This window comes from Solanum dulcamara, chromosome 8 (genome assembly GCF_947179165.1).
Source record: "Solanum dulcamara chromosome 8, daSolDulc1.2, whole genome shotgun sequence".
NCBI classification, from domain to species: Eukaryota; Viridiplantae; Streptophyta; class Magnoliopsida; order Solanales; family Solanaceae; genus Solanum; species Solanum dulcamara.
Genome location: NC_077244.1, coordinates 2,361,378 through 2,420,024, shown reverse-complemented (window position 1 = coordinate 2,420,024; position 58,647 = coordinate 2,361,378). Strand labels below are relative to the sequence as shown.

Below are 58,647 nucleotides of genomic sequence, written 5' to 3'. Positions count from 1 at the left end.
TTTTATTTCAAGATACGTGGTGTTTTTATCGTATGCACACTTGTTAAAAAGATTACTTATTATTAAAAAGTGAAATGAATTTTTACTAATTTACTCTTAATAAATATCTTTAAAAAGATATAGGTCTTACTACTTCCTTCGTTTCAAACTAAGTGGTGTGTTTAGCTTGGACACATCCATTAATAAACTACTCATTCCTAAGAAGAAAAAAAGATGATGTATGGTATGGGTCACTTTACCGCTTTAAAGACTGATATTCAAACATTATCTCGAGGTATTTTCGTTACCCCTTCTTACCCTGTAAAAGAAGGGATACCTTGAAAAAAAATGTAGTTCTTTAGTAGTTTTGTTTAAATAAGATTATATTTTTTGAAAAAACAACATTAATTTCATCTTGAAATCCTAAAATACTACTTAGTTTGAAATGAAGGAAGTAGTTTCTAGATTTATGTAAATCCATTAATGTAATTAAAGATAAAATTGGAAGAACATCATTAAATTCTTTTTATTTTGAAATAAAATGAAAAGGTATAATATATAAATATGTCTTTAACTTGGCTGTGACTGTCCTTTATGCATTTCAATTTGTATAAATATATAAGTATTTTAAAAGGATCAAATACACGCCTATACTATAGAAAATAATTTAAATATACCCCTCGTTATACTTTCGGCTAAATATACCCATCATGTTATACTTTCGGTTCAAATATACCCCTCTCATTATACTTTGGTATAAATTCGCCCTAAATTTTAACGGAAGAACACTTGAAACACTCAAAATTAAATAACTCATTTCCAATTTTAAATATAATCCTAAATCTTCATTTGTTTGTTCTCCTCAAAAGTTATTTATATTTTAAAAATAAAAAAAGGTGAGATGTGTCACTTCAGTAAAAAAAAAAATAAGTTCAATGAGAGTTTATATTTTCGATTATCATGATCGTTTGATTACTAGGATGATTATATTAGAATTTACGTACGCTATTTAATCAATATTTTGAATAACATTTGATAAATTTTGAGACGCTAGTAGTATATTCCTTGGCTAAAAAAATTCTGCATCTATATTTTATATCTTATTAATATAGCTACATTAATAAGACATGTGAGTAATTTTTTTAAAATTTTGCAGCAATTTCTATCTTATCATTTTGTAAGAAAAAAAGACTCAAATTAGTACTTAGAAGTTTCATGTATTAATATTTAAAATTATGCAATGCTTCTGTATTGTCATTTATAAGAGAAAAAACTCAAATTAGTACTTCAAAATTTTATTTATTTCTAAAAAATTAGATATTTAAAATTGGGAATAAGTTTTTTAATTTTGAATTTTTCAAGCGTTCTTCGGTTAAAATTAAATGTGAATTTGTACCAAAAAACAATGAAAGGGGATATATTTGAACTAAAAGTATAACATGAAAGATATATTTAGTTCGAAAGTATAAAGAAGGATATATTTAAATTATTTCAAATAGCACATGAATATATTTGACTCTTTTCCGTAAAATTAAATAAGTAGATTCACATCTTATGTCATATATAATGCATGCTGTGTTTGTTCAATTATATATAAGTTTAAGTTTGTAGCTATACAACGAAATGAAAAGTTTGTTTTGAATTGGAGAATTACCTAATTAGTAAAGTGTTTTTGCAAAATTAGGGCACTCTGAGATGCAGCCATTGAAGAAGATGAGGAGAATTCCTCTGCGCAATCGCAATGGTATTATCTCTTCCATTTCTGGTTCGGCATTTACAATCAGAGCTTATTCTTCCTGCCCTACCAAAAAATCCATTTCAGTAAAGGGTAAAGTTAGCGTAAATAGTTGCAATTTTGAGTGTTTAGATGATGCTGTTACTCTCTTCAATCAAATGGTTAGAATGAAGCCTCTTCCTAAACTTGTCGATTTCTCTAAATTGTTTAACAATATGATAAGTATGAAGTATTACACTGCTGTCCTTTCTCTTTTTCGAGAAATGCAGAAATTGGGTATCCCAATTAATGTTTTCATCTTGAATATCGTGATTAATAGTTATTGTCTGATGGGTCGTTCTGATTGTGCATTTTCGGTGTTACCCGTTTACTTGAAGAATGGCATTCCATTTAGTGTTGTCACATTTACCATTCTAATAAGGGGAATCTTTGCTGAAAATAAGATTAAAGATGCAGTTGAATTGTTCAAAAAATTGGTGAGAGAGAAGATTTGTGAGCCCAACGAAGTCATGTATGCAACCGTCATGAATGGGCTCAGCAAAAGGGGGCATACTAAAAAAACTGTAAGTTTGCTCCAGTTAATGGAACAAGGGAACACTAAGCCTGACATATATATCTACAGCATTGTTATAGATTCCCTTTGCAAAGATAGAAACTTAGATGCTGCTATCACTCTATTGAACGAGATGAAGCAGAGAGGCATTCCTCCAGATGTAGTCACATATAGTTCATTAATTGATGGTTTGTGTAGGATTGGTCAGTGGGAAAAGGTTAAGATTTTGTTCTCTGAGATGGTGAACCTTAATATTTATCCAAATGTGCGCACCTTCAACATACTAACAGATGGACTGTGCAAAGAAGGCAAAGTCAAAGATGCGGAGGAAGTAATGAAACTCATGGTCGAAAAGGGTGTAGAGCCTAATATATTCACCTACAATGCGATAATGGATGGGTATTGTTTGTGTGGTCAAGTGGATAGTGCGAGGAGAATTTTTGATACCATGATAGATAAGGGCATTGAGCCTGACATTTTTACCTATAGCATACTAATAAACGGATACTGTAAGAAAAAGAAAGTGGATGAGGCCATGCAATTGTTTTGTGAAATTTCTCAAAAGGGATCAAAACCCAATAATGTTACCTACAATACTATCTTGCAAGGTCTATTTGAAGTTGGAAGAACTGGTGAAGCAAAACAAATTTACGCTGAGATGCTATCTGCGGGGACCAAGCCTAATATATACACTCATGTCACTTTGCTCAATGGTTATTTTAAGTGCGGACTTGTTGAAGAAGCTATGTCACTCTTTAATAAGTTAGAAAGAAGCAGAGAATATACTAATAATGCATTTTATAGTGTTGTCATTAACGGATTGTGCAAAAATGGTAAACTTAATGAAGCGCATGTTGTTTTCGAGAAGCTTTCTTTCCTTGGATTGCTTCCCGATGTGAGAACATACACTGTAATGATAAATGGATTTTGTCTTGAAGGGTTATTTGATGAAGCTAAAAATATTCTAAGAAAAATGGAAGACAGCGGTTGTGCTCCAGACAATGTCACTTATAATGTTATTTTGCAAGGATTTCTCAGGTGCAACAAAATTAGTGAAATGACATCTTTTATGAAGGAAATGGCTGGAAGGGGCTTCTCATTTGATGCAACTACCGCTGGTTTTTTGGTAGACATTGTAAGGGAGAATTCTTCTGTCCTTGACATGATACCAGAGCTTCACTCGAATAATAAGAAGTGAATATTTCTTTTGTTTGGTTTATTCGGCTATGTTATGACTTTGATACAATTTCGGTTTATCACCTCACATGAGAAGGAATCCAATGCAATTGTGGAAGATGAAAAATGAAAATCAAAACGTTGCTTGGGTTTTCATGCTGGCTTATCGAGGAGGTACATCACTTCTGATAATTTGATTGTTTTTCCACTATTCTTTATCTTGAAAATCTGGTATTACTGGTCTCTTGATATGATAAATAGTGTGAGTTACCTTTATGTGTACACATTATAAGTTTAGGAATAGCATTTCCAATGCTATTTGTTATCTTCTGTATTGTCATTTTCTATCTATTTGAGTAGTAGTATATCTCAGATAGGTATTCCATTAAATGATGTCAATTTAATTAATGCGTGGTTTGCAGAACAGGTTCATCACGGTCACGCCTGAAACTGAAGTTCTGAAAGTGAAGCAACTGATGATAGGTACTACTTTCTGCTTCATTTCTTTTTTGAATGCCCTTTTTTAGTGTATTTGCTTTATACACAATAAGATTTGCAATAATGTACTATATGATGGACTTGAGGAGTAATATATGATGTACAAACAATTTAAGCCACACCAAAAAGAAAAGAGAGTATACAAGAACAACAATTTTGAAAGAACAAATTTTGGAATACTTAGCAAGACTACTGGTTTTTAACTATAAAGCACATAAAATGAAGAAAAAAAGGGGGAAGCTTGACAAGAGTACTTATTCACCACAACAGAGTTGTCTGAGGAATTATCTTTGCCCTCTAAGGCTGATGTACTGGCAAAGAAAATTGTATCTCGTATTCCTTACACAGTGTTGTGAAAAAGCGCTAAAGCGCTCGCTTTAAGCGTGAAGCGAAGCGAGGCGAGGCACTAGCGCTTCAATACCGTGAAGCGAAGCGAAAACAGAAAAGCGTGCGCTTCATGGAAGAAGCGAGAAGCGCGCTTCATGTTGAAGCGAGAAAAAAGCGCGCTTATTTGTTAAAAGCGGCACTAGGGTTTATTTTAAAAGAACAAATCTGTAAACTTACAATTAATTATTCGCTGCTGTGACTTCTTCGAGACTTCGTCAGTTCAAACTTCAACCAGGTTAGATTTTCTTCTCTTCTTCTTCTCTTCTTCTCTTCTTCTCTTTCTCTTTCTATTTTTATTTCTATTCAGCTTCTGCTGCTGTGATGTTCTTCTCTTTTTCTCTTCATCACTTCTTCTCATCTTCTTTTTCTGTTTCTATCCAGCCAGCAGTGCAGTTCTGCGCAGCTGCTGGTATGTTTTGGCCCTTTTTTTTTTGATTTGGGTTCTCAGTGACCTCTGTTTTGTTAAGCTATGCTCTGTTTTTTTCTATCTGTATCATGATTTTCTTTCTCATAAATCATTTTATCATATAATATTAATTAATTTGTTGAGCTGAAAAATTTGGTTGAATTTTTTATAGTGATTTTATTACACAAAACAAGGGCTGCTTTATTACACAAAACAAGGGCTGCTTTATTACCCACTGCAGCTGCTTTATTTTTTTTTAATACTGCTGCAGCTGTTTTATAAGGCTAGTGGGCTGGTGATATGAAGTGGAGAATGGTTATTGGATGTTTAATTAACTGCATAAAGGGAATTTATCAAAAAGTGGAGCCCATAGACCACTTTCATGGCCAATTTTTGACTTAAAACACTGCTGCAGCAGGCCAGTCACTTATGGTGAAGTTGCTACGGCTAGTGGTGTGGAGGAGAATATTTATGGTTTTAGGGGGAGTACTTTAAGGGGCAAGGAAAAAAGAGTAGCTACAGGTTCAAGTTCATGTTCAAAATCAAATAGAAGTAGAACTCTTGTTGATGAGTCCTCCGATGAGGAAGAAGATGAGGACCAAGTAGAAGTAGAACCCTTGTTGATGGCACTTCAAAAGTTTGAGGATCTTGTTGAAGAATAGGATTTTGCTCTCTTTGTGATTTGGTTATGCATTTGCTTTATATGTTGTTACTTATGAGGATTATTGACTATCTAGTTACTTTTTAATCTAAGTCTTTTGAGTTCTTGATTATTTATCTATGCATATTTTATATTTTATATTTTATATTTTTATACTAAATAGCGCTTTTTCTGAAAAAAGCATGCGCTTCGCTTCACGCTTCTCGCTTCTGTGAAGCGAGCCCCCGTCGCTTTTTTCCGCTTCTCGCTTCTCAAAACACTGTCCTTACACGCCCTCAGCAAAGAAAATTACACTGGTTGAAGAAATTGGAATAAAAGAAGAAGAGAACTTACTCCATTTTATGTGGCACTCTTTTTCTTTTTAGCATGTTTTTAATAGTACAACGCCTTTCTATAATTGAAAATAATTTAATTATAAATTTCTCATTTTACTTTTAATGACATGCTTTTATAGCCACAAATTTGACATGACATGTTTAAGACTAGAAGTTCCTTCCTTTTTCAAACTCGGTGTCTAGTCAAACTCTACCACATAAAATTAAATGGAATATGTAATAAGTTCCATCTATACTTACATATTTCCCAAGGTAAGAGCGCTCACTACTTTTCACGCATGGTGCTTAAATAACGAGATATTATTCAGGCCAAGGACCTGAAGCTCTTCCCCTCCCCTAATATCTTCAGCATATTCCTTAATGTTCTTAGCGGAATATTCAAGTTTAGGGCTCTCTACAAGTCTTTCAATTTTAATGAATAAATATCGCCGAAACTAGGCAGAATCTCCTCAAGCTTACGACATCCCCAGTGTACTAATTTCTGACACACGGGAAAGGATTCCTCCCCAACCTCCCACTTGGCAAGAGTCAGTTGGCTCATATTAAACAAATTTGAGATTCATAAAGGTGTCTTCCTCCCCCATGTTCCATTTTTCTCCCTGGATAATTTAGTCAACAAGGGTCAGCTCTTCAAGGTTGGGCAGTCTCCCTATTGTTGATAGTGAATTGGATGTCTGAGGAAAGTCAGACGACCACAAATTTTTTAAACTCAATGGAAAGTGAAAATCCCATGGCTGATTTGTCTCTACATTGTCATTTGTGTTTGTACTTATAAAACCTACTGTAAGCGATTCTAGTTCATTACAGACATCCAATTTTGGGAACCAATATCGCTCTGTTGAATAATTCCATGCTTTCTTGAGACTCAATTGAAGATTGGAAAACCTTTTGAAAATATCTTTTGTATCTTTTGAATAGGAAACCACAAGTTTATCTAAACATCTCAAGTTCTCTAACTTTGTATCCTCTGCTAACAGTATTGGTTCATCTGTATCCATATCAAAAAAAGAACAAGCACTCAAGCATACGTGAAAGTCATGCACAAATAACTTTTCATTTCTTGCTTTTCTCAAACAGAAGTCCTGAAGTTGGAAAGTCGGGTATATACCTATCTCGTTGAAAAGAACTACCAAGCTACTGTAAATTAAATTATCCAAATAAACGTCCATCACTTCTTCCGCACTCATCATCTCGGTCTGTTCCTCAGCACACCGTACCATTTTCAAAACATTGACTGAATTTTCTGTCCTTCTGGAAAGTTGCAAGGTAAAGAAAGCATGGCTTTTGGTGATATTGTAAATGGTCATAACTTAATTCTATAATCTTCATCACTTCCACTTCACTGTTGAAAATAAAGGAACTCAAATTATTTTTAACTTCAAGCCAAACAAGTCTTTTTCTTTTCCAGATCAGCCACCAAAGGAAGACGATGAAATTTTGGTGGATTGTGCACCATGCGTGAATGTCGAAATGACTAGAAACTGATTTATCATTGTATACTTTGTACGCCAAAGTAGTTTTACCCTAACCCGACATACCAGCGATCGTAATAATATCTAGATCTGCCGGTCCACTCGTGAGCTTCCTCATTATCCAATTTGTCTCCTCCTCAAAACCTACAATTATGTAACTCACAATTTGCTGCAGGAATCTGAGTGAACTGGACTTGGGAGAAAGTGAATTGGAAGACCTCAGTGGCCATTGGCTTAAGTCATTTTCCTGAGAGCTCCATGCACACCGCTTTTGTCACTTAACATTCCTTGTTCGGCTTCTGGGGTCAGCTTCTCAGCTTTGGAGCGTCTAGTTTCTCGCTCTCCTCATGTAAGCACTCTTCGGCTCAATCGTGCTGTGTCCATCGAGAAACTTCCATAGCTACTTCGCTATGCCTCCCAGTTGGTTGAATATGGTACCGGATCCTCACTGCTGACATACAGGTTGATGTTTCTGAAGTTTCTTCAACGTATCTCAAGCTTTTTCAGGCTGCAATCAACTCAAAAGCTTGAGTGAGGTTTGGGAGGCCGTGCCAGCCTACTATTTATCCAGTCTACTCGAAACTCACCTCTTTGAACTTAAGCTATGCTGCCATTCAAATACCTGGTCTTGGCAAGCTCATCAGTGAGTGTCACAATTTGCAGCAGTTGTGGGTAGGTTCTAGTTTGTGTTTTACTTTTGTATAGATTTGTGTGTTTTAACATTTGAGACTCGATACATTAACTGCATTTGTGATAAAATAGAAATGTTGTTCATGGTTATCATCCTAATACCTTCTGAGCATGTTGTCTAGTTGTCAAAGCAGAAGTCTCTCAGAGAAGAACAATAATCCTAACTTATTCATTGTTATGCTGATTCTGAAAACTGCCAGGGATAAATAAACAGCATAGATAAGCTTCGGTGTATAGTGAATAACGTAGCTGAACGATTAGTGTCGAGTAATTTCTCTGAATTATTTGCTGGTCAGCCATATGGAGAATAACTTACTGTTGCATAGTTGTTGTTATCTGGATTAAAGACTTTTCAGTTATTTGATTTTTGATCCTACACTTTGACAATGAGGCTCTGTTGTCCAATACTTCAAAGTTGGAGACAATGCGATCCCTTTGGGTGTCTAATTGTGCGGTAAGTTTTGAAGTATGTAAGCTGCTAGCTCAGAAGTTACCAAGGCTTAATGTTGAAGTTATAGAGGGGAGGGGTCATCTGGATACGAGGCCAGAAAGTTGCCCTGTGTATCCTATTTTGTATCATTATGTATCAGTTTTAACTCTCTAGTGACTTGTTCATCTGGTGGAATGGTGTTGTCATGTACTTCTGGGCATGTATGGTTAATCTTTGGCGGAACTCATCGGTGGCCCCCTAAAGTTGGCACCAACTTTCACTTAGACACCTCAACTAAGCTTTGTTCATTTTAGACACCTCAAGTAAGGTCCCAATGTGTCATTTTGACACTCTGTGTTGACTTGGCACATTGCATGTTATTCATCCATTTTGAGCGTGTGAAGATCCTTTTTTAAAAAAAAATACATTTTTAATTTTTTTTTTCTTGTTCTTCTTCTCCTCCATTTTCTAACTACCATTTTTTATCCATGGTGAAATAGATTTGATGATACTAAATATAAAATGAATTGTGTTAAATAGAATTTCGTTCTATCCCTCATCATCGTCCCCAACCTCATTGCTACTACGAGCTCACTTTTTTTTATAATAATAAATTATATATGTATTAAAGCATTGATTTTTGACTTGCATAGTCTCAAAAATCGAACAAAAAAGAAAATCCAGAAAAATGTCAAGCAAATGCACTGCCAAATTTACCAAATCAAACATTCAAACAACTTCGTGATATCGTATCAATGCGTTGCTTGCAAAATCTAGTAAGTTATGTACATCTAAATGCCTCTCGACCCTATTAAATGTATTTCACTCATCTCCTCCTGGTCTCAGAGTGTATTGCCAACTAACCCTTGCTTTGGATCTCAGAAAACTATCTCCTTCCGGACTCAAGTTCTTAGACGAAGGTTATGCTTCAAATCTCTGTTGTAGTTATCTTTTTCTAATCACTACCCCTCTCCTAAGCAAGTCATGAATACAGATGGGTTTTAATGCGTGCACTCGTTAAAAGGAAAACAAGACGAAGAAAACTACAATACAATGCCAAACACTTACCGAAAATCATCTATACGTATGCTCTCACAATGTTCACAATATGTCAAAAGTAAGAATAAAACGCGTAACCCTCAAAATAGAACAAATTCGGGTATTTATAGAAGTACAAAACCTACTCCTAAAACAACTAGAAAAACTTGAGTCGGCGGAGTTCACGCTTCTGCATCATGGTCCGTACTAGACTTCACGCCCCGTGGTCCTGCTCCGTGGTGTTTGACTTAGCTCCACCACTGTGTGGGCCTTTGCTTCTTCACGGGCGAGTACTACGCCTCGTGGTCCTGACTACGCCCCGTACTGGTGTCCATAGTACTTCCCTTAGCCAATTCCAGTCTTCAATCAACAACCCTCCACAAGTCATGATCACGTCCCATAGTGGACTCCACAGCCCGTGAAGGGTCTTGTGGAGTTCCACTTAGCCAAAATTTCAGCACTTGAATCTTTGCTCGTATCAGTATCACGCCAGCCATCACGGCCCGTACAAGGCACCATGGTTCGTGGTGGCATTCGTAGTCCCAAGTTCTCAGCAAAACTGCATCAACTCTTTAAAAATCATCCACACTCATGCACGACTTAGTTTTCCTGCAAAATGAACAAAACACACATCATATCTACAAAAACATGCTTGCAACGCACACTAATCCACCATTTTGAGCGTCGAAAATGTCGTAAATACACGACACATCAGTATGCTATTGTTATTGGATAACTGTGGTGTTCGGGCTTACTGTTTACTGAATGTCGTAAATACACGACACATCTTGACTTTAATGTTTACTGAATCAATATTATGCGTCATCACACTGCCGTCTCAGAGGGAAGATTGATTCCAATGGCTGTGTTGCTGCTTTCTTGGAAGAGCGCTTGAAAATGGGTCTTAATTTCATTCTTTCAGCCGAGGTAAGTGGCATATGGATCTTTTTATCTTGTTGTAGCTCCTTTACAGCACGCATGTTCTAAGTTTCACCTATTCTTGGTTTTTTTCCCTTCGGATAACCGAGAAATCTCTTAGGGCAGCTAGTGCATGGAATGAAACTCTTTGATTTAAGGGCACACCCCTCTTAACTATTTTTTCCCTTCATGCTCATACTTGTTGGAATCCGATCTCACACAGTTAGTCCTAACTGCATTCCTTATCGCTTATTCAGGTCGATCACCAAAAGAAAGGCTACAAGTTTGGTTTTGGACTCAGTTGGAGAATAGAGGAGGCAGCTTAAACAGGGATTAGGTATTAACATATGAGCACAAGATTAAAATTGAAAGCATCTTAACAAGTGATGCAGTTTCTCAGCCATAAAAGAATTGAAACATCAGTTTTGTATTTTTATCGAGCAGACATTATTTCTGGAGCATACATATCATCAACTGGTGCAACTAGTCACTAATAGTTGATTTTGCAATTTGGGACAATTCTGTAAACAGTTTAGAATTGTAGAGTTGACTTTATTCAGATATAGAGATTTATCATTATGATTTTTAGTGCACCTGGCTACTATGTGGTTAATAATTTTATGGTTAAATTTACTGCCCTAGCAAAAAATCCATTTCAGTAAAGGGTAAAATTGGTGTAAATAGTAGCAATTTAGATGATGCTGTTACTCTCTTCAATCAAATGGTTAGAATGAAGCCTCTTCCTTTACTTATCGATTTCTCTAAATTGTTTAAGAATATGATAAGTATGAAGCATTATACTGCTCTCCTTTCTCTTTTTCGAGAAATGCAGAAATTGGTTATCCCAATTAATGTTTTCATCTTGAATATCGTGATTAATAGTTATTGTCTGATGCATCGTTCTAATTGTGCATTTTCGATGTTACCCATTTACTTGAAGAATGGCATTCCATTTAGTGTTGTCACCTTTAACACCCTATTAAGAGGAATCTTTGCTGAAAATAAGGTTGAAGATGCAATTGAATTGTTCAAAAAATTGGTGAGAGAGAAGATTTGTGAGCCCAATAAAGTCATGAATGGACTTAGCAAAAGGGGTCATACTGACAAGACTTTAAGTTTGCTCCGGTTAATGGAATAAGGAAATACTAAGCCCGACATATATGTCTACACCATTGTTATAGGTTCCCTTTGTAAGATAGAAACTTAGATGTTGCTATCACTCTTTTGAACGAGATAAAGCAGAGAGGCATTCCTCCAAACATAGTCACATATAATTCAATAATTGATGGTTTGTGTAGGATTGGTCAGTGGGAAAAGGTTAAGATTTTGTTATCTGGGATGGTGAACCACAATATTTATCCAAATGTGCGCAGCTTCAGTATACTAACAGATGGACTATGCAAAGAAGGGAAAGTTGAAGATGCCGAGGAAATAATGAAACACGGTTGGAAAAGACTTGTTTTTGTTCCCCTAAACAATATACATGCTTTGATAACATGATTTTTCATGCCCGAAAGCTTTCTTTCAATTTTTCTAACAGAACATGTCACTTACCAGGTAACCAACCACATTCTTGTTGATCTAACCAGTATGATACAGATGGTGGGTGTCTACCGGAGATGTCGTCCATGCTGTTGCAAGTGAGCGTAGGGATAAGCTGAACCGTTTCAATGCTTACATACAAGGAGGTTACTAGATGATGATGATGACAAGCATGGAACCTGAAAAGCGTGAATGTATAAGCTCAATCACTTGTGCCGACCTTAGGTGAACATCACCTTGGGGTGTTGAGGTGGCATGCCACGCGGCATCCACAAATTATGACATAAGCTCAATCACTTGGGCTGACCGTAGGCGGACACACCTTGGGATGTTGAGGTGGGATGCCACTTGGCTTTCACCTGTGAACTAGAGCCAAATGAATATGAATGAAAATTCAAACTATAGTTGCTATTCTTCCAATGAAACTGTTTGATTAGTTTCCATCAATATAGCCTCCCACACCCAATGGGAGTTCCCTATAAATAAGATTGTCAATATCATTGTGCATTGTACTAAAAAGCTGTTACATTGTATAAAAGAAAAAAAGCCAGAACTTAACAAAAAGTACGTAATTGCCACTTATGTAACATTATATTGCCATAACATAAGCAAATATTTATTCTAGATTTGCACTTTCCTTCAGTGTGACTCGACTTGCATTGAAAGCTCGGAAAAACGTTGAACACCCATTAAATGCTTTGCGATTTTCTGTTTCTACTATCTGTCCCAGTAACATCCAGGAAACTGCACTAAAATGTCTCAGAGGAAAGATCTCATCTCAAAGGATATCGAAATGGAAGTAATATGCTGTTTTGCTTCTCCATCATGATTCTTTCTTCAGATTGTGGACACTTCTGTATAGCTCCTCTTCCCGAGCACGCTTTGCAGCAAGAGCCTCCTCGTCAAGCACTTGGATAGGCGACCACTCGGGAAGTTTTAGCCAATCATCTTTCTTATTGACCAGAGAGTCGTAGTAGCTTCTCAAGGCTGGTTTTACTTTTATAGTAGCATAATCAACTGTTGTTCCCACAACTGCAAACATGACAGAATAACGCGCAGCGCCAAGTTGACCACCTATTAATCATCCAACCGGATGGGTCAATTATTTATCTGGTTTATAGTGATCAAGCACAATGAATAATACGTCTGAGAAAAACATATTGAAAATCATTGATTTGAAAGGCATAGATGAAATGCTTCCATCAAAAACTTCAGCTCAAACTGCATCCAAACTGACTGGATTCAACTAGTAGCATCAGTAATAGTAAAAAGGGTTGCAAAAACAATATATAGATATTCATATCGACATAGAAAGTACTTGCAATAAAGTTCACAAAGCTTCTGATGGGCATTGCGACTTTGTGGGCTTCAAATCCAATGAATGTAAAATCGAAACATAAACAAGGGTAAAGATGGCTAGCGTAGAGCAGTTTCCAGATTACACAGTATAAGCTTCAATCTTAACTGGTCTCTTTGCGCATGTATTTATCCAGTACGGAAACCTAAGTATGGGCAAACTACTAACATAGCTATGAGAATGAAGATTAGTTGGACAAAGCTTCTGCTACATGAAAATACAAACCTAGCATTGAACTGATAAAAGGTATAAGAAATACATGACTTTTCGAAAAGTATCAAAGCCATAGTAAACTTTACAAGTAGAAATGCTGAGAACAACTATTTTGAATTGATATCACAAAAATGTCAGTGTCAACCCCAACTAATTTGGGATTGGGGGAAGTTGTTATGTTGTATGACGAGAATGTTGAAGTACAAATGCATAGAGTAACTGTTGTTCACCAAACTATGGTAAATCGAAATACTGCCCTTAATCATTGGATCACAAACTAAAGCGAGTGGAGAAACATAAGCATAACTAGCTCATTTTTTAAGCTAGATCTAACAAAACATCTTCAGCATACTTACTGATGCTTGGATTCATCCATTGAGCAAGAGACCCATTGCATCTGCCACCTAAGGATGTATCCTAGTGGTGAATAAGGTGGGAGAAGAACAATGAGGTCTCACATTCAAATCCCAGTAGGTGAACTCTGTTGGGTTTAACTGAGGTGTGAATGGGAAATAAGAATTTGAAAATGTGGGGGAACCAAGTGAAGGGAAAACGAAAAGTTCTCATTGGTAGAAGGAAGGAAAAGTTTTTTCCTTATATTAGGAAACACTTCCTTTAACTCTTAAAGGGTTAAGTAGAGGGTGCCCCTTGCGCCGTCGCCATCGTCGTTTGCTCGATTTCGGTTTTGGCTTCAAATGTGATTGATTGATAATTTTTTAGACAAAATTTAATTATCAATCTCGTTAATTAATTTCCTTTTTCTTTAATATTAATTATTAATCCGCTGAATTATTTATTAATTAATTAATTCATAGAATTAATTTGAATTAATTAGATCTAGAATTAACGAAATTAATTAATTAATTCGCGCAACGGAATTAATATGAAATTCGCGGATTCAGAAAGGACTTGTTCCTTCCTAACAGATATTTCCTTTCCCAAAAGACACCATGCCTGTTCTGAACAAATAAATCTGTTCTGAACAGGTGAGTTCGCACCCTTTATTCGCTATAAATAGAGAGGCTTCCTCTCAGTTGTGATCATTGAAATTTCTTCCTCTTCTGCATATATTTTCTTACAAACAACGTTGTGTCTTTATGTGATTCTGTTTCTGGCTTTTGAGTTAGCTGGAATTATCGAAGTGTGAGGTACCGCTACTTCTTTAATGGTTTGTCCGTTTTATCCTACGGGGAAATAATTCACAACCTCAGATACAGTAAGGGGATTAAATTCCTTAAGGATACAAAAATGAATTCTATGGACTCGAAGATTGTTTTTTCTTTTTCATCTTTATTGTTTCTAGTTTGCTAACATTAATACAGGAGATAACAATCTTTTCCCTTCTACCTAAAGCTGACCTTAGTGGGCAGAGTTACCCAATACTTGTGTTGGTGGGAGGTAATAGGTACCCAATGGAATAATCGCATGAGATATATTAATTCATAGACTTTCTTCCGAAGTATTGAAAAAATCTAGCTGTCCTGATTTGTAAGCAAGCATGACCATGAAAAATTAGCAAAGAGGCTAGCTCAGTGGAACTATTTGTTGATTATTTATAAACATAACTGCTTCTTTTTTTAATAACTAAACACATGATGTCATTAAAAAGAAAGACCACGTGTCTAGTCAATGTCTAAATTAGCCTATACCCGCTAGAACCTTTGATACGCTGGAGCACACACACAAACAAATTGAGGAGGAGAGAGAGTTGCAAATTTAACCTTGCAGACGTCCAAGTATAGCACCACTACCAAAACCTCCAATTGCTGAGTTCAGCAGATCATCAGGCTTTCCTGTTCTACTTACTCTTACAAACTCACGAGCACCTGCCAGGCAAATACAGAAGCGCATATATTAACTTCAGTCGTATGTGCCAATGGACACAAACAGCACCAAAATAGTGATATGGCTATCATGACTCGTTTGACTAAAATCCACCCATGGGTTTCTAATTAATAGATATATCTTAAGTGGAATCAATGTCCCAAGTCCAGAATTTCAATAGAGTTGCAGGATGAGAGTCCATCTTGCAACGAAGACAGCATAAATTTCGTGGATCAACTTGTTGTGGGATAAATCTGTTATAAACATTTTGAATATGTCACTGAGTATGAAGAATGGTCTGTAAGAAGAAGAGTTTATTCATGACATGCACAGCTAAATAGATGACTGCTAAATTTGTGATAAAGCCATTACTAACATCACCAAAAAAGTAGAGTGTTCAAGAATTAACTATGTGAGAAATGTAGATGAAATGAACAAAAGATTGTAAAAATCACATGTGGAATTTGATAGCTGCAAACACACGAAGCAGAAATCTGAATAGAATACCAGCTTATTGGCCTTCAAATTATAAAAGGCATAGAGGAGCAATTTATAATAAAAATAATCAAGTAACATCACTCCCATGTTAGCTGGAGTTGGCTTGAATACTTTGTATTCTGCTCCATTCAAGTTTGTTCATTCTAACACTAAATAGTTTACCTTTTAATAGTAATTAGGGGTTCCTTATTCTCTAAACCGGTAAATCTCAAATCTAACCAAAATAAAAGGACTCCTAATGAGCACGGGATCTAATATATGTGCAATATAGCAACATAAATCGGTATACCAACTAGTTCTAATAGTTGTGAAAGAACAACAAGCTGGACTAGGAGCGCTGGGAAGAATGGATCGGGGAGAAGCCTTTGAAGATCACTTACCCAGCTCTGGAAGGACATGAGTGGAGAACTGTCACCGAATTTGATCCAAAAAACACAGAGCGGAGTTATCAACCAAAAAAAATAGATAATCGTACAATATAGAAGCCCAGTAGGTGGAATCTGCTATGGTTAGATCGAGGGGTAATTTTGGCAACAGAAATAGCGGTGGGGATAATTTGAACCAAAACGTGGACAGAGGATAATTTCAAATCATAGGGACATATTTGACCGTTTCCCGTTTCCATTTTGGTGTTGCTGGGTGAAAATGTTGCAAAAAGGGAAGGGCTGCGAGAAGTAAACAAATCTGTAATGCTAAAACAACACAGTACATGGCCTAACATTTTGAACATCTTGGAAACAACATGTCTCCCCCAAACCGTGTTTCCAACTTCATCCACTATTTCCAAAATCAAATTCGACTCAACGTATAACAAATAAAATAGTGAGATTACCGCAATAAAAAGTAGTAACAATAGCAAAATTAGTTGCATAAGTTGCACAAATGTTTGCTAAGCCATGAACTTTTCGATGCTTTGACACCAAACCAGTTCCTCCACCAGCCAACCCTAAATTCCAAACAAAAAAAAAGTGTTACAATTTTAAAAATTAACTCATCAAAAAAATTAAAATAACAAAAATTATATGAACAAACATGTTAAATTGATCAATCAATTACACCTCCATCTCAAATAACTTTGAAGTCGAGTATTTAAATCAAGTAACCGCACGAATCCGATAGATTTTGCTCAAACAATGTATTTATATCAATGAATTCATTAAATATATACAAATATTAACTTCAGAACCCAGTTATTATCACTTAAAATTATAGAGTTGAAATTCTAGCTTCGTCTCTAAATATATATTCATTCATTTCCGCTGTATTCGGATAATTTAATCACGTACAAGCTCAAAATATCAATTTAAAAACGTAAATGGAGTTAAAAAATTAGGGCTTATGTGGGAGGTAAAAAGTACCAGCTAAGAAAGTCGGAAGAAGAAACCGTTCCTTCCAATCTGATGATGGTGAAGTTGAGGAAGACGAAGATGAAACTTGTTCTTGTGAATCCATTGATTCTCGATTTCGATCTTCTAGAGAAGTTGATCGGAATCGGAGAGATTTGAGTGACCCGAAACGAGGAGGACTGAACTTTGGACTAAAAGAATCAGCCCAAATAAAGCCCATTTTTGTTAAAGATGAGGACATTTCATGAATTGTCCATAAAAAGGGCTTAGTCTAGATAAGAATTTTCAAAGCCCACTTCCCTTGTAGGACTAGTGAAGAAGTATAAAGGAAAAATTACTAGGAAAAACGTTTTTTAATAAATAATTACTGATTTTAGTAATACTTTTTATTTATTATCATTTATAATAATATATAGCAATATTATGATATATCTTCCATGTATTAAAATTGAATTATGCATGCAATATAAATGTATTATAAGTGTTTTAAAATATATTATATTTGTTTGGTAAGAAATTGACATAATGTATTATAAGTGTATTAAAGTATGTGATAAAACTTGTATTATATGAGTTTTATAAATTATTATCGCTAATATGTATTAAAATTGTATTATAATTGTATTATAAGTGTTCAGTGAAAAAAAATATTATTGCTATAAATAGTAAATATTTTCTTAATGTAGTATGTTTATGTAAATTTTCCAAGTATAAACTACTTTGGTTGGTTGTATTGTAATATGTAAGAAGAAGGATGACTAGGAAACTATGCTTTTATTGGCACCCAAAATTAAAAACTACAAAAATGAACTCGAGATAGCTGTCTGATGAGAGGAAAGAATGTCGGGTACAATATTTCGTTGTTTCAGTCTCTGATTACACCAAAGCACACCAATCAACATTGTAGTATATCGCTTACATTTGTGAGTTGGCTGGTCGCGAATTAGCTCGTTTTGCGCTACTGGCGGCCTCAACTTAAAGGCGTAAGTTCCTCTTGATCTCCGGCAAAATCAACATTGAATCCCTTATTGGTGACTGGCCTCTTCCTTTCTATTTAGAAAGTGGAACAACACTAGCAGCAAATAGGCGTTCTGTTATCTTAAAAACAACTCGTTTTGAAATCATTATTCAATTATTGTTAATTTTTAACTTTTAAGTTTTTGTATAGATGATATTAGAATAGGCACATTAAACCTTCAACTAATTGAATTGTATATTTTTAATCACTTTGCTTGTAAATATTCAAAATTTTACCATAAGTATTAATCGTTTCATCTTTTATTTGTTCATGTGTTATGTTAAAACTGTATTATAATTACTTCATATTTGAGACAAATATAATTCTTGTAAAATATTTATACATGAAGGTAATAAAAATAGATATTTTAATTAATTGAAGGTTAAATCTGTAGTGTCATATATCACAAGGACCAATTAAGCAGAATATACCACTCATTTAGGGATCAAAAGTGTTATCATCCCAGCTTTTAGTGCTTTCTTTTTTAGTTTTTTTTAGGTGGGGTCATTAGAAAATAATACTCACTTCTTTCCAATTATGTGTCACATTTATTTAGTTGTCCCAAAATAAAATGTTAGCTTTTTGTTATGAGAAATAACTTAATTTTAAAAATTTTCTTTTATTCTTAGTGATTCGATTTATAGTTAGAGAAATATTTAGAATTTATTTTCGATCATAAATTTGAAAAGTTATTTCTTATTTTAAATTTTGTGCCTAATTAAATGGTTTCACGTAAATTGTTGAGAGAGAATAATGAATAGTGATGAGAAAGAGTAATCTATCTAGAAGATTAAAAGGGCAAATTTTCAGTTTGATTGGGTTGTCCAATAATGCAGAAATAAAAAAAAATCTAACTTTAATGATATTGATGTGAACATTTTAACTAGTCGTAGCACTAAGCTAGCTAGTAATTATGCACTTTATATTCTTTATTATCATTTTTGGATAGATAATTAGGAAAGGAGATAGAAATTATTATATACATGTTAAATGTAATTGACTAATTACATAAAGTTTTGATCATCATATAGCCTATAGGGGACAAAGATTGAAAAATTAGTGAAGGAAGGTAACTTTTTTCTGCATGGGTTCGTTGGATGCTTTTATTGGAAAATAAGAGTGAAGCTGGAATTTTAAATTTACATATTTTAAATTTTAAAATATAAAAAATTAAATATTAATTATTGAATTTTAAATTCAATGCATATATTTAATTAAAAACTAAAACTATATATATAATTATAATTAAAATTATTGAGTTCAATTAAATTTCTTGCTCCGTGAAATAGGTAGTATAACATGGGGTAAATATCACCTTTGAATAAAGGACCTTTTTGATCTCTTTTTCTTTTTTCTTGTACTCAAAATTTAGAAATTCCAACAAAAAAAAGAAGAAAAAAGAAGTTGACCAAAAAGTATTTTGCTGCATTACTTTAGTTGTAGAAGTGAAAAATGAACTGATTGAATTAGCCATGAAAGAATTGAAAAATAGGTTGAGTAAAAATAAATAGGATATTCAATTCGTCTATATTTAACATGAATAAAATATAGAATAACCAACAAAGAATATGAATATTTATATTATTTATGATTTCATAAATACTAAGGTGAGAACACAAGCGAAAAATCAAAATATTTAGACACAAAAAATAAGAACTCGTGAAAAATAATAAGTTGACAGATATATATTGATATAATATGCATCAATTTTTGTCTTCTACAATTTTGAATTATTCTTCAATATTTTGTTGTGTTTGATTAGTAAATAAAAAATATTACTCCGAAGATATTTATATACAATTCGAGCAAACACTATAAAGGGTGAGGGTGAACTGATAGTAAGGATGTGGGTGGGGGGGGGGACGGGGGTGCAGAGGTGCAGATAGGGACGATCACAAGAGAAGACATGTTGAAGCGAAAGCCTCTAAAATTATTGAATGTAAATTAGTCTATAGGAGGCTGGAGATGGAAATGATAAAATAAATGTGGAATGTCACTTATGGAATTTATTTATTCTATTGCCATTAAGAAAGTCATTTTTTTTAAGAAACTTGTTTTAATTTCTAGAAAAAATATTTATCAAAATTTTTAACGAATCAAACTTTTTAAAAAAATTGAAAATCATACCAAACACACCCTTAGAAGTTGGATATCAATTAACATAACTATAAAACAAGCATAATAAAGGGTGTGTTTGATAGAAAGGTAATACCCATGTTTGGATGGTTGTTATGTATTGTTTAATAATATATCAGGTTGTATTATATCGTATCGTACTATATTATTTTAATGAATATAATATTTGGATAAATAGTATTGTTTTGCATCGTTACATAATGTATCAACAATTTAAACGATTAATCTACAAGAGAAGTAGGGTACGTACGAGGTAGAGCTACTATAGAAATGTAGGGTTAATGATAAAATAAGATTATTAGTAGTCGTTTGGTTTGAATACAAGTTATGATGTGATTAGTCATGATGGAATAAGTTATGCTAAATTAGTTATGATGTGATAAGTTATGTTGAGATTATTTTTGATTGATTGTTTGGTTTGTTGTATTTAAAATAATATGCATGGTATAAATTTTAAGAACAAATTGTTTGTTTACAAAAATACCCTTCACTTTATTTAGTCTTTTATATTTTCTTTACAAACTTTAGTTATTCTTTCTTAAAAATAAACTTTCATATTATTTATCTTAAATATTTTTTGTGTGTGCATTCCCATGATGGTACCATATGTATTAAAAATAAAATCTTCATCTTATTTAGCTTTAAAATAGAATTTTTATCTTAAATTTGTTAAAGTAAAAGAGGATTTATTATTTATATCACTTCATTTAAGCACATATTACTTTTAAATTGTAAAATACTAAAGTATGCATTTTAGTTAATATATAAAATACAAGCTTTCAAGTGACTAAAAATATATATAATTAAAAATATGTAATTTAGTAGAAGAGAAATCAAAACATAAATAAAAACAAGAATTATTCAAATAAATTAATAAATAAAAATTATATTTTTATAGTTTAATTTTTTAATAAAAATATAAAGAATAATGAATTATCATAAAAATAAGGAATAGTGAAAATTGTGAATTTTATTATACATGATATTAAAAATAATGTGAATATATATAAATGTGAAAAGTGATGTATAAAGAGTATTTAAAGGGATATTTTTGTCATTTTTTTTATTTTATATCGGGATAAATTATCCCGAAATTACTATACCACCCTAGAGGAGGGTTAACTTATCCCGATACTAATTGTTAATCCCGAGATAAATTATCCCGAACTCAACCAAACAACAAATTAAATGACACTATAATTTAATCTCGGATTATTTGATGTTATCTTTCACATCAAACGACCCCTTAAAGAATAAGTAAAGACAAAATGAGAAGAAAAAATTAAAGTAACCACACGATCACACCACATTATTTTATTACGAATAATAGAACTTTTCATTGTTAACTAATAATGTATTTTACAATATAATACAATAAAATTTAAGTAACCATCAAAACGAACATTATATTTAAATAAATAAATAATCCAAGCAAGATCTTAGAGGGAGAGTCAAAGTGAATAATTAAAATGGTAACAACAGACATTGTGGGACACCCTTTTTGAAAAGGAAAATAAAAGGTGTGGTATATATGGCAATGCAATGAGTAGAATTTGAGTAGTTTTCCATGTGAAATTGCATCTAATTGGACTCCTCAATCACACTCTATGTTAACCTCTCTAGTCTCTTCACACTCTTCAATGATAATTTTTTATGTCACAAAAGAAGAACTACTTAATCAAAAATCAATTTTCTTTTATATTTCATTAGGAAATTGTGAGGATTCACCATGAATTAATTAAATTTATATTAGTTGTTATTATGAGCAGAGTCAGATAAGGCTGAGGGATTCACTTGATTCTCGAACCCTCTTCGTCAAAAAATTATATCGATTACCTATGATTAAAATTATTTGATGGTAAGGAAAAGAAAACATTCCAAAGGAAATGATGTTTCTCCTTCCATTAGGCAAATTATTATTTGGTGGTTAAAGAAGAAAAGTTTCAAAGGAAATGATGTCTCTCCCTCTATTATTACTTTACTTTTTAGATTCTCACACAACAATTCTATTCCTTTATTTACTTTCACAATCAGTTAAACATTTCTCTGCCTAAAACCAAATAGTAAACCAAAATCCTCCTCCCTCTTCCCCATTTCTTCTCCATCTTCCAATTTTCAATGAATTTAAGTTATATATACTAATTTCCCTCACTATCTTCACATTCTTTCTAAAAGTTATGTGGCATCTCATAAGTTGACTAGTACTAAGTCAGGAGTTTATCCTTTGGATAGTTACAACCTTTCTTCAATCCAACCAAAAAAAGTGTTGATTTCAATTAAGTCATTTTACAACTTTTCTCTCAACATAAATCAAGTAGTTGATTCTATAGATGCTCAAAACAAAATATTGAAGAATCAAGAATAGTTGTTAGTGATTTTTAGAAAAATGTCAGAGTTGAGACCTCAGTATTTTCAATTTGTCAAGTCAAAATTCTTCTACTTATGTTCTTTTATTCTCTCTCACCCTCTCTACTTCTCCTACTTCATTTTCTTCTCTCCTTACATTGTTAAACTCCTTTCATTCCTCTCTCCTCTCTTCATCACAACTACCCTTTTGCTCCTTGCCCTTTTTACCATCTCTCCAAGTTTCATTCTCCACAACAACACAATAGGATTAACACAAAAGGATGATGAAGTAATAGATGAGTTGGAGGAATTTGAAGCCTACAAAATAGTGTTTGGCATGTCCAAAATTGATGATCAAGAAAACCATGTTGAGTTCTTGGACTATACATCAGCTGAGGAAAGTGAATCCCCTATTCTTGATCACTTGGGAGAAAATTCAGCTGAAATGGAGAATACTAAGAATGTAATAGAGGAGAAGACATTGGAAAGTTTCTTCAAAGAAGTAGATGAATTTGAAAACACCACTTCGAGTGATAATGTGGAAGTGAAGACAGTGGATAAAATCATTGAAAAACAAGAGGAGGCACTAGTGGGAAATGGACTTAGCAAAAATCTTGAAAATGTGGGAATTGGTTATGGTTCAATGAGGAAAGAAAAAGAGTGGAAAAGGACATTGGCATGCAAACTTTTTGAAGAAAGGCACAATGCTAGTCATAACAATAGTGAAGGAATGGACATGTTGTGGGAAAAATATGAAATAGACACCACAAAAAACAAGGCAAAAAGTGATTTGAAGAAGAAAAAGAAAGGAGAGTTGAAGGGATATAAAAAAGAACATGATGAGGATGAACAAGAGATGGATGATCAGCAGCTTTGTTGTTTACAAGCCTTGAAGTTTTCAGCTGGAAAGATGAACTTGGGCATGAGAAGGCCTAATCTTGTCAAGATTTCAAAGGCATTTAAAGGTTTTGGATGGCTACATCATGTGGGAAAGAGTAACAAGAAGGTGCATTGTGGTGATCTATGTTGCTCTGACTCTTAAAAAAAATGTTAGACGGTGTCAGATCCTCCAAAAATTCGGCATGAGTACAGCAACATAGGTAGTAATGGCTTCTAGTGAAATTGACTTACTATGAAATTAAATTAGCTGCAACAACAATTATGTATTGTGAGGTTTCATTGTAAAACAATGTTTCTGGTATTAAATATGCTTTGAGAAATTTACACTACTTGTCAAGTAGATACTTCTTGTTTTAGTCCTTGAATCATATTCTAGCATAATACTGCTTGATAGTGTGTTTTTGTCAGCCCAGATCCTACTTACTTTCTTCTTCTTTTTTAACCATCCAACTTTGGAAACTTACTGTCCTGATCAATCCGAATTTACTCCATAAAAAAGCCTATTTGTGTTAACCTATTTACATTGTTAGTGCATGTATGTGTTGTTCAATCGAACCGCAACCGGTATTAGACAAGATGTATATGGTTAGAGGTCAACGTTAAGAACTTCAAAAGTCAAAACCATCAAAGTTCAAATCTTAAAATCAATTTATAATAAAAAAGCATAGTTGGTTTCCACAGACAGTCAAACATATACTCAAAGATATTGGAATGTTTTGTTTCTTAAATCCTCCATTTTTTTTTACATATTAGGTCCTATCAACCCACCTCCATCTCCTGTGGCTGACATTTCTCGGACATACGAGGCTGAACTAGAAGTAGAAAACAAAAATAAAGTAGGAACAAGATACTAATGTTTAAAGGACAGCATGGTGTACTAAGCTCTCAATATTGGCAGGGGGTCTGCAGAAGGACCTAACCACAAAAGTCTATTGCATGCGACTTTACCGTACATTTCTGAAGGGACCAATGTTTACATTCACAAAATCAATCACAATTCAAGTATGTAAAAAGGAACATGTACAGATGGAAAAAACTAAAAACAGTATCCTCTGCCGACAGCTGATAATAGAATCCACGAGAGAATGGCTAAATATAAACTCATTTCCACAATTGCCACAAAAACAACCTTTAAAGTAAAAATGATCAACTCATACAATGAGCAAAAAGGACTGGATACTCTCTTCATGGGGACTTAGATACTCTATTTACTGCATAGCCAAAAGCTACTTAAAAGTCAATTCCTACCCCACCTATACCAATTAAAGGGAATGTTAGGGAATTGATAGTTAGCGAAGTGAGCTCTTACAAAAATCTAATAGCTCTTGACAAAACTTTCTTCTACCTGGGACGTCAACTGTTAGGAATGCCAATGCAACGACGAATCTACTAAAATCAGCTCTCATATAGACCGAAGCTACTACATTGCAGGTGCAGCAACACCCTGTGGTGTCATGTGTTTGGCAGTTCCATTAAGCATCCCTCCACCACGATTCGTTCGCACAACATAACCACCTGGGTTATCAGTTCGATGGTATGATTGGTATCCATCACCCCCACGATTAGATGACCATCTGCGGTGTCCACCTCTGTTGTTGAACTCAGTTCTTTCACCAAAATCATCTCGCGCATAACCCCTGCCACCTCCATAGTTTCCTCGACCTCTTACTCCATAGTTCCTGTAACCAGAACCCCCTCCAGATGGAAATCTACCTCTAAAGTTACCTGAAATGAGGAAAGAAAATTGATTCACAAAGAAGAAGGGATCTCAATCAATCTGGGCCAAAGGAATTAGAATATGTTCTCTGCATATTGTAGCAAGTTAGCACCAAAGCAATTGCGGGCGGGATACACATTTACAGTAAGAATTGCTGAATCTGGTTTCCAGACTCCTGACAACAACTATCCAGCCTCGACCAAACATTCTGAGAGTCTGGGAATAAGAGCACAAAGGTCTGAAACACAGTAATCATATGGCAACGCCTCTGTAACAACTGTTTTAGATATTTCCCTTTATAGATGCTAATCTGGTAAAACAGGCAGCTTTACACACTGAGGCCCTTTATCCTCTTTATGTAAACAAACAGACCAGAACATAGGCCATTCACAACACCCTTTCAGTTTCTTGTTCTCAATAATGCTACTGCATGTCATTTACACATTTTTTTTCAAAATTTCCATCAATTAACTATACAGATTAAGTCATTCTCCAATTACTTCAGATAATATTGAACTTGCCTCGAGAATTGGTAGACTTCTTCTCCTCAACAACAGCTTGACGTCCACCAATTAAAATTGGAGATGCCTGAAATATAGGAAAAAAACTTATCAAAAAGATAATTCAACAAAGGCACTTCGAGCTAATGACATAGTAGTTAGAAACTAGTGGCAATAAAGAGTGACACTGTTTGAATACTTATAGTGGAGTGGTAGAAGCGATCATGTTTGCTACAATAATTTTTCTCACATATAAGCTGAAGTGGACTACCTAAGGAAAACCCCTTCTTTCTGCTGCTTCAAGCTTTCTCATGTTACCCTGACCAGTAATTCTACTTGATAGGTATGCCAAGGTGAAGATCAGTTCTGGCAATAAAAGCCTACAGGCTTTTGATAAACGCGTAAAGGACTTGATTGTGCTTTCTCTAAACGTGATTAACTGTGTGATTTCTCACTAGAAGATAATAGATTCAACTAGGCCACAATTAGGAAACACAGAAAAATTCCAACTATTCTCGAAATTACATATGATCTTGAGATAGCCTGTCAGAGTTTCAGATAAGGGATGAATATTGCAGTAGGTTGTTGTAGTTTTAGCCACTCATATTCCTCAATGTTAACTAATAAACTAGACATGATATCTAGAGAATGAAACTGAAGATACCTCAATAGCTTTCTGCAGAGCACTTGCCTCCTCAAATTCCACAAAACCATAAGAAAACCCTTGTAGCTGTCATCCACCAATTACAATTATAAACAAAAATCAGCGAGCGCACAAAAGAATCTATTAGCCAACAATCTACTCGTTTGTTTCCCTTAATTAGTTAAAATGTTAAGGGCTTAGGGCAAACCAATACTCGGTTATTTTTTACTTGAATGCCTCCATTCTTGATAGGCCCAAACCTCTTGAACTCATCAGCCAGTAGGGACACAGACGCAGTCGGAGGCAGGCCTCTAATGTATATTGAATAGCCATCAGTGGCTGGTGGAAATTAAAGGACACATATGAAATAAGAAATCAAACAAATTAACAGCAGCACAATTATAAAGAGACAGAAATTGGAGCAGAATAGCACAGTTGCATACCTTCTCCCTCTTGGTTATTTGCATTATCAACAGAATTTGAGCTGGAAGATGGGCGATCAGTTGATGTTATAGGAGGTTGATTCACTTGCTCAACACTCCTTGCCATGGGCTTCAGAGAAGCCAGTGCTGGAGGATGGGAGAAACTAGCAGCACTTTCCTTGAGATGCATGACCTGAAAGAGAGTTACAAATTGTTTTAAGAAAAGTTCATCATACCCCTTCCCCCCCTCCAAAATATCATCTTTTCCAGAAATCACGGCAGTAATCAAATAGACTTGGCAAATGATCTAATCTGTACTCAACAAACAGCACCACAGAATCTTGCAGCTATCTCTTACATAACCACCTCAAATTAACTCAACCCTTCTGAAAGAAACATGCAGAAGCAATAGGCTTCCAGTGTGTGTGTTTTTTTGCCCAATCAAACTTACAATTGAAGCATATGACTTCTTAGGAGCATCTTCACTTTTGATGTTAGACTCAACTACCATTTGAGAGTTGTCTTGCATTTCATCAACGATCTCGGCGACAGGAACTTCCTCTTCAACAGGCACATCACCATTCTCAGGTGGGTTGTAAACTTCTCCCTCATTAGCTTCCTCCACTGATGGTGTGCTCTGCTCGGAAATGTGATTCTGCTGCACTGGAGGGGAAGCTGCAACAGATAGTAAACACTCACTTCAATCCTCAGTTTCCAATTTAAGGTATTATCAAACTAAGAAATAATCTATCAGTTCAAATTACTTTGTTCGGGAGTCACAGGAGCCACCACATCTTCAGGAGTCACAGGAGCCACCACATCAGTTTCCGGGACCTGAGTGGGTTCATGTTGATTGACACTCTCTACATATCGAAACATGTCATTCAGAACAAAGTATCCTCGGTCTTGTGGTGCTAGGAAGAAAGTTTGGGAGAAATTCTGCATCAAGTTGTCGTTCCCCGTCAAATATCCAGTCACAAGGACATGCACTCCCCCATTAAAGGATTCTTGTGAATCAACGGACTTAATCTCCGCTCTGAAGTCCCCATAGTTTAGTGAGAGTATCTTATCATTGATTGCCTATGAGTTTGACATCAAACAAAAGAAAATGAGGGGCTTTATCATATTACACTCAAAACTTACCATAGGGAACAACAGAGTAAAGGGTCAAATCCATCTCAATCTTGTATGACACGTGACTAGATCAAGGTTTGACAATTTCTAAGTCTTTGAAAAGATATTATACAAATTCAATTCTATATACCCAAAACGAAAAGCCCTGCACAGTCAATCTGAGCACGCTTCCTTGTCATGGTATAACATAGCCATGACTATCCGTCTGAATGCAGAATTAAATCAGTTCAACAACAGTAGAAAAAATTAAAGCCCCTTTACCACATTTTATACAATTTCAGCAATTAGCCAAATAGAAACAAAGGCCACAATTACAACTACTATGTCTCAATCCCAAATTAGTTGTGGTTGGTTATATGACTCACCGTTAACTATTTTTTTCCACTTACACATATTTCATTTCCATACTTAATAATTCTCTTTAAAGATAAATAAGGGGCTCTGTATCACTAGAAGTTCTTTCTGAACACTCAATAAATTTATTTTTCAAGACAAACTAGGGACACTCTAACAGTAGAAAGTTTCTATATTTTTTTTATCTGACATACAAATCTCCAAGCACACTAAGAAGACTAGATACAAGTAAATACACTTTAGTTTCAATTAGAAGCTTACTTGCATGGTAGTCGTGATGCTCATTGAGCCATCATCTTCAGGTCGTCCAAGTTTGCTTATATCTTGATAAAACCTAAAAACCAGCCCAGGAGAATGGTGCAGTATATGATAATACTGCTGCACAAAAGCATTTCCAACCTATACCCAAACACCAAAATGAACCCAAATTCAGTATCCAACTAAACCCACCCCAGAGTTATAATAGGCGAAAAGCACAATAAAAAGCTCTAAGGCCTGTTGCAAAGTGCAAATAACACATGGGCTTTAATGAAGAAAGGTGTAAATGGAGAAAACAATACAAATATGTATGTGTTGTCCAAGACTAATAATTATAAGCATGAATAACAAACATACAAACAAAGAAATTGAAAACTAATTATTGATAAAATGAAATATCAATTATTTACTGTTGCCTCTTCAAAATTACACTCATTGGCAAGAAAAAAAATGGCCACAGAGCCCTGATGACAGCACCAAAGCGCCCTCTAAGCGAAGCGCTCCACATATTTTGCACCTCAGGCATAAGTGTGCCTTTGACAACACCGACCCAACAACAACATCATACCCGGTGAAATCCCACAAAGTGGGTTCTGGGATGATAGAGTGTAGGCAAACTTTACCCGAGCTAAAGATGTCGTTTCCATAAGACTGAGCTCAAATGAAGCAAATCAAAGTAGTTATAGAAAGGAAAAACAAAAATGATGAAAACATGACAACTAATAGGAAAGTAGTACAGACCATACATGCAAGAAACCATTAACATCAACAACATAGTGAGATCACCGAAACATACTAAAAAACCTATATGATAACAGATATCAAAACCCATAAACTACATCAATAAGGCTAATACTACAACAAACACAACACTAACCCACCCATGAAAAGAAAACACCCAATACAGAACTAAGCTCAAAAAAATGAAAATCTCAAAAGGGTATGTTACAATACGCACAACTTGAGCAGAGACAGATTGTTGACCGACAGCCGCTGCTGCACCCTCCATTTGCTGATCAAACTCGAACCTACAAACTGTCAAAATACAAATTGAAAAAGCAAACAAAATGTATTAGCTCAAATATTCAAAACCCTATATATACACATCAAAAATCACAAAAATACGCACGTAAAACTGAAATATATAAACAAAACTAGTTAGCCCATGGATCAGTGAGCACAAAAAAAAACTTATGTGATACCTGGATGTATGTAGTGTTAGCCGGTGAAGTTCTCCGGTTTTACTCGCTTCACGAACACACAGAATCTCTATATCTCTGCAATGCAGAAGCGGAAGGGGTAGTATTTCTAGGGTTTTTGCAGAGCACGAAGAGGTGGAGAGAGAAAAAAGGGTTTATGCTTCGCTTCTTTTATTATGCCGCAATTAATTTTATCCTAATCAAATATGAATAAAATTATCTCGAAATTAATTTTAAAATTAATTATTTTTTATTCCTCTTATTAAATGAGCATAAAAGGTTTTTTATTTTTATTTATTCATTTTAATAAATTAATATATAGATGTACTTTTAATATAATTTTTATTACAAAATAATTACATAAAGTTATAATAATAAATAACGAGATTAACTATTAAAGAATCATTTGATATATAAACAAATTAAATTGAGTTTATGATTTAGAATTTTTGATATGGAGATTAAATAATAATAATAAAGTTATTTAGTAAATATATTTTGATGATAGATATTTGATTCATTAGACTAAAATTAGAAAGAGGATATATGTGGTACATATATGTTTAATATGAATTGGATACACTTGGAATAAATTTTTATTTCTCGACCTTTTAACAAACTTTGGGAGAAAAGTTTTGAGAAGGGGAAAAAGTGCTTATTATTTATTTCAAAATTAGTAACCTCAAAATTAAGTAACATAAATTAGTATGTGATAGAAATTCCATCACAATTATGACTTGAATTTTTCTTTGGGAACATGATGGATTTTTGGATCGAACATCTATTCAAAATAATCTCTCAATCGCTAAGATTGGAATAAATTTTGCGTACACTCTACTCTCCATACTTTATTTTATGGGATTATACTGAGTATGCTGGGAAAATGAGGTAAAAGGGATATTTGAGAGTGGAAGGAAGGATAGTGAATTTTTATTTCTTTTTCCTTTTCTTTTGTTATAAAGATTTAATTAGGGATTAATTATGAAGAGATGAAGTTGAATTAGAATATTTAAAAGTTTAGGGTAAAAATTAAAAGATCAAAAACTTTTAATAAAACCCTAAATTCCATTCAATTTCCCCATTTTTTAAACGTTGTTCTCCTCTCCTCTTTTCTTTTCTCCAGTTCTTTCTTTCTCCTTTATTCATTTTCTCTTGTTTTCCTCTCCTATTTTCTCTTTTCTTTTTCCAATTCTTTCTCCTTTATTCGATTTTATCTGTTCTCCTCTCTTCTCTTTTCTTTTCTTTTTCCCTATTTTTTCACTCCGATTTGATTGTGAAAATTATAAAAAAAAAATTAATGAAAAGAGAAAAGAAGAGAGGAGAGGATCTGTTGTTTATATAAATAGAAGTTGTTCAAGCAACCAAGAGATGTTATGTAAACAACCCTAAGTTATTTAGTTCAAACAACAAAAGTTGATTAAACAACCAAAATTGTTTAAACAATCCAAAATTGTTTAGTTCAAACAACCAAAAGATATTTAAACAACACTAAGTTGTTTAGGTGTTTTTTATGATTCTTTAGTTAAAACAATGAAAATATTTTAAATATCAACTAGTTGTTTGGAGAAATATGAAAATATTTGCTAATTGTTTTTGAGATCGAGATATGAAAACATTTGTTAGTTGTTTAGGCAAATGTTTAAACATCGGCTAGTTGTTTGGAGGAGATGACAACATGATCCACAGAGATTACCCAAGATTGTTTTCGATAAACCTCGATCCTTGCAGTAACAACAACAAACCGAACTTAATGTGACACTTACATAATATTAGCATTTATTTATTTAACAAGAAGATAACATAAAAAGGAGAACTTGTAAAAACTCAAAGTTGATTGCACATTACAAGCACCACCATATGTTACAGTCTCTAATTAGAGTTCCAACACTTATGCTGGAAGGCGAACCATCATTTGACCTTGCATGACACTGCAAATCAAAAAAAGACACGTAGCTGTCAGACGATAGAGTTTAACTTATATATACCAACAGTTACTATCACGTTAAGTTACGTGCTAGAACGTGTTAAAAAATACTGATAATAGGCCCCACCTCTTTACATAATAATAACAGAAATCGGCCAAAACGAATGTTTGAACAATTTCTGCCAAAATGATCATTGGTACCCACAAGAAGCCCCCTCCACTCAAAGACAGATATGAACCAGATGTATCATAGACCTGCATATGAATACACTCAGAGACTAAGTATTGACGGATTCAGAATTTTAAGTCTATGAATATGAATAGGTGCCAACAAAGTAAAGTTGCATATTTGCGAAATTTCTTCATCCACACACACATACATTTTGTGAAAGACGCGAGTTCAACTGCATCCGCCTCTAGTTAGAAGGGAAGTATACAAATAGAGTCAAAAACGAAACTTTTAATAAGTGGATATGAAGTGTCATTGAACTCATTACTTGGGACAACTGGTGCGGACAGAGTGGTTATTTTAGAACTTTGTTCACATACACAATTGAATACAAATATACTATACACATTGCACATATATATACGCACACATATTATTGTTTTCGAAAGGAGTGAGTGCAGCTTCATCCTCCCCTAGCGTATACATGGGAATATGTATACATTGTGATCCTTACTCACGTTAAGCTTGGAATTCAATCTCGAGGGAGGTAAAATTTGAACAAATTGATATGTTTAGTTCAAAACTTATAAGCTACTACAAGAAAAACTCCAAGACTAACCTTAATGATCCAATGAGCACAACTGAAGAATCTTGAAACTCCCAATGCGAACACATAATGGGCTGTGAATGGCTCAATAATCTGAAATACAAGAAGACAATATTGGTACTTCATTGAGGAAACTAAGAACACATGAATTCAAACTTTTTTCCTTCTATTTTCTAGTTCATGTGAGGGAAAGAATAAATATATATGTACCTTGACATTCTGCATCAAGCGAAGCTGAGGCAGCACGGAGACGCCTTCTATATACACAGCAAAAGCCCAAAGTATACTGAGAATAAGATTATTCGTGCGAGGATGGATAAAGAAGGCTATCACCAAAGAAGGTACTATCTGTGGAGAAAATAAAATGATCCATAAAGCAATGTCGTTGCTCATGAAGCAATTTCACTTCCAATGGATACTTCACAACTATCTTGCACGAAACAGCTAGATATAATACCAACACCACCAGCATCAGGGGCGGAGCTACGCGTAATAAAGGGCTTAATTGAATCCAACAATTTTTTTGTTTTTTTATATATAAATTATTGAATTCTGTTGACATTAGATAAACTTCTAGTGTGGTGACAAAGTTCGCTCAAAAGCTGCTTTAGCTAGCAGGCTTTAATCTCAAGTGTGAAATTCTTACATTTTTTTTTAATCTCCTTGTCGTTATTCTTGGCTCCGCTACCATTCAAGAATATAATGCCAAACTTGAGATTTGGACAATCTACACAAGTTTAAGAACTAAACATGTTGAGCCAATTATATTCAAATATTGGATCCGCCTCTGGACACGATCATACTAATAAGTTTAGAATTAATAAAGGGATCAACAGACAACATGAATTTGTACATCAACAACAATTATAAGAGAAAAGAAAGCTCAAGGGAGGGAAAGGTATTAACTAAATACCACAACATATTTCTTCATGTTATCGAAATCTGCCATGTAGGATGACTTCAACTTGTACTTCATCATAAATATAAGCCAGAATGTTGCAACAAGAGTGGCAAGGTCTAGTATAGTATGAATATCTCCTTCGATTTGAAGACTACAAAATAATCTTACAGATAAAAAAGTTGACGTAAGCTGTTGAGTCTTCAGTGAAAGGCCTAAGTACAGCAGCAGCACAAAGTTGTTAGAAGAATGTTGAAAGGCATTTAATAGCATTAATTGGTTGCCTAGAATAAATAGTAAATAACTTTCTATCACAAATTAAATTACACAAAAGATCATTATACTGTCGGTGTATATAACTTAAATCCATTTGCAAAGCATTTCAGGAATTGAATTGAGTTATCTAGTGATTTGTATATGATGAGATATAAAGGCACTTCGAGTGTTCAGTGCTTGAACTATTTTTCTTGCTACAGTGAACTGTTGCCTATTGCAACAGATTTAAAACAAAACTAGAAGCTGCAAATTTACGGGCATGGATTAAATTTGGGTGGATCAAAAGGAGACATGTCAATATCTGGGTCATCGATCCAACACGTCTAAAGTTTTCTGGATCAAATAATGGATCATAATCCAACTGGTGCCCCATAGTTACTCAAATTGATGCAGTTCCATGCGCAACAACTTAAAATTACTCAACATTTGTTCAGTCAAAATTAGCTCCCAAAAGAACTAGAACTAAGAAGCTTGAAACTGCGATCTGAGTGCTTTTGAAAGTAGCATTTTGTATTGAGTTAATGGTAGGAAAAAAAAAATTGAACTCTCATTTTTCCCAAGTTTCAAACCCCAACTATCAGTTATTCCCTTTTCCTACCTAAACTATCACCATATATTCAGATATATATACACTAAAACACACATTAGAGTTGACTAGACCAACAATCAATTGTTCCTTTTTTCTACCTGTATGATCACCATCTAGTCATTTACTCAACTAGGTGTATTTTATTATACGAAAAAGGACCAAAAATATCCTGGAAAAAGGTTTTAAAATACCCTTCATCCACCTTTTGAAACTAACAACCCTCCTTTTATTTTTTATTTTTTAAAAGTATTATCATGTGTCATTTTCCTATTGGATGAAATAAAAATCCCACCTCCACTAATTTTTTCATAATTTATCTAAGCCAAAAACAATATACCTCTTCAAGACCCCATTTTTTTAAAAATAAATCTAATAGTTTTTTATTGCTATATAGCTTTTTCTTCTTATTTTCTTATAAAATTTATTTTGGGATCATGAAGAGAGATATTTTTTTGATTTAGGTAAATTATGAGAAAAAATATAAAAAAATAGATTTTTTATTTGCTGTAGTTTTTTTAAAAAAATAGTTTTTATGGTCATCAAGCTTGTATATTGTTTTGGTTTGGATAAATTATGAAAAAAAATTGAAAAACTTATTTAAGTAATAATAACAAAGCCAAATAGAGATACTGTTCGTTCAGAATTGTTTCAGATGGCGAGGAATTCGCCAATTATGAGTTAGGCACTTTAACCATTCAACCAAATCTTTTAGTTATACGTATTAATTATTATTACAAGATAGTTTTACAATAACGATCTAAAAACTATCTTGTAATAGAAAAATATTATTTATTTATTTTTAACTATCTTGTTATAACTAATTTAGTTTAAAATATTTTTTTACTATCTTGTAATAACTAAAAAATAATTTATTTATACGTATAACTAATATAACTAAATTTTTTAGTTATTTTATTTATATGTATTATAAAAAAATCAGTATTATTAAAAAGTAAAAAAAATCAAGCCAAAAACTAAAAAAATCTAGTCTTTTTTTTCTAGTTAATCAGATAAAAAAATTTCAGTCTTGTTTATCAATGTAGCTTTTTTAAAAAAAAAATGGGAGGGGGGATCTTGAAGAGGTATATTATTTTTGGCTTAGATAAATTATGAAAAATATTTAGTGAAGATGCGATTTTTATTTCATCAAATAAGAAAATGACACATGATAAATACTTTTTTTTATAAAAAAAAAAAAAAGGGGATTGTTAGTTTTAAGGGTTATAGTTAGCCCAAAAGGTGGATGGAAGGATAAATTTACACAAAAAAAAATGAGTAGAAGAATACTTTTGGATCAAAAGGTGGATAAAGGGTATTTTTTATTTTTGACCCTTTTCCGATTATTATATTGATGATGATAGTTTAGGCAGAAAATGAAACAATTAATAATTGAGCATTTGACTAATCATCTCAAAGAACACTTGCGCCAATATTAGAACAGGTGTTTAGCCAAAGTTTCAAAGTACTTACCGAGAAAAAACTACTCAAATTTTTCAACTTCTGCTAAAGCTCAAAAACATTTTTTACTTTTTCCTATACCTCAAACTTTTAACTTACTAAGCTCGGCCAACTAAGCTATAAATTAATTTGCAGAGAAGAAAATTTAACAAAACTACAAGTAACTATAACAAATACCTCAACCTTTTAACTTCCTAAGCTGCAGCAAATAGTTGCCTATTGCAATATATATCAACTACAAAATTATGGGTGTCAACGAGTTATGTCAATAATCAGATCAATGGTCCGCCTAAAGTTGCTTGGGTTAAAATTGGTCAAAAAAAAACAGGTCATAACCCAACTCGTCCAATAGTTACTCAAATTGAAACAGTTCTGTGCTCAACAACTCAAAATCACCCAACATCTTTTCAGATCAAATGATAGCTTCAAGACTCGAAAACAACCCGAGCTAAAAGGTTTATATTTATATAACATGTCCACAAAATTCTACCCACCAAAGCTTAAACAAATACTCACCCTGTCCAACAATTGATGTTATATGCTTTACTTTTAGTCAAGTTCAAACAAGAATAACAAATTTCTATATTTAATACTCCAATAATTTAATTTTAAAATACTCATTTTACCCCATTTAAAATGATTTATTTCTATGACTTGTTTCAGAAGTTTTTTTCCCCTAAATTTCGTGTCAAATCAAACAATATCAATTAAATTGGGACGAAGAGAGTAGAGCCTAGTATTTTCGCTTCTAGTGAGATTTGAACTTGAGACTAGTGGCAGAGCCAAGATATTTAATAAGGGTTCAAAATCTGAAAAAATAGATAGATGAATTAGCTGAAGGTTGGCATCCACTGTGCATAAAAAATTATTTTAAACATGTATGTGTAAGTAGTATAAATTTTCGCAGAATGGGTTCGAATGAACCACTCATTATAAGGTGGCTCCGCGCCTGCTTGAGACGACGCCTCTTTCGAATTTGCGAAAAATGATGTTGACCCATATCAGATCCGAACAACATAGTACCTCTGGTAACAAAAGCCATTAAATTTATTTGCAGAGAGAAGAAAATTTAACAAATAAATATGTAAAATTAGTACCTGAGCAAGTCTTATGTGTTGTCAATTTGTAAATAAGGACCAAAATTCCAACGAAATGTGCAAATTCAGCCAAAATGAAGAAGTGATTGTGTTCATGTATGAATAGTTTTAGAGTCACTAGTAAAGTAAGAACAGTGAAAACACCCAAAAAAGTCTTCACTTTGTTTGATTGCTTTCTAACCCATGAAAAAAGCTTCTGCAATGGCCTTTGAACTCCCTTATGACCCATTTTTCTTCCCCCCTCTCTCTCTCTCCTTCTTCATACAAAAAGAGACTCACTAAATGTAATGTATGTATAAAGTGGGGTTTGGTAATTGGTACTGTCCAAAAAAAGAGAGAGAGACAAACGGTGTGTTCACCTTTGGTTAAAGTTACGGAGATATTAATAATATAGAATTTAATATAAATTTAATTTAAATATTATTTTATATGAATTTTTAAATTGTTAATTAAATATTATAGTAATTTTATATATATAACTAATTAAACGGGATAATATATAAGTATTTTTTGAATTATAATCGAAATTTCAGCGACACATTTTAACTTAATTAGAATCTTATTATTCTCTGAACTCATTTTTTTCCACATTTTTGTGCATTTTTGTGTTGATGTGACATCTTCAAGAAAATAAGTTAATTGTGTTTGTACACATGCGTCAATCACGTTAATAAATATATATTTTTAATTTTTTTTAAAAAAATATTATTTTTTATTATTATTTTTTATGTTTTAAATTCTTTTTATATTTTCTTATTTTCTTTATCTTAAGTTAAAATTAATTTAATACACGTAAAAAAATACACATAAAAAGTAAAATGTTAAAAGTAAAGGACACTTTTTAATTATTTTTAAAAAATACACATAATGTTTTTTAAAATAATTAAAAGTGAAAAGATAAGAAATTAATGAAAGAAAAAAGGTTTAAAGTGAGTAAGAAATTAAAATAAATATTTTACATAAAAAGAAATAAAAAATAATTATATATATATAAGTTTTAATATCAATAATTATGTGTATTAGCTAATTATAAAATTACAAATTAAAAAAGATATGTGTCCAATTTTTACTCATCACTTGTATTTAAGAGAGAGTGCACACTTTTTATGTCACGTCAGCTTTTAGGATATATTAGTTCTATTTTAAAATAGCTTATAGAGGTAATAAAATCCTAGTTAAGGTAAGGTATATCGCTGAGATTTCGATCAGAATTTAATTGTTACACATGCATTATCCCAAAGTAAACACATAAATAATTTATTTTTATCCAACTATTATATGATCCTTGTTTAATAATTCTATTTTATTTTTTATCTTATTTTTATAGTAGTCTTATTATCTATCCTTTTTTGGATAGATTTTTTCTTCAAATTTATGTGCTATATTAGGTAACTACGGGAGATACAATTTTCAAATATTATATTTATTAAAATAATACAATATGATGTAATACAATATGTTATGAAACAATATGTAACAACAATCAAAACAGATTAGTTTTAAAAATTGTGAAATACTTTTCTCTAGAAAAACAAGTAGTATCCTCTCAACCCTCCAACACCCTCATCCTCATCTCCACACCGGTATCTCCCATCCTTGTCACTCTATAATCCATCTTCCATAATATTTGTCTAGATTATTGTAGACAATAAAATTTGTGTCGAGAAAATAATAATTAAGACCGAAAAATATCACAATAAATGTGGTATTTAATTTTTGAATATGAGTGTTACAATCTCTTTGAATCCTCTGATTCGACTTTTCGAATATAAATTCAAGTGCTTTTGAGCTTGATCTTGAATTTGGTTGAACTTGATGGATTTGATCTTGACTTGTTATTTCAATTCAAGGGCTTTTGGGCTTGTTCTTGAATCTTGAGGTCTTGATTTTAATTTGTTGATTTGATGAACTTGAACTTCACTTGTTCTTGAACTTGATGATCTTGATCTTCACTTGTTCTTGAATTCAAGGGCTTTTGGGCTTGTTCTTGATGAAAGTGTGAGAAAGAGTAGTGGAGATGAGGGTTAGGAGAGGCGTGTCTATTTTAGAGAACTAGTTCGGATTTATGCTGGAACGCTCAACTACAGAAGCCATCTATCTTATGAGGAGACTGGTGGAGCAGTATAGGGAGGGGAAGAGGGACTTGCATATGGTATTCATCGATCTAGAAAAGGCTTACGATAAAGTTCCACGAAAGATACTATGGAGATGTTTGAAGGCTAATGGTGTACCTGTGACGTACATTAGGGTGATCAAGGACATGTATAAGTGTGCCAAAACAAGGGTAAGGATAGTAGGAGGGGACTCAGAGCACTTCCCAGTTGTAATGGGGTCGCATCAAGGATCAGCCCTTAGTCCATTTTTATTTTCCTTGGTGATAGATGGATTGACGCGATAAATTCAAGGTGAGGTGCCATGGTGTATGCATTTCATGGACGACATAGTTCTGATCGATGAGACTTGTAGCGGAGTTAACGTTAGGCTGAAGGATTGGAGACATACCTTGGAGTCTAAAAAGTTTAAGCTGAGTAGGACCAAGACAGAGTATTTAGAGTACAAGTTCAGTGAGACACCTCAGGAGTTTGACACAGAAGTTAGGCTTGGTAACCAGGTCATCCAAAAGAAAAGTAGTTTCAAGTACCTTGGGTCTATCATGCAAGGCAACGGGGAGATTGACAAGGATGTCACAAATCGTATTGGGGCAGAGTGGATGAAATGGAGGCTCGCTTCCGGTGTACTATGTGACAAGAATGTGCCACCAAAACTTAAGTGCAAGTTCTACAAAGTGGTGGTTAGACCGGCTATGGAGCAGAGTATTGGCCAGTTAAGTTCTCTCGCATTCAAAAGATAAAAGTAGCCAAAATGAGAATGTTGAGATGGATGTGTGGGCATATGTAACATCCCCTAAAAACGTTGTATACGATGTTTCAATTCTCGCCTAAACATGATATAGCCTCTGTATTTTGGGCATAACTTTTCATAGGAATATTCAAATTAGGTGATTCAAATTTCTAAGTAACCACAAGATCATTACCTACAACTTTTATGAAGACCATATTTTAAGGTTCGGAGGTTAATTAGGTCAAATAAATTATATTTTGTAAGGTAGGATGCTGTGACGGAAAGGAGTATTTATAGAAGAAAAATCATATCTCACTGTAGGTTTATCCAAATTGGTTTATTCTTGAACGATATGAAACTAGACTTCCATATCTACAATTCTTATGAAGACACTAAATCCTAATAAGGAATTTATCTTATTCAAACGCAGCTCCGAAAAAGAATATTCTGTCAAGGATAACTCATTTCACCTACCATAGAAAGATCTAGATACATTTGACATCACTCATGACATAAATTGTCCTCCATTTAACATCATCCATGACATCAATATATTTTATTAAATTTTCAAATTTTTCTTTATAATTATTTTATTTATTGTTAGATCCCTCTTTCCCACCTATAAATACCCACCTTATTTCCTCATTTTATTCATCAAGCTTTCTCAAGCAAATCTTCTCTCTATACACTTCTTTACATATTCTCAAATATAGTTTTAGTTCTTAGTAGTGAAGAAATACTATTCCGATAATTCATATACTCCGTATAGTACATAAAACATTCCGGCAAGGAGAGAAGCTAGGACTCAAGAGTGTTCATTAAGTCTTTCGGTACCAACTAAAGCTTCGAATTCCAGGTATGTAAGGCTTCAATGAGAGTATTCCTTCCACTCTCATGCCTAAATTATTTTGATTATATAATAAATTATGTTTATCTTCTTTAAGCTCTACTCTAAGTTATGTGGTGTTTATCCATGGGTTCTTCCACCCATGTAGTCCAAAAACTCTTTCAATTAAGTCTCTTGATTTCAAGTAATATTTTTGTTATGGTAATTTTTATTTTTACTTAATAGTATGAATCATGGTTAAACTAATGATTATTGTTCTATTTTGATACAACATAATTTTATATGTATGAATTGATGGATTGCAAGTAATTTATTTATTTATATCTTTAAAGGTTCTTGAAATTCATGGTGGGTTGTTTAAATCATGATATTTAATTAATGAATTTCAAAATATTTATGCATATTATTTACATACATGTTTACAAGTTTAAGTGATTTGTACCCACCTAATTTTACTATATCTTCAATGAAGTTTGACTTAAAAACTTTGACTCCAAATGAATGTTTATGAAAGTAATGTCTATAATAAAAAAGGGAGTCTTATGAAATGAAATAATGATGAAATAATATGAATGACATATTCTTTATGCAATAAGGACAATTCTTGCATATTTGAATTATCAAAGGTTTTAATGAGCTATTCTACCGAATATGATATTTTGAATTATCAAGCTATATACTATGACTATTTTGAAGTATTAAACTATTCCGTGGGATTGACTTAGCACCGAATAAGTCATTAAGGTGGGATTCGGTAAGGAAATCCTAGTAGCAACCCCTTGTCTCATTAACTATATGCCAACATAGGAGCCCTTGTAGGCTTAGGCTAATGGATCCATAAATAGCCCTTAAAGTTAAAGTTAAAGAAATGAATGAAGTTGACGGAGTTCTACCTGGCAAGTAGTCTCCCCGGCCAACGTAGGGAGTTATGTTGGATTCCATGTAATAGCTCGCATGGTCTTAAATGTCGGTTATGGTTAATTTCCCACAAAATGAATGTTTTAAAGGATATCTATATGATTTATTATGCATACATTAAATTATGTTCCATATTACATAAATGTTTTAATGTTTCCTCAATGTTCATGCATCCTTACATACTTAGTACATTCAAAGTACTAACGCATACTCTTTTGCCTACATGATATCATCATGTAGGGATTAGTGCTCCTCCTCGTTCTCCTCCACGTGGCTAGTTGATATTCCATTGAAGACTACTTTTGGTGAGTTTTCATGTTCCGGGAACAATACTCCTTTATCTTTCTAGTTTATAATATGTTAAGATATTTTACTATGGCATTTCTTCTATTATGATTGAGGGTGAGCTAGGGACTTGTCTTAGCCCCGTTAAATCTAATAGTTAGAGGTATTGTTGAACATATGTAAGTTGAGGATTTATTATTATGATTTCCGCTTGTTTATTTATCATCATTACCTATGAAAGGCTAAAAGAATGCTAAGAGGCTTGTTTGAGGTACTTTCGAGTTCCTCATTCGCCATGTCACGTCTAGGCCCTAGTCTTGGGTCGTGACAGCATACCAGGAGTGACAGGATTAGAAATGAGCCTATTCAGGACAAGGTAGGAATGACCTCGATGGAAGACAAGATGCGGAAAATGCGACTGAGATGGTTTGGGCGTGTGAAAAGGAGAGACACAAATGTCCTAGTGCAGAGGTGTGAGAGGTTGGCCATAGATGGTTTTAGAAGAGGTAGAATTAGGCCGAAGAAATATTAGAGAGAGGTGATTAGACAGGATATGACGCAGTTACAACTTAACGAGGACATGACCGTAGATAGGAAGGAGTGGAGGACCTATATTAGGATAGAAAGCTAGTACATAATATCATTATTCTTCCGTATTAGTAGGCGCATTAGCGCACTATAATTTCTTATGCTCTTACTTCTGTTATTATCTCTCTATTACTTTTTGTACTTTGATTACTCTATTTTATTTGTGTCATTTTCGTTATTTGCGTTATTCGTTATTTGCTTTCCCATATCTCTTTGAACTTCTTAGACTTATTTGACATCTTTTTATGCTTCTTCTGAGCTGAGGGTCTCTCGAAAACAGCCGTCCTACCTTGATAGGAGTAAGGTCTGCGTATACTTTACCCTCCCAGACTCCACGTTGTGGGATTTCACTAGGTTGTTGTTGTTGGGCTTGTTCTTGAATTTGGTGGTTTTGATCTTGACTTGTTCTTGAATTTAAGGGTTTTGGGGCTTGTTCTTGAATCTGGTGGTCTTGATCTTGAGTTGTTCTTGAACTTGATGAACTTGATCTTGAATTCTTGAACTTATAGCTTGTAGAAAAATTTGCGGTGTTTGATCCACGAGCCCTCTCTGGCTTCCTGTTAGAATTTTGATGTGATTTATAAATTACGAGGATCCCTATTTATAGTTATGGAATAAAAGAGTTGTGATAAGAACAAGTTTTCCTCTGACCAATCAAATTTAAGTGTCATGACATATTGAGCTTTAGCGAATCTGGCATGATCCTATTGGCTTGTTTGTTTGACTTGGCATGACACGTCACTTGACACGTGACACCCAGAATGAGCCTCTAAGATGAGATAATATTGGGCTCATCAAAGTGGGCTCATCATTTGTAGCCCAAATTAATGGACTAGTCCAATAGAATTGGACTTTAATTAAATTCATAATTATTGGACTTAAATAATTAACCCAATTATGTTAATTCATAGTATTTATTTGAATTAATATATCTTAAATTTAATATAATTCAAAATTATTTATAAATTTATATTTAATAAATTTTAAATAATAACAATTATCTTTTATATACAAATATTTTTTATAAACATTTTCTGATAGTGTATTATATTTAGTTATGAATTATAATTTGCTTATTTTTTAAGATAATAAAAATAATTTTTACAAATTGTGAAACTTTCATGTATATTTGAAAAAAAAATACTATAATTTTTTAGATTCACATGGCATGTCTAAATAAAAGTTCAAACTTTAATCTAATTATGTCCAAATGTTGACGTAGTAGCACCAAAGAGGAAGAGACACGTGGTTTCATTTATCACTTATTGCTTGCGTCTACGTGTATTATTAATATATATAATATAATATATATTTTGTGACTCGGAGGTCACGGATTCAAGTCCTGAAAAAGCCTCTGATAGAAATGTAAGGTAAGGCTGCGTATAATAGAACCTTGTGGTTAAGTCTTTTTCCGGACCCTGCATATACCGGAATCATTAGTGCATCGGACTGCCTTTTTTTTGTTCCACTACTTTATTTTGTTTTTGCTATAATATATGTTTTCATAACTTCTTCAGCTATAAGTTAATATTACTGTGAAATGATTTTAAAAAATACAAGGCAACAAAATGTAGAGAAAGAAATTAGGGGGAGAGATAAATTTTATTTTTCTTAAAATTGATGTACGGATAAACTGATTTAGTTTATTATTTATAAAAGAAACTAAATCATTACAATTATTGTAAATAGTTGTTGTAAGACTTTCAGGAGCGGTTACTTTAAGCTACTTGCTTGATTACTTGTCTTTTCAACAAATTGTAAAAGTTATACATGAGATCGTTTGATATATATGTGGATTAAATTATTTGAAATTATAATTTCTGCATAATTTATCTTAATAGATAAAATATTTCAGAATTAAGTTCGTGATAAAATTTATATTATATTTGATCGACGATATAATTTTTTTAATCAAACATTAATTTCTTACCAACCAAACAAATATCTTTTTATTATTGATTAAACACAAGCTACTATTTTCTAAATATTTCTCTAAAGAGTAAATTTTGACAAAAGCAAATCTCAAAATAACCACATTTAAAAATCTTTTGTGAGAAAGGGATATTTAACTAATAGAATTTGCGTTGCGTGTATTGTGAAGTGAAGGGATGGTATTTTTTTTCTATAATTAATATTTATATTAAAATTTGATTAAATTTAATTTATACACTACAAATCTATATTTAGGGATGACTGCTAACAAAATCTTTTTCATTGCTAAAAATTCAAATTCCCGAAATTTTTGATTAACGGTAAAAACTTAAAATATAAGAATTGTTTATTTATAGCCCTCGTGTAACACGAAACAGCCCTTTTCTTAGGGAAAGTCAACTGGTCCTCGAATTTTTTTAATTATCTTTTTCTCCAATAAATGAATATTTAAATCATTTTTCTTGAAGAAAGTAATCGGATCTGGTTGGTTTTTTTTAAAAGGTCATATTTAAATGTTATATGAATCTTCACATAACCCAAAATATTCTTTTTGAGGATTATTAACAATTTTATTCATCAAGTTAAGATGATGAATAAATTATAAGAGTAAGATCTATATATACCATCTTTTTTATAACTTAATTGTGAAATCTCATTAAATATGTTGTTGTTGTTGAACTTGGAGAGCTCAGCATGCCTTACCCACATAGATAGAAGTAAAATATGTGTATACTCACTCTCCCCTCGACTCCACTTATCCACTTATGGGATCTCACCGAATATGATGTTAAACTTGGAGAGCTCAACAAAGCGATACTCTTTAATAAAAGTCTTGAGAGTTTCCTTGTCTTAGGAATAAGACCTGCATACATGCACCTTTTTCAGAATTCACTTGTGAAATCTCACTGAGTATATTATTATTGAACTTGGAGAGCTCAACTTGCCTACCCCACAAAGATAGACATAAGATATGTGTACACCCACCCTCCCCACGACTCCACTTATGGAATCTCACGGAGTATGATGTTATTGAACTTGGAGAGCTCAACTAAGTGACACTCTTTAATAAAAGTCGCGAGAGTTTCCTTGTCTTAGGAACTTTTCAAGGCTTTGAACCATATTTTGGCTTGTGATCAATCCATAGATATCGATAGAAAATAAATAGGCGCTCGAAAACAAGTACATGTTCGAGAATCATTAAACAACTCCTTGTGTGGTTAGATATAAAAACCAACAACAATCAACACACTTTATATTTTTCATAATGCTTTTTCATGCTAAGTACAATTAAGCTACATAAAGTAGGCGTTTCCTCGTACAATTCTTCAGATGAGCTGCAAACATCTTTACCTACACCCTACAATCGCGTTTCCCCGACCATCTCTTCATATAATTTCTCAAACTAAATGTTCGTTCATCGCCAGACCAACAAACAGTAATGTAGATTTTGACCTACTTCAAGCAACACAGATGATGGTATGGCAGAAATATGGAAGACGTCCGCTAATCATACCGTTGACGTCTGGGATCTAGGGGGCAAGAAAGACTCCCACCACCCGGATTCATACTTCGGGTATGGTGCTGTCCATTTTTCCGGCTTTTCAAATTCAAGACTAACAGGAGTACATGCCAAAGCTTCTTCTATACTGTCAGCCTCGTAGCTCTCCTGTAAAACTCTGTCTAGCCTCAATTTCATGAACCTGCAAGTTTTTCGAAAAATAGATCAGGAGAAATATAGACAATGTGCAACTTTACCCTCCGTTATACTTTGGGGTCATTCATACCCTTGCTGCTAGCAAATCTTCTCGGAGTTGTCCTTGTCTTTAAAATCACCCAACATTATACTTAAGGTTGAAGTTTCGTCAGGGTCAAGGGCAAGTACGAGATGATTTACTAACGTTGAAGATATGAATGACCGTAAAGTATACCAAATGGTAAAGTTAAGATATCTCATATAGTATAGGGGTATTTTTGACCTCTTTCACGTGATTATAACTAGCTTATTAAGGACTAAAATCTTTTCTATGATGCATACAGACAGAAAAATAGAGTAGTTTAGCGTCCCGATTATTTAACAATGACAGCTCCTTACGTGATCCATGGGCCATTCGTTGAAACAAGTGCTACAGCGGGTCTCTTCAGTCTCTTGGTGATATTAGGGAACTTATCCAAGAACTTGGGCTCAACTACAAGCCAGAAATCTGGTTCTTTGTTGCGCTCTTCATAGAGGCGACGACGCTCAAACATTTGCTCCTGGAAATGCTCCTCTTCATCCAGCATAAATTTGGCATTTGCAACAAGAAAATAGTACTTCTTCCTTTCCGTCTCTTGCTGTATATGCAACAGAATACCCGCGTCAACATTCCTAACATTGAACTAAAGCAAAATGGCACCAAATAGGGAGTTATCTAAAATTTGTCTTTTCCTTTTCGATGAAATGACCTGTCACAGACGACCAACATATACATTCATAGGCAAGTGAGAGTAGGACTAATAAAAGAAAATGAACTACATATTCTGATCCTCTAATAGATGGTTATTGTAACTTCAGACTATTCATCAAAACCGTCACTTCGACCTCCTCATGGCACTAATATCCATACTGCTAAACGAAAATGAACTCAGTTTTGATAAGAGAAGAGCTAGTGCAATCACTCAATCAACACAATCAGCCACGGCTCAATCAAATCAGTCGGGCTTTGCTGTATGAATTCTATATAACATTCTGCATTTAGTTCTATTTCATACTATACTACATAATTTGCTTTTAATGGCAAATTACAGGCTTTGCCAATCTCTCATTTAACCCTACAAGGGTAACTAGTTTAATTACAACTAGTTGGTAGTGCTGCCTATCAGGGATAGAGCTATAGTGTAAGAAGAGAATTCAGAAGAACCCGCTAGTTTTAGTTTAAGCCTCGTATTTGTCTTAAGAGATTCATCTAAGATGTTCAAATTATTACTCCCTCTGTCCCCAAATACTTGTTATGTTTTGCTTTTCGAGAGTCAAAGCACATAAACTTTGATCAATATTATAAGATATATTTTTTCACCACGTTAATATGAGGAGAACTACAACTTATAGTACTTTTCATATAGTTTTCAAACATATAATTTTAAAAATATTAAACTAATCAATTCAATTTAGCTCCAAAAATTAGTCAAATTGATTGTTGAGAAGCGAAACATGATAAGTATTTTGGGATAGAGGAAGTAATTAGAGCCCAATAACTCAAAAAGTCTAAAATTCCAAACCAAACATCAAAACCTTGCTGTGTCATGTTTGCCTTTATGGATCCTTCACTACTAACATGTTTTGCTCTTAGCCTACATTTGCTTGCGAGAGACTTTTGATCTTTCAAGACAAACAAAGCACTAGCGCAACCTGAGAGTTTCACATTCAAGTTTACACAAAGCATAGAAATTGAGAGAGTAAAATAAGACTATAGCTTTAACGTGGAACATAAATTTATGCATCAGAATTCACTAAAATTGCAACAAAGATTAGATATGAACCCATAATTTTAAGGCATAATACATAAACAAACATTTTAACTTACATCAACTTACAACTAAACAATCCAACTTTGAATATGCACATCTAGATACCTCAACTCGTCTCCAGTGTGACAGTTGAACATTCCAACTTACCAAATAATCATTCAAGACACCTTCAAAATTTATGTGTTCACATCAATGCTGAGTGTCTACGAGACACAAGGGGGACAAATTGGAGCTGCTTTGTCAAACGCTCAAGCTAAAGGCAACTCAAATCAAGTTCCAAGTTGAGTGCATGCTCAAAGTTGGAATGCTAACTTACCAGCCGAGAAGTTTGAGTGTTTGTTTATGTATTATATCTAACTTTAAAGTTATTGAAGGTTTAACGCAGAGAACCTTAAAATTGAACCCAAAAAGCTTAAATACTGGATCCGCCTTTGCTAACACCACAAAATTAAAGAGCATTTCGGTACATCCTACTTTTAATTTCTCAAACTCATTGCCAAATAAAAACCAGACAAATAAATTGAAACAAAGAGATTATATAAAAAAGAAAAAGGGAGGGGGGGGGGGGTAATGAGCAAAACCTTTTCAGCAGGATCAGAAGAATCAACAGCAGCAACAGCCCTCTTAGTGGGTCTACTTAATTTCCAGCTGCATTTGTTGAAAAGAGTGTTGTTGGGTGATTGGGAAAATTGATTACCATGTAAAAGTAGAGAAGTTTTATGAGTAAAATGGGTTGGAAAATTCACTGAGGAAGGACAAAATGAAGCAAGATTCAGAGCTGTTGAAGCTGACATTGTTAACAAGAATGGCTTGCCAGATTTTCTCTATCTTTAGGAATGGCGAGAGAGAAAGAAAGAGATGTGAGAAATACACCAACCTTATCCTACCTTTTTCTTTCCTCAAATTAGATAAAATGACAAAAAATGGTCCTCCTGGGATTTTTATGGGTAAAAAGTAAAAACCAATGCCAATTAATTTTATTTGGGTTTGATTTTGATTTATTAAAAGAAAAATCGAAGAAATAATAACATCAAATCAAAAAATTATATATATATATATATATATATTTTATAATTATATATACATATTATATTAATTTTTTTATGAACAATATTAAATATTTGATATATTTTTTTAACCAATATTTACTTATGAAAGCGAAAAAGCTAAAAACAAAATGTATTCTGAACTTTTTCTATGGGCAAATTGTGTAAAATGTTTGCCTATTTACTTATTAATATTTAGCTCAATTTATTTAAATGCTCCAAAATTGGTCATTTTGACCTATTTTCCCCCCAAAAAATGGTAGAGTTGCATCTTCTTCCCCCTTCGTAATCTTCTTCTTCCTCCTCTTTCTTCGTCTTCTTCTGCTACTGTCGCTTCGTCCTTCTTCTTTAAAACTTAACGTACCGCAAACGTAAACTAATTCAAGGAAATTATATATCAAAAAATTCTAAACATCGAGAAAATTTGATATCTAAAATTTGAGAATGTCTAGAGAAGATTTTGAGTTAGTCAGAATTTAATAGTCAATATATACTTCATGTATAATTAAAGTATATTCAACTTTTTGAGTGTATCATAATGCATAGTCAGTGTATAATTTATGTATATGTAAGCTATATTCAGTTTTTTAAGTGTACAATAATATATAGTTAATATATACTTTTTACGACTTTTGGCTATTTTCCATATAAATAAAACATGACTATATTTATTGTAAACTAATTATTTTATTATATATATTTAAAATTCTCCCTAAAAGTGATTATTTACCCATTATGTCCGCAATTAATAGAAAATATAGTCCAATACATCAAATAATGCTACTTATTGTTAGGAGGATAAGCCAAGGAGAGAATGATGATCTATAGATTTTCCATCTATATCCAATCCCAACGAGAATAGAAGCAAGTCGCTTTGAGAATTCGCCCATTGCGAGATCCATTTTTAGGGCACTACCAATAGAATTTTTTCCATTTTCGGGACTCAAACACAAAACTTCTGATAAAAAGGTGAAGGAATCCCAACCATCTCATCACAACAAGATTTTTTTTTTCCAATTATATGTTTGTAGTGCTTTAGTTTTTCAATTGTCCGAGTATAGTCCCTTTGTCAAATCTATTTTAAGGCCAAACCCATCGGTGACCCCTTAAAGTTGAAACCAACTTTCACTTAGACACCTAAACCAAGAGATATTCATTTTAGACACCTAATGTAAGGGTCTGATGTGTCATTTTGACACTTTTTAAACAGCTGGCCCCTCGCGTGTTTTGCACTTACCTAAGGCGTGTAGAAGCTGTTTTTTCATCTAATGTGGCACCAAACAAGGCCTATAACAGTCATATCTCTCTTATCTATATATGTATGCCTCTTCTTCTTCATTTTTGCCCTAATTTCTTAGATTGTTTCTCTGATTTGGAAAAAGAAAAAGGCAAAAATCAGTTCTCTCTTCTTCTTTGTTTTTCTCTCTTTCATGTCTAATTTCTTAGATTGTTTCTCTGATTTGAAAAATGAAAAAGGCAAAAATTAGTTCTCTCTTCTTCTTTATTTTTCTCTCTTTCATGTCACTCTTCTCCTACACTTCCATGTCGAGCTTCTCTAACTCTTCCATGGCCTCTTTGGATGAATGTCGATATTGTAAATGTGGTAATGAAGCACTATTAAAGACTTCTTGGACCCAATAAATTCAGGGCGTAGATTTTTTACTTGTAAACTTTCAAAGGTAAATCAATTCTTTATGTTAATATTTTTACTCATATATTGCAACTTTTATTCAATGTGAATCTTGAAGCTCCATTTATTTTCTGCAAGTACAACAAAAGAGGAATAAGTATTTTCTGTTAATTGTGGGCTTTTAATTTTTTTTCTGTTTGATTTTATAGAAAATGGGTGGCTGTGATTTTTTTTATTGGGATGAAGATCGACACCCTCTTCAAGCAAATAAGGTGATTTGGGGTTTGTTGAAGAAAGTCAAGGCTTTTGATGAAAAAATAAATCGAGCAAGAAATATATTTATTGCTGGTGTGATCGCTACTGGCTTGGTAGTGTTTGAAATATGGAGATTGAAGCCTAATTGTTAAAATGTGTTGTGTTTTTGCTGTAAAATTGTTTATATTTTGGATAGGTGGTGGTGCAGTATTATTTTGATGTTGTTGTTGCTATAAAGTTGATGTAAAGTTAATGTAAGGGTCTGATGTTGTTGTTGCTGTGAAGAAATAATCTTCATGTTGTTGAGGTTGCTGTAAATTTCTAGCTAGGCCACATTTGTATGTATTTTGATGTTATTGTTGTATACAATTCACAATTCACATCTTGTTGAAGTGAATACATATTTCACTTGTTAAAATTTCAAAATACCTGCACAATGTAATTTAAAAACAGTGGACTGGTTAATGCTAACAAAAAAATAGAGACTTCATAAATTTAATACTAAAAACATTTAACAATAGCACAATGTAACTACAAAAACATAATCCACAATGAACTCAAAGTTAACATTATGCTAAATACCACGATCAGTGGACTGGTTTAACAAGGTTACAATCCTCAAAAAACGTTACACTTTATGTTAAGCTGTTAAGCAATTCGCAATTAGTATTCAAAACTTCAAGCTGCTGTTACTTCTTCTTTTTGTTTGCCATTTGCTGCAACTGGTTGGTATTGACATCATCTCTATTTTTCCATCTCAAGCCTCTAGGCTTCAAACCAAGGTCTATGCCTGTTGAACTTGCATCCTTAAAATTTGAACCCGTTGGTAGAATCCTTTGACTTGAAGTCCCTGGCTGTTTTTACAAAAAAAAGAGAAACCAAAATTAGTAAGTAAGCTGCAATACCAAAGATTAGTATGTAACTAAAGGAGAAAAAAAACATACATTGAGTATTTGGGTTCCACTTGGACTTGTGAATATGCCAAATCCAACATTACTTGATCCACCATATGATGTCTTCTTTGTCCCCCCTCTTACAGAGTCTTCTTCAGTTGCTGCAACTCCTTTTTTTTGTCCAATAGTCTCTTTTCTCCTCCGAGGTAGTTGACTTGTTATTTCTCTTGTAAAAGGAATACTTGTATCCACATATGATGGTGATTGGCTTGAGCTTGTATCATTCACCCTCTTAACTCTACTTGTATCAACACAAACTATTGTTGAAGAAGCATGCTTGCTTGATGTAGTTGATGCAGGTTGGCTGAATGTTGTTGGTTCAGCTTGCAGAGTCTTTTTTGGTTCAGGTTGACTGAAGTTTTTTGGTTTAAGTTGGCTACTTCCTTGTGACCTTTGACCAGTAAATTGTGAATTATGGGTAACTGATTCTGAACTTTGACCAGCAACCTGAATATTTAACCACAAAATATATGTTCATTAAAAATTCAACAAGTGATTAAAAAAGACACAAGCAAGTATAAATTATATTACCTTGCAATATCTCTTGTTATTACCTTATTGTTTACACATGGAACAAGTCTGTTTCACCCCTTGTTTGAAAATTTTTTCATACTTCTTTCTTGGTTCATCTTTGCCCTTTCTTCTATTTTTTGCAGGTCTGCTAGGTTTTGGTTTAGGTTCAGGAGGTTCAATTCTTGGATTGTTAGTTTCAGGCCATATCTTCATATTTGGAATTGGTTGGATGAAATGACTATAAGCCTTTAAGAAGGTATCCTTCTTATACCAATGCTCCACAAGAGGTTCAGGCTCATGTTCTATGTGGCACAAAACAACAATAGCATGTTGGCATGGAATGCTTCTCAGTTTCCTAGTTCTACAACTACAAACTCTATCAGCCAAGTTAACTGTATGCCTGTACTTCCCTTATCCAATCTCAAACCCAACATCAACATTCTAAAGCACCTTGCATGTCCTAGACTTGTCCTTATTCTCCTCTAAGATAAGTCTAGCCAGAGGTACAATATCAGATATCCAGGTATTGGCAAACTTAATCATGTCCACAGTTCTTGTCATTATCTTTCTCCTAATTTCCTCCAACATGGTTATTATAGATTTGTGTCTACATGATATGATCCATGAGTTAAAGGTCTCACACATGTTATTTTCAACTACATCACATTTGGAATGCTCTTGAAAGAATGCCCTAACCCATGACACCTTTGGATAATGCAATAAGTCGGCACAAATATCCTTAACAAGTTTTCTCATTTTATGAAGCTCATCCTTGAACTTCACTTCAAAACTTGACTTTGAACATCTCCAGAATTGTTTTCTCCTTTCCTCTCCTTTCCAGGTTTGATTCCAATTAGACCAAATGTGTCTAGCACACATTCTAACTTCAGCATTTGGTAGCAGTTCAGCAACTGCTGCATGAAAACCTGCAAAGAAAACAAAATACAATTCAATACTTAATAGATAATCTAATAGCTTTAGCAAATGTAATATGTAATTACCTTTTGCATATCTACCATCATAGTAAGACCATGTCCAGTACCCAACTGCAGGTCCTCTTTCAAGTAATTGATAAATAAACTCCAACTATGCTTAGTTTCCTTATCTACAACTGCCCAGGCTATAGGAAACATCTGATTGTTTCTATTCTTGCCAACTACTACTAGAAGTTCACCCTTGTAAGCACCTTTTAAGAAACATCTATCAAATCCTATTATTCTTCTACATCCTTCCTTCCACCCTCTTTTCAATGCATCCAAGCACGCATAGAAGTATATAAACAAATTCTTTCCTGGTGCAGTTTCTCCATCCATTCTTAAAAAAATAGAACTACTAGGATTGGTCTATATTATAACCTCAACATAATCACATAATCTTGCAAATTCCATATTTCAGTCACCATGGATTCTCTAAGAATCATTAGCTTTGCCTTGTAACAGATGGTCCTACCCACATATAATCCTAACTTCTCCCTGCACAATTCTTGTATTTTCCAAATCTTTATGGATGATTGTTTAGTTATTTCATCCCTAAATTTGTTTGCTAGGAATTTACTTGTACACATTTTGTTCTTATTTGATGGAGAACACTTATGTATAAGATGGTAGTTCTTGATCAAAAAGTTACCAGAATCTCTATCAGTTGCACCATAACACAACTATTTGTATTTTTCTTTGAATTTACATTTAGCCCTCACTCTATGAATTTCATTAGGCCTTAACTTAATCTGATAATTATTTTTTACTGCATAATTTGCCAAAGCCTTTCTAAATTGTTTAGCATTTTCAAAAATCAATCCAAGTTCAAAAATAGAGACTTCACATTCAGCATCATACCTGACATTTTTACTCTTCCTTCTTCCTGGTTGATCAACACCCCTAACAGCTTCTACATCTACCACATCTGTGCTATTATCACTATCATAGTCTGAGCTATCAATATACTCTTCATCTCCTCCTAATATGCCAACATATCTATCCTTCTTATTTCTTCCAATATCTTCAAAGCCTCTATCAATACCAGTTTCACCTACTGGTATTTCTTCAGGTACTTTCTTTTTTTTCTTAGGATTAGGATTTCTTTTGTTCCTCTTTTCAGATCTAAAGGATTTTAATTCTTCATCAACATCTGAACCATCTTCATCAAGAATGACATTTATATCTGAGTCACTACTAGACAGATCTGACTCATTCACATTTGAAACATCCTCAGTCTCATTCACATCTGAAACAACCTCATTCTCTACATTTCCAACATCAACAGAGTCTGGCCATGGGAAAAGACCAGCTGGAGTTGGTAATCCCTCTAACTCATCAATTTCATGGACCAAATAAACATGAAAGTCATCACCATATATTAAGTCTTTCACATAGTCTAACAACTGAATATCAGAAGTAACTTGGACAAATTCATTGTTAATTTCATTTTGATAGTAAAAACCCTTCACATTTGTGTACCCATGGTCTTTAGTGTATGAAAGAAACTCGACAAGGCTAAAATGATCTTTATCAATGGCAACGACAAATACGTCTACTTCTCCTCTGTAAGTAGGGTTAGGGTCTGTGATAACATGGCCCCAATGATGAAAATATGGCAATATATAGTCGTCCATATCTCATAAGGGAAAAACCCAAAAATCCCCTTACTTTATTAGTGCAATTTCCAAAAAAAAAAACCTAGTTGCAAAATTCTAACAGGTAGTGGACACAACCATAACATACACCTTCTTCTTCAAGGATGAAATATGCAAACACAAACTAATGTCACTTCAAGAAGCAGATGATAGAAATGTCAAAATGCCCAACAAAATTGCAATCTCCAATATTTGATTTCAACCTTTAAACCTGAAAATTGGCAACACAAACAAACATAACAATTAGTACTAACTAAGAATTGAATGGAAATCAAGAAACATTGAACTTTCATACACTTACCTAGGTTTTGATCCGCGAAGACAGAAGAAGGTTTTGTTTGAACTGAAGATACAATAGACATAGTGTGTTGAAGATCAAGTTTTGGGCACTAAATAAAAGTCGAGGAAGATTGAACTTTCATACACTTAGCTAGGTTTGATCGGTGAAGAAGAAAGAGGGTTTCCTTTGAACTAAAGAGACAAAGGACAGAAAATCAAGTTTCTGGCATTTAATCTTAAAGTTATGACGTGTAAAGTGATAGTGTTGGCGGGATTTAATTGGTCAACTAATCTATGTGGAGGAAAGTATAATACACGCTCTACACTCCAACTTCAGATTATTTAAAAAGTGTCAAAATGACACATCAGACCCTTACATTAGGTGTCTAAAATGAATATCTCTTGGTTTAGGTGTCTAAGTGAAAGTTGGTGCCAACTTTAAGGGCCACCGATGGGTTTGGCCCTATTTTAATGACACAATTCAAGCAACAACCATTCCATGTTGCCGCCTATGTTTACTCTCGGCGAAATCCATTGGTGCCCCCCTAAAGTTGGCACCAACTTTCACTTAAACACCTAAACTAGGATATGTTCATTTTAGACACCTCAAGTAAGGATAAAATGTGTCATCTTGATACTTTTTTGACAATCACCAAAATATATTACGTGTGTGTAATACACTCGCCTGACGTGTCAAAAATAATAAATTAAATAAAGACATGTGGTATATATATATATATATATATATCAAAAATAATTATCAAATAATGACCAATAATTTGATGACACGTGACAGTTTTTTATCCAAAAAAATAAAAATTAACAACTATTAACCCACCCATCTCGCTGTTATCTTCTCCAACCCCACCACCCCAACCCCAACCCCTCCCCCACCCCACCAGATCTTATTCTCCTGCAACACCTACCCAACACTATTCATATCATCTAAAGTAGAAAATATGGAGCTATAATGACAAACAAAAATATAAATCAAATTGGGTTAAAAAAATCCGACAAACCTCTATTTTTTCCGGCAAGATTAATACAAATCTAAATTTACTCACTAATTAACCTTCAACCCCACACCCTATCAGTGGTCTTCTAACACCATCCACTCCGCCGTCATCTTTTCCAAAATCGATATGCTTCATTGTTCGAGTTTTTTTTTTCTTCGAATGATGGTAAAGTCGCCAAAAAATTTTGACAGAAATCCGGGCATAAAAAATAAACTTAAAAATTTAAAAGTAACAAGACTAGTGAGCACAATCGCTTTTCGTTTGATGCAAAACTGATGGATACATGTAACAATATTAAAAATTAAAAATTAAAACAGCTTCTACGCGCCTCAGATAGGTGGAAAATACGCGAGGTGTCAATTGTATAAAAAGTGTCAAGATGACACATTCGACCCTTACTTGAGGTGTCTAAAATGAACATCTCCTGATTTAGGTGTCTAAGTGAAAGTTGGTGCCAACTTTAGGGGGCCACCGATGTATTTTGCCTTTAATCTCCAAAAATGTTGCCATACAGATCGTCCAAAATACACTATTTATGGAGAGTCCAAGCAATGTAGGTTGCTGCTCCAATGCAATCAAACCAAAATACTATTACAAGAATTGCTCCAATACCAATAAACATATACATGAACCTGCAAAATAGAAAAAGGTCACTTAGTTTTCCAGAGAACATGTTCAAATTCAACCAACTGAACATTGTCGCATGGAATTCAAACTTGTATTCAACAACAAATACGAGTCATCCCTCTGTTGGGGGAGGAAGCGCCATAACTAAAGTTTGATATGATAAAAATAATAAAAATAAATTGGACACAAAAATTTTACATAGAAACCTCAAACAAATAGAGGGAAAAAACCATGGGATAGAAGGATTTTACTATTTAAATATAGGAGTACATCGCTTTCAAATACAAGGAGAAAACAACAATTAATACTTCTCTCTTGTAAAAGGAGAAACTCACTAAAGAGGACACTCAAGACTACAATATTTATCTTGGTGTATAACTCTCTTTGTGTTTTTACTCTCTCTCTTTCTGAATTGTGGATACCAACATGTTAGAAGGAATGAACTTATATTTATAGAGTCATAAACCTTTTTCCTATATAAAAAAAGGACTAGCCAAATATATGAAACTTTGTGTTTTCCTTTTAGGAAAAGAAAAACCCAATTATACTTGGAAATTCCTTGGCCTGAATTTTACTTTTCTGTCTACTTTTTCCTTATTTGAATTAGACTTTACTTAGCAGCCTTTGTTGACTTGTATTTTATTCTACCACTTGAAGATTTAATTGAGAATCAATTAAGTCTTCACACTATCCTTTTTACCCAATTACTACAATGTTATATTTCTGCTAGGCCAATAGAAGATCGACACCATTTAAACTTATTACTGTTGATCGGCTTTGTAAGCATATCTGCTAAGTTGTCATTAGTGTGAATTTTTTGGATATCCACACTTCCTTCTTCCACCTTCTCACAGATAAAGTGATACTAAACTCGTATGTGCTTTGTCCTTGAATGAAATGCTGGATATTTTGCAAGATGCAATGCGCTCTGACTATCACAAAACAGAGCAACCTTCTCTTGTTTGTGCCCGAGCTCCTTCAGTAATATCTGCATCCATATTGTCTCTTTGATAGCTTGTGTAACTGCTACATATTCTGCCTCTGTTGTAGATGTAGCCACGATAGATTGCAGTTTTGAAACCCAACTTACAACTCCTCCAGCAAGAGTAAACACATAACCTATGGTGGACTTACTTTTATCAAGATCACATGCATAATCTGAATCAACATAACTTTTAACAGTAAAGTCTGATCCTCCATAACACAATTTAACATCTGAGGTACCCTTGATATATCTCAGGATCCTCTTAACAGTATTCCAATACTCTCTACCAGTATTAGCCATGTATCGACTAACCACTCCCACTGCTTATGCAATGTCAGGTCTTATACATACCATAACAAATATTAAACTTCCCACTGTTGATGCATACGGTACTCGAGATATCTCTATCCTCTCTGCTTTATTGCTAGGACTCATACTTGATGATAACTTGAAATTAATAGAAAGTGGGGTAGAAATTGACTTACAATCTTGCATCTTGAAGCGTCTCAAGATTTTTTCAAGTAGTTCTTTTGAGAAAGCCAAATCTTCCTATTATTTTTGTCTCGGTGAATTTTCATCCCTAGAATTTTATTTGCTGGTCCCAAGTCCTTCATTTCAAACTCCATAGCTAACTATGCCTTAAAATTTGTGAGACGATCTTTGTTGGGGCCTGCTACCAATATGTTATCAACATACAATAGCAAAATAACAAAATCGTCATCACCAAATCTCTTGTAATAAACACAAGAATCTATATTATATCTGTTGTATCCAAGGCTTATAATGAAGGAATCAAATCTCTTATACTAATATCTCGGTGCCTGTTTGAGACCATATAGAAATTTGTTTAACCTGCAAACCAAGTTTTCTTTTCTCTGTTCTTCAAAACCTTCTGGTTGGAGCATGTAAATTTCTTCTTCAAGCTCTCCATGAAGAAATGCAGTTTTAACATCTAACTACTCCAAGTACAAGTCAAATGTAGTTCACATCGCCAGGACCGCTCGAATTATTGTGAATCGAACCACCGGAGAAAATATCTCATTGAAGTCTATACCTTCTTTCTGAGCGAATTCTTTCACCACCAATCTTGCAC

The 58,647-nt window shown here is 33.6% G+C and overlaps 7 protein-coding genes across 14 annotated transcripts; 3 read left to right on the top strand and 4 right to left on the bottom strand.

Moving 5' to 3' along the window:
- The first annotated feature begins 1,597 nt into the window (after positions 1 to 1,597).
- Positions 1,598 to 10,866, top strand: LOC129901559 (putative pentatricopeptide repeat-containing protein At1g12700, mitochondrial). Of its 7 annotated transcripts, none has more exons than XM_055976788.1 (5): positions 1,598 to 3,617; positions 3,871 to 3,926; positions 7,378 to 7,874; positions 10,203 to 10,287; positions 10,536 to 10,866. In XM_055976788.1, the coding sequence occupies exon 1, from the start codon at positions 1,675 to 1,677 to the stop codon at positions 3,463 to 3,465; it is 1,791 nt and encodes a 596-aa protein (XP_055832763.1). In that variant the 5' UTR covers positions 1,598 to 1,674; the 3' UTR covers positions 3,466 to 3,617; positions 3,871 to 3,926; positions 7,378 to 7,874; positions 10,203 to 10,287; positions 10,536 to 10,866. The 7 variants fall into 7 exon arrangements, with proteins under 7 accessions (XP_055832763.1, XP_055832762.1, XP_055832767.1 ...); XM_055976787.1 differs by having other exon boundaries at positions 3,866 to 3,926; XM_055976792.1 differs by lacking the exon at positions 7,378 to 7,874.
- Positions 10,867 to 11,104: 238 nt separating this feature from the next.
- LOC129898869 (putative pentatricopeptide repeat-containing protein At1g12700, mitochondrial) lies at positions 11,105 to 12,623 on the top strand. The gene is made up of 4 exons (XM_055973579.1): positions 11,105 to 11,403; positions 11,577 to 11,722; positions 11,819 to 11,918; positions 12,446 to 12,623. The coding sequence occupies exons 1-4, from the start codon at positions 11,105 to 11,107 to the stop codon at positions 12,621 to 12,623; spliced, it is 723 nt and encodes a 240-aa protein (XP_055829554.1).
- LOC129900725 (uncharacterized) lies at positions 12,247 to 17,319 on the bottom strand. The gene is made up of 4 exons (XM_055975745.1): positions 17,071 to 17,319; positions 16,545 to 16,658; positions 15,112 to 15,216; positions 12,247 to 12,894 (listed from the first exon to the last, which is right to left on the bottom strand). The coding sequence occupies exons 1-4, from the start codon at positions 17,297 to 17,299 to the stop codon at positions 12,644 to 12,646; spliced, it is 699 nt and encodes a 232-aa protein (XP_055831720.1). The 5' UTR covers positions 17,300 to 17,319; the 3' UTR covers positions 12,247 to 12,643.
- Positions 17,320 to 22,240: 4,921 nt separating this feature from the next.
- LOC129899511 (uncharacterized) lies at positions 22,241 to 23,880 on the top strand. Its single transcript, XM_055974508.1, has one exon. It carries the CDS (start codon positions 22,599 to 22,601, stop codon positions 23,598 to 23,600), a length of 1,002 nt encoding a protein of 333 aa, XP_055830483.1. The 5' UTR covers positions 22,241 to 22,598; the 3' UTR covers positions 23,601 to 23,880.
- Positions 23,881 to 24,412: 532 nt separating this feature from the next.
- LOC129900582 (nuclear transport factor 2-like) lies at positions 24,413 to 29,855 on the bottom strand. 2 transcript variants are annotated; one of them, XM_055975592.1, is made up of 10 exons: positions 29,689 to 29,855; positions 29,445 to 29,521; positions 28,490 to 28,627; positions 27,505 to 27,820; positions 27,192 to 27,415; positions 26,762 to 26,933; positions 26,527 to 26,657; positions 26,340 to 26,405; positions 25,697 to 25,763; positions 24,413 to 25,183 (listed from the first exon to the last, which is right to left on the bottom strand). In XM_055975592.1, exons 2-10 carry the CDS (start codon positions 29,493 to 29,495, stop codon positions 24,879 to 24,881), a joined length of 1,470 nt encoding a protein of 489 aa, XP_055831567.1. In that variant the 5' UTR covers positions 29,496 to 29,521; positions 29,689 to 29,855; the 3' UTR covers positions 24,413 to 24,878. The 2 variants fall into 2 exon arrangements, with proteins under 2 accessions (XP_055831567.1, XP_055831568.1); XM_055975593.1 differs by having other exon boundaries at positions 26,533 to 26,657.
- Positions 29,856 to 31,374: 1,519 nt separating this feature from the next.
- Positions 31,375 to 37,014, bottom strand: LOC129900756 (uncharacterized). The gene is made up of 6 exons (XM_055975780.1): positions 36,704 to 37,014; positions 33,299 to 33,498; positions 32,596 to 32,733; positions 32,398 to 32,478; positions 31,737 to 31,864; positions 31,375 to 31,613 (listed from the first exon to the last, which is right to left on the bottom strand). Exons 1-6 carry the CDS (start codon positions 36,930 to 36,932, stop codon positions 31,574 to 31,576), a joined length of 816 nt encoding a protein of 271 aa, XP_055831755.1. The 5' UTR covers positions 36,933 to 37,014; the 3' UTR covers positions 31,375 to 31,573.
- An 8,317-nt stretch (positions 37,015 to 45,331) lies between these two features.
- Positions 45,332 to 48,530, bottom strand: LOC129900924 (uncharacterized). Its single transcript, XM_055976005.1, has 3 exons — positions 48,200 to 48,530; positions 46,207 to 46,445; positions 45,332 to 45,814 (listed from the first exon to the last, which is right to left on the bottom strand). Exons 1-3 carry the CDS (start codon positions 48,410 to 48,412, stop codon positions 45,622 to 45,624), a joined length of 645 nt encoding a protein of 214 aa, XP_055831980.1. The 5' UTR covers positions 48,413 to 48,530; the 3' UTR covers positions 45,332 to 45,621.
- Positions 48,531 to 58,647: the final 10,117 nt, after the last annotated feature.

Bases quoted from the DNA above. Each gene is read 5' to 3' on its own strand.
- LOC129899511 (XM_055974508.1), top strand. From the start codon at position 22,599: ATGTCAGAGTTGAGACCTCAGTATTTTCAATTTGTCAAGTCAAAATTC.
- LOC129901559 (XM_055976793.1), top strand. From the start codon at position 1,675: ATGCAGCCATTGAAGAAGATGAGGAGAATTCCTCTGCGCAATCGCAAT.
- LOC129900725 (XM_055975745.1), bottom strand. From the start codon at position 17,299: ATGTCCTCATCTTTAACAAAAATGGGCTTTATTTGGGCTGATTCTTTT. The intron at 16,659-17,070 runs GTACTTTTTACC...TTTGGAATTTAG, and splicing joins TCTTCCGACTTTCTTAGCTG to GGTTGGCTGGTGGAGGAACT. The intron at 12,895-15,111 runs GTTAAATTTGCA...GATGATTAATAG, and splicing joins TATACTTGGACGTCTGCAAG to GTGGTCAACTTGGCGCTGCG.
- LOC129900582 (XM_055975592.1), bottom strand. From the start codon at position 29,495: ATGGAGGGTGCAGCAGCGGCTGTCGGTCAACAATCTGTCTCTGCTCAA. The intron at 26,406-26,526 runs GTTTGCCCTAAG...GGTGGATGACAG, and splicing joins TAAAAAATAACCGAGTATTG to CTACAAGGGTTTTCTTATGG. The intron at 25,184-25,696 runs GCAAGTTCAATA...TCCTCATTTCAG, and splicing joins GAAGTCTACCAATTCTCGAG to GTAACTTTAGAGGTAGATTT.
- LOC129900924 (XM_055976005.1), bottom strand. From the start codon at position 48,412: ATGTCAGCTTCAACAGCTCTGAATCTTGCTTCATTTTGTCCTTCCTCA. The intron at 46,446-48,199 runs GTTTTGCTCATT...TTGCATATACAG, and splicing joins CTTCTGATCCTGCTGAAAAG to CAAGAGACGGAAAGGAAGAA. The intron at 45,815-46,206 runs GTAAGGAGCTGT...AAAAACTTGCAG, and splicing joins ACGAATGGCCCATGGATCAC to GTTCATGAAATTGAGGCTAG.
- LOC129898869 (XM_055973579.1), top strand. From the start codon at position 11,105: ATGCAGAAATTGGTTATCCCAATTAATGTTTTCATCTTGAATATCGTG. The intron at 11,404-11,576 runs GTTAATGGAATA...TGGTTTGTGTAG, and splicing joins AAGACTTTAAGTTTGCTCCG to GATTGGTCAGTGGGAAAAGG. The intron at 11,723-11,818 runs GTTGGAAAAGAC...TTTTTCTAACAG, and splicing joins CGAGGAAATAATGAAACACG to AACATGTCACTTACCAGGTA.
- LOC129900756 (XM_055975780.1), bottom strand. From the start codon at position 36,932: ATGGGTCATAAGGGAGTTCAAAGGCCATTGCAGAAGCTTTTTTCATGG. The intron at 32,734-33,298 runs GTATTTAGTTAA...TTTTCTCCACAG, and splicing joins ACATGAAGAAATATGTTGTG to ATAGTACCTTCTTTGGTGAT. The intron at 31,865-32,397 runs GTTAGTCTTGGA...ATTCATATGCAG, and splicing joins GTGCTCATTGGATCATTAAG to GTCTATGATACATCTGGTTC.